The 62,526-nt window shown below is 42.7% G+C and overlaps 1 protein-coding gene across 15 annotated transcripts; it reads right to left on the bottom strand.

The window, feature by feature from the left end:
• Positions 1 to 6,419: 6,419 nt before the first annotated feature.
• On the bottom strand, positions 6,420 to 58,527 carry POSTN (periostin). Of its 15 annotated transcripts, XM_053370809.1 has the most exons (25): positions 58,346 to 58,527; positions 55,200 to 55,298; positions 52,393 to 52,457; positions 50,535 to 50,692; positions 47,105 to 47,269; positions 45,944 to 46,090; positions 44,769 to 44,910; positions 37,828 to 38,040; positions 37,151 to 37,285; positions 35,675 to 35,823; positions 32,607 to 32,743; positions 29,967 to 30,097; positions 27,026 to 27,156; positions 26,625 to 26,727; positions 25,810 to 25,877; positions 22,803 to 22,848; positions 21,082 to 21,156; positions 19,032 to 19,076; positions 17,266 to 17,361; positions 16,504 to 16,593; positions 14,248 to 14,328; positions 13,487 to 13,567; positions 10,593 to 10,679; positions 8,693 to 8,734; positions 6,420 to 8,408 (listed from the first exon to the last, which is right to left on the bottom strand). In XM_053370809.1, exons 1-25 carry the CDS (start codon positions 58,468 to 58,470, stop codon positions 8,341 to 8,343), a joined length of 2,679 nt encoding a protein of 892 aa, XP_053226784.1. In that variant the 5' UTR covers positions 58,471 to 58,527; the 3' UTR covers positions 6,420 to 8,340. The 15 variants fall into 15 exon arrangements, with proteins under 15 accessions (XP_053226784.1, XP_053226785.1, XP_053226789.1 ...); XM_053370810.1 differs by lacking the exon at positions 21,082 to 21,156; XM_053370814.1 differs by lacking the exon at positions 17,266 to 17,361.
• Between the last annotated feature and the right edge of the window lie 3,999 nt (positions 58,528 to 62,526).

The raw sequence follows: 62,526 nt of genomic DNA on the forward strand, positions 1-62,526 counted from the left end.
AGAATTAATGCAAACCATATTTCTCAAAACAAAAACAAAAGAAAAAAAACCTGGAAGCAAAATTCCTTTGCATAATTTCCCATCCAACATAAATTATGGAAAGTTATATGACATACCCATCTTGGTGTTCACAAAAACCGACAGCGTTGGAATAGTCGGGTTGCAATTCTCAGACCGCAGCTTTACCTCAGAGCAGTCCCACGTGAAACAAATGGTTTCTGATGAGAGGAGATGATGTGGGTGTTTCTCCCTTGTGATTATCTTCATGTAACTTAAGGTCGCTTCTGCAGTTGTGTGCCCTTCACCCTCCTTTTGCTATAAGATTTCCATTGGAGAGCTCAGCCAACCAGCTACCATGTAGTGAACGCGCTGACTTCATGGTTTATAGACAATTTCTTTGCCCTCACTCTCAATCAGCATTTTCCATCTCCTAGTGTGCTTTATCATATTTCCAACACTGTTTGCAACCATTGGGGGGGGGGGCTTTTACCAACCCTGAGAACCTGGAACTATCTTCCTGAGGCAGGCACACTAAGTAGGGGTCCCAGGGGACCCAGCCCCCCCAATTTTCAATAAAAGGGCCATCCCCCTCAAAGTTTTGTGACCACATGACATGTCAGCAATAAGAGGTGAAGCAATTCAAAAGGGTCAGATGCTCTGGTACCCCCTCCCCTCCTGCCTTTTAGAGGTGCCTGGCTCTTTGGCTAGGGAAGCGAGTGGCACTGTGGGTTAAACCACAGAGCCTAGGACTTGCCGATCAGAAGGTTGGCGGTTCAAATCCCTGCGATGGGGTAAGCTCCCATTGCTCGGTCCCTGCTCCTGCCAACCTAGCAGTTCGAAAGCACGTCAAAGTGCAAGTAGATAAATAGGTACCGCTCCAGCAGGAAGGTAAATGGCGTTTCCGTGCGCTGCTCTGGTTTGCCAGAAGCGGCTTAGTCATGCTGGCCACATGACCCGGAAGCTGTACACCAGATAAAGCGAGATGAGCGCCGCAACCCCAGAGTCGTCTGCGACTGGACCTAACGGCCGGGGTCCCTTTACCTTTAGCTCTTTGGCTGGTATCATCAAGCAGGCTGGTATATGTCTTGAATTGTGCCAGTAGATGACTGAAACTAAAGCCCTGTTTTCAGACCTTTGAAGTGGTGGCAATGGTGTTGAATAAATCATATTTCTTTGCCCTCTGCACCTGCTGACTTACATCCAGGACGGCTGTTCCAGATGGCCTCCAAATGGGATCAACTGGTTTGGTGAGCCACTGGAACACCTTTCGAGGCTAATTGCTGTGTCCCTGAAGGATTCCTGAAGGTTAACGATTGAAGGGTGGGAGCTTTAATAGAGTAGCAATGGGTCTCAGTGCTTGTCATGGTGGACAGAAGTTGCTTGTGAAAAAATTCCCCCCACTGCTGAAGAGAGGAGGTGGGGCCTAGTAACACACCATGACTGTTGATTGGAGGTCTAGGTCTGGGTCTGGTCAATGCCTGGATGTATGACTGTTTGGGTACCTCAGGTATGTCACCTTGGGCTACATGATGGAAGAAGAAGGTGGGATATAAATTTAAGGAAATAACTAGCTCAAAGCTCCAGGTTGGATTTGCCCTCTGTTTTGAATATTATTCAGGACATGGGTGGCACTGTGGTCTAAACCACAGAGCCTAGGGCTTACCAATCAAAAGATTGGCGGTTCGAATCCCCACGACGGGGTGAGCTCCCATTGCTCTGTCCCAGCTCCTGCCAACCTAGCAGTTTGAAAGCACGTCAAAGTGCAAGTAGATAAATAGGTACCACTCCAGCGGGAAGGTAAATGGCGTTTCCGTGCACTGCTCTGGTTCGCCAGAAGCGGCTTAGTCATGCTGGCCACATGACCCGGAAGCTGTCTGCGGACAAACATCGGCTCCCTCAGCTAGTAAAGCGAGATGAGCGCCGCAACCCCAGAGTCGTCTGTGACTGGACTTAACAGTCAGGGTCCCTTTACCCTTTACCTTTGAATATTGTTCAATTATCACTGTTTCCTGAACCACCCGGCTCTTCTTCTTTCCATTACAGACATGGATTACTTTTAATACGTGAGCTAGAGTAACCTGACCAGGGGAATGTCTAAAAAACCAAACCCATGTGACTCAGATGAGATTGGGCAAGACCAAGACCTTAAATACCCGACATCTGGTGAACTTCTTCCATAAAAATGAAACTCATTAAGTTGAACAGGTGAAGAATCTTGTTGGGCATGATTATATGTCAAAATTGCCATATTCCCCAAGAAGTTATTTTAGGAATTAAGTAAAACTTGGGGTTAATTAAAGGCAAAATGAAAAGTACAACTGTTTAGAACGGGCTGCAATCATTCTTCCACTTGAGTACAAATTTTGTTCTGCAGCTAAGTATGTCCCAACTTGTCCCAGAAGAGGTGGCATGTCCAGGGTCAACCAGCCAAAAGTTTCAGACTAGTTTACAGCTGGAAGAGCCAAGCCCTGATTTTCTAAGAAGTGCAGTAGTCCTGCTGTCATGTTCTTCTCCACAAATCAGGTCTTACATGGAGAATTAAAAGCCAGTTTACTCTGCATTAGACTGATTTTTCATCTTGATTTCTTTGGAAGCACCACTCAGAGGTCCTTCCAAGTAGAAGAGTTTCTTTGCAAAAACCAAGGGCTTTGGTGCACACGCAGAGCATTCCCTCACATTAAAGAGATCCAGTTCATTCTGAATGTCATGACCACACTGGATCAGTGGAAGGTTCTTCAAGCAGGGCTACTGGGGAAGAGCCCTGCCAAAGTGAAGGTCAAGCTTTTTTTAAAAAAAACACAAACAAACAGCCCTCAAACCCCCACTCCCAAAATCTCAAAGCCACACAATCTTCTCTGGCCAATTAGCTCTCTGCACCATTCAGCCAATCCCAGTCCAAAACTACTACTATGGCAATTAGGTTACTCCCATCTGTCTCCAGCCATTAAACCATGTGAAATTGTTATATTGCTGCGTAACTAGCCCCGGTTGTGTGGGATCCCACTCTTTCTGTTGTCATGAGGGTAATCCAGGAACGCCCACCACCCCACCACCAGCCTCTAGTAGAATCACACGTCTGTTCTGAGCATGTTCAGAACTGTTTCCTTGAAGTCCACATCTATAAAGCTAGGAATATAAGGCCTCCGTCTTCCTGAATCTAACCATGTCTACTCAGAGGTAAGTCCTACGGAACTCAGTGGGGCTTACACTCAGGTTAGTCTTTGCACATATAGGACTCGGCTAGACAGCTGCAGATAAGACGTTTTAAATGTGTTGTAAAGTGCAATATAACAAATATCACACCAGACGGCAAGAGCAAGCTATGCCAAATTCAATGTATTTTTCAAAACTTTTTTTTAAAGCATTTTCACAGCGTTTTTTTATGTGTGTAGATTCCACCATAGTTGCACTATCCAACACAGTAAATAGCTGTTGTTTAATTAATGTATTTGGCAGGTACATAGTTACAGCACAGTCCTCAACATGATTATTCAGAGGTTAATCCCATTGAATGAATGGATTTTGCTCCCACGTACCGTATTTTTCCGTGTTTAAGGCTAGGTTTTTTTTTTACCAAATTAGGTTTAAAATTGGGGCTCATCTTATACACGGGTAGTGCTGAAGGGTGTTTTCTTAATTTGGAGTCCCCCAAAATAAGGGCGTCTTATACACAGAAAAATACGGTAAGTGTGTTTAGGGTTGCAGGCTTACTCTTTGTATGTTTGCTCAAGTGTAAGTCCCAACATCAGGTGTGGTTTGGACAGCACAACATCCCTTCAATGCTTTTGGCGGATTGCAGACTTAGTCTATCTATGTACTTTTTCTCCTGGTTGTATCCCAAATTCTTCCCCGATTCAAAATCAGGGAGGGCAGACTTTTATCATTATTATTCTTTATTTATTAGTACTGAGTTTATATCCATTCCACCTTTCCTCCAAGGATCTCAAGCTGGTATTCATGGATCTCCTTTTCCCCATGTTATCCTCAAAACAACCCTGTGACATAAGTTAGGCAGAGAAATAATGACTAGCTCAAGGCCAACTCCATAGCTGAGTGGTGATTTTAACCGTTATTGCCTAGATCCCAGGCAACTCCATCTCAGAGCTTGTTTAACCACCAGGTGAATGGGGCTTCTACCTAGGGCAGCAACATTTTAAGAATGGCAAAATAGGAGGCCAGTAAAATTTGAAAGGCGCTCATAATATTTTGCACCTTTGACGGCTGCTGCCCCATCACCACTCCTCTGGGCTGTGTTTTGCTCCTGCCCAGTGCACCCTCCCCAGTTTCCCCTTCTTGGGGTCACCCCAATGACTCGCCGCCTCCCTACTGTCAAGAAAAGAGGAGACAAGCTCTCCACAAGCTCAGATGGTGTTGGGCAGCTGCAGCCACTGGGTTGTCCAAGCGGAGGAGGCAGCAACTGAAGAAGAGGGGAGGGCATGGAAAGAGCAGGCAGGATCCAAACGCTGCCATCACCCACACCTTTCCCTCCAGGTAAACTGGCCCATTTAAGCCTCCCTTCACCCACTTTCAAAGGGCTGTAGGAAAATGGGGGGTGATGGTGTTATGTGTGGGGTGTGACCTAGAGCAGTTGCCTTCTGAGGTGGCATGGACCTCCTTCCACCTTAATCTGAAGTGGGCCTCAGCTTCCCTGAAGGATGTGTGGCGAGCCGAAAGTGTGGTCCCTCTGCAAAAGTGCAGAGTGTTATATTATGAGTGAAGAGGGGGTTGGAGAATCAGCATTTATTAGGGCACAGAATACTTTTGTACTGGCACCGTTCCACCTTATTTCACATCCTGGGGGATCACAATATTTTCCTATAGGTCTGGAAATGTATGGGGGCCCTAGTTAACAGTTCTGCAGTGTACCTTTAAGACTAACCAGTTCTGGCCGCAATCCGTAACATACTTATTAGGGAGCAATCGCCGTTGAGTTCAGTGGGAATTACTTCGGTTCAGTTGGGTCCAAAGTACTTGTGCAGCTGATCTGCTTTAGAATCACATAATAGTAGAATTGGAAGGGACAACCCCCTTGCAAAACAGAAATCTAAACAAAAACATCCTTGACAGACGGCCATCCAACCTCTGCTTTAAAAATATCCAATGAAGGAGAGTCCACCACCTTCCGAATAGAAAGGTGCAAAGTACTCATGCAACTGAAATGCTTGCATCCACAGTATATTTGTGAGGGTGGAAGATGGGAAAGAGCAAGAGCAAATAGCCATGCTTCTAGAACTCATTGGCCATGCCCCCAGGGTTACCTAGCAACTCTGCCAAGTACCCTGGGCACCAACCACCACTGCGTTGGAGCGCCATGACTTTTGACCGTGAGCAGAGAGCACGGCACACATTATGTCAGGTTATGTCATTATGTCAGCAGAGACATCACCTTGCCAACAAAGGTCCATATAGTTAAAGCTATGGTTTTCCCAGTAGTGATGTATGGAAGTAGAGCTTGACCATAAAGAAGGCTGATTGCCGAAGAATCGATGCTTTTGAATTATGGTGCTGGAGGAGACTCTTGAGAGTCCCAGGGACTGCAAGAAGATCAAACCTCTCCATTCTGAAGGAAATCAGCCCTGAGTGCTCACTGGAAGGACAGATCCTGAAGCTGAGGCTCCAGTACTTTGGCCACCTCATGAGAAGAGAAGACTCCCTGGAAAAGACCCTGATGTTGGGAAAGATGGAGGGCACAAGGAGAAGGGGACGACAGAGGACGAGATGGTTGGACAGTGTTCTCGAAGCTACCAGCATGAGTCTGACCAAACTGCGGGAGGAAGTGGAAGACAGAAGTGCCTGGTGTGCTCTGGTTGGTCCATGGGGTCACGAAGTCGGACACGACTAAATGACTAAACAACAACAGGACAGCATCATGTCCCCTTCAGGACAGAGCAGTCATTGGTTGATTGCAATAGGGGTCAGTCATGGCTACTTGCAAATATGCCTCAAGTCTTGCTTTTGAATTAACGTTGGTATCTGGCATTTTGGGTGGGCTTTAGCAAAATCATCCAAACTTAATTCGACATTTGGCAGGAGTGCACAAAGGCTTACAGGAGCCTAGCTCCCCCCTAACCTGCCGGAACCGTGGCTTTACAATGCTTTTATGGACAATACATTAAACGGGAATAGGAATAAAAATATGTCGATGTTTTTCAAATGCTGAGAGAGCCTTTCGCATACCAAGGAACCACTTCATGCCTGCCACAGAATTTCAGAGATTTATGCAGCACTCAGTTCTTGCAAAGCACTATCTAGGCCTACTGAGCCTCACCATGTTTCAAGGAAGCCTGTCGGTCATTATTGATCTAACTGACGAATTCGGTGGTTTCACAGAGTACTGTTCAAAAATGATTGGCACGTACAATTTTTCAAGCACGAATGTTTTCTTGCTCATCAAATATTGACTACAAAAAGCCCCATAATTCAGCCAAATTTATTTAATGAATATGTGTTTCAAAACAAAAATATAAAGGCACACGCTGTAATTCTTTTAAACCACACTTTGCAAAATTAAGGCACCTTGATGAAATGTTGTTACTCCCTTCACAAAGATTCTTGCATAGTTGACATACAAGTATGGGAGAAGAAGCAAATAAACTAGTTATAAAAACAACAATTTACAAACAAGGCCCACATCAATAATGGAAATTGGTCGGGCTTCCTTTATGCAAAGGCTTCTGGACCAAGTACCAGTTGATATATATCTTCCTGAACAAGAATAATTTGTTGCACGCATTTCATTGATTGTTTTAGAATTCAACAATTCAGAGCAGGCTTTTTAAAGACTAATGTTTCACAAACCTTACAATTGTCTCCTGTACTTATACGCTATAGTGGAGATATATTTCTTTTGATTTTTAGATTCATGTGGGTTACTTAGTACAATGGCTCATGAATAAGACCTGTTGAATTCACCAGGGCTCACTATTTCCACAGGAATACACATTCCATAAAGCAGAGGACTTCAGCAAAAGAGTAAAATTCACAAATCAGACAAGCCAAAGTTCTTAAATATAAATTGTTTCAGTCCCACTGAAGTCAATAGCATATCTTTTTCCGAATTCAAAGCTATCAAATCATCATACTGCAAGTCAAATTTGCTACTTCTCAGGTTTAGTTTCAACCAGAGGGAAGTGGCATCAGCTATAAGCATGGCTAAAAGCTAATTCAGTTAACATCCCTGGAATGAAGGGCCACTTCATATTCTGTACTCAGCTACAGAAAGTACAAAATGTAAATGAATGTTGCTTCATTGGGGATATGGGGAACGTACATATAAACAACTGTTTTCTTCAGCAAAATACATATGAGGCTGCAATGCTAACCCCACTTGCTTATGAATAAGTTCTATTGAATTCTGTAAGTCAGGAAAGGCTCTGCCCCCCATTTCTATACATTTGAACAAAAAAGAAATGTTTTTTCAAATTCAGTCTGCCCTTATCAATGAAAGGAAGGTGCATGTATTTTATACTTTGGCATCAGTATGTGAGTACACTATTTAAAACAAAAGAGCATCTCTTGCTTCTAATCAAATTAGCCTGACTCATAAACAGATTTTGCAATCTGGTTTCGGGCTGGTTCCTATATGTACAAAAATGATAGTACAAAAGAATATACAAAAGGTAGAACCCACATTCAACATCCCCACATGTACACAGTTGAAAATATGGGGAGTTTAAATTCATACAATGTCCGTCACCTTTTGCACCTCGAACAGGTGAACGGTAGCACTGGTGTTTAAGCATGTAGTGTCTGCTTCTTCATTCAAGCATCTCTGAATGGAAGCTAATGTGTTTACTGAAAGTTTATTTTAATTTGGGACTTTAGATAGCCAGTACAGTAATCGATCCAAGAACATTCCTGAACGCTCGTGTTTTGAGAGAGTTATCTTTGGAGAGTGCAGGAGAGAGAATCTATCAGCTTCGCTAGCAAATGTTTTACGTAGTGATGAAAACGAAGATCCTATGTCATTGCTTAAAGTTTATTATGATTTCTAAGGTAACGTCTGTGTCATAATAGTATTTAATAACATAAATCACATGGTTTTGCTGATCTAAAGGTGATACATTTACATAGCTTACACTCTTGGATTTTCTCACTTTAAAGCTTATTTACTTGCAGGTGGAATGCATTTAAATTATAGAGTTCGGATTCATAGAAAAGGGGTACATTTTGAGTTGCTCCCTGCTCTTTAGGATCGTACCAGCTAATGCATCTTTTAGGAAGTGCTTTCCTCCCATATACACTCCCATCTGCTTTTATGGGGTAGAGGATGTTAATGGGAAGAAGTGATTTGGTTAATGTTTTCCCTTATGATTTTTCTTTTTGCTTTTCTTCAGAGCTTCAGTTCTCTTTCTGTACAGTCTGTTTTTTCGCAGGTCTGACAAGCCTTGTTCTTCTCCGTGGTGAGCCTGTGGACCAAAAAAGTGAACAGATGTTATTAAGGTAAAATTTCCCTTCCTATATGTTGTTGTTGCTGCTGCTGCTATTTTTAAAATTTGCATACAACCCTTCATCTGAAGATCCCAAGGGGGTTCACAACAGAAAAATACAAAAGGAGAACACAAAATACACAATAAAACAAAAGCAGAAACAAACCATCGCAAACTACCCCAAAGACACAATTGATTGCACACAATATAAATGCCTAAATAATTAAGAAATAAATACGACAGTGTTATGTTCCTCCTCATACCTTGTGTTCTTCTGGATGTTTGTACTTTTCTAACAGGTGCTTCTAAAAAGAAGAAACAGAAAACAGTGTTGTGATCTTGCATTATTTATTGTAGAGGTTTGAAACAGCGCAGTAGGTATCTTCCGAAATGTCAGAAATTTAAAGCTGACGAATTCTTTTTCAGTTTAAGACACTGGATGAATAATAAAAGCTCTTTACTATGCAATATATTTCACATGCTCTATAGATCACTTGCTGTTTTGATGGCAGATATTATTCAGTGATCAGAGTACAGTACTCTCCAAAACATGTTATCATCTGCACACAGAAAAAAATGGCATGTCAGGCAGAAGAGCTCTAGCCTAGTTTTGTCCCTGATAAGCAACATTTCTACGTGTAGGGTTCCCCTCCCTCCACCAAGGAACACTCAGGGATTTTGAGCCTCTCCTTTAATTCAAACATAGTACCACCCAAACATAGACTTACCACCTCAGTGAGATGTAGGGCACTGTGTGCAATTATAGAGACAGACTGAGATCCAAAAAAACTGCTATATGCATGGTGAAGCAATATAGCACTCAACATGTCCAGGTGGATTTTTCACTTTTCAAAAAATTGAAAACAAAATAGGTCTCTGCCTCCTGGCACGAGGGGATGCTGCTTCAGAACACACACACACACACACACACACACACACACACACACACACACACACAACACACACTATAGTACATGGCACTAGTTGACCAGAGCTTTGGGTTCTCTATCCACAGTCCTAGAAAGTTGAGATACGGAGCTATGAGCCAAACAACGTTAAACACCTGTAAATCACTCCGAATGCAAGAGACCATAATTTGGAAGAAGAAAACAAGATACAATGAAGTGGAAGCCAGTGCTTTTAAGTTACTGCAGGCAGGAGTGTGAGTACATGCAGTTTCACACTGTAGCATCCAAGTATTGTAGGGGCAGATTGCTACAGTTTTAACAGGCTGATATTAGAAATAAAAATTTATCAATGGCGATGCTGTCAAAAATACCAACTGCCCACTCGTAATGCTGAGACTCCCCCCCCCTTTCACAGTACTGTGAAAGTTCCCACATTCCCCCCCCCATCCTTTCTGGGTACCTGCTCCAATGTTTCTAGTTGGCTTGGGCTTATGAAACACCTGCAATATTTTTGAACAGGCATTCTGCATAAGTTTCAAATAAGACCTGGTCCCCCCCCCAAAAAAGCAATTAGTATTCTGTATAATCATGCAATACAGTGGTACCTCGGGTTACATACGCTTCAGGTTACATACTCTTCAGGTTACAGACTCCACTAACCCAGAAATAGTGCTTCAGGTTAAGAACTTTGCTTCAGGATGAGAACAGAAATCGTGCTCCGGCAGCGCGACGGCAGCAAGAGGCCCCATTAGCTAAAGTGGTGCCTCAGGTTAAGAACAGTTTCAGGTTAAGAACAGACCTCTGGAACGAATTAAGTACGTAACCAGAGGTACCACTGTATGTCTTGAACAAATCCTTGAAATGACATATTCAGCGAGCACAACTTAATATACATAGTAAAGTAGATGACAGGTATGTTGTAGTCTTGTTGGAAGACTAAAAGGAAAGGAACTATGAGAATGCTTAACATCCCTTTATGGGGGTTAGAATCATTGAAACAGATTTTTGTTTGTTTGTTAATGACTAATAAATTATTCAAGTAAGTTGTAAATATACAGAACACTGCAACTTTAAACTGGTGAACAAAACAAAGTCATTTCATGCCAATAGGCTACATAAATAACTGGATTAGAAAGTACAGGGTGGAAATAAACAATTCTGTATTCTCTAGGTCTGGTCCTGATTTCCATGCAAGTAATTCACTCACAACAATTGTTTGGATAAGAGGGCGATTCCATATTACTGCATAACTAACCTTCCAGATGAATTTTCTTTATTTCTGTCTCGATAATCTTTGGCTCTGCCTCAATTACTTTAGTAACTTTGGTGTACTCAGATCCAGCTACAACAGGCATTAAAAACAATTGCCAGTGGGTAGGTTTTTTTTAAAACAGGAGAGTGGTCCATATTTGAAAGAGGCTGTGGATGGGTACAACATGAGCAAATTCCGAAATATTTTCTTAGAAGTGACAAATCCTCTGTTCTGTGGCTGGTAGCCAAGCATTGCCTCAACACCTGGGATGTTCTCCCAAATGTGCAACCAGCACGCACTCTTGTTAGTTTACATTGCAATAATCTTAACAGTGCGGTTCACAACTTGCAAAGGGCTTGTTGTGTTACCATAGGCAATGGAAGAATTTTGTACCAGTTTGAACTGGGGGAAGACAGCTCCGGTTAATGTCCAGAATATCTGTGGAGCCATCGCCATCACGATCGCAGTGTGCAAATCATGTGTTTTTTTACATCTGTGTATGGGGGTGGGGTGGGTGGGGGTCTAGGCAAGTCTCAAAGAATTATACGGGTCTCTCATGGCAGTCAAAGGAAAAGAAGGGCTGGAACAAACGAAGCAAAGTGAGAAAAATAAAAAATAAAAACAAAGACAAATAAACGAGTCAAGGGTTCTGTTTCCAGTAGCCACTTCACAATTGCAAGAAGAACGGGAAAGAAGAATTCAGTGGATCACTTTTTGATATTTCAGGTTTTATGCCAGAGATTCTAGTTACTTTCGCGTGGTCTGCGGCTTACTACTTGACCATCTGACCCAGGACCCTATTCTGACTATCAAAAGCTTCCCAGTTCCCAGGCAGGGACCATTTCTCAGCCCTGTTACTGGAGATGATTTTAAATTGAGATTCTGTGGAATGTGTCTGAGATCTTCAGCATCCATCGCATGCACTCTCCCACTGAGCTAATTGTACTCATGATTTATCACTTGGAATATTTGAAGAAGAAAAATGGCAAAGAATTGAGATTAGAAACAATGGATTGCACTGTTGTTGTTATTTTTTTAAAAATTACAGCGTAAGTTTGAATAAGCCATATCAACTCCATGAAAAGTGGATTAGGCAATTCTTACGTTACAGTTTGAAGGCTACTGCCTTCAAATGCCTGCTTGCTGTTAGATCCACATCCTGCAACCTACAGCTACTTATCCTTTAGAAATTTTTTTTAAAAGGGAGATTCCAGTCTTCCAGATGCTACTCTTCTCAAATGCACAATTGTGAAACCACTATTGGAGTCACCTTTTGGTTTGTGGAATGCCATAAAAATGGATGCTTTTCAGTATTTCTTTTCTCTACAGTTAGGTCCCTTAGATAAAATTAATATGTTATCACCTGTTCTTATAGTTTTATTAAACTAAAGCTATAACCCTAATCCCACTTCCCTGAGAATGAGCCCCATTGAATTCAATGGGACTTTCACAGCTGGATTTTTGTGCTCAAAGATGACATTTGCTAAATGCTTTCTGAGTTCTTTAGGCAATTTTTATGCAAGAAAGGCTTTCCTGGTTAACTTCATTATATAAGGATTTCAAACTGTAATCCAATGTAGAGCCAGTTGGACTGTAATTCTGTGAGGTAATCATAGCAGAAGCTGAAGCTGATGTGGTCTCACTTTAACTTGAGCAAGAATAAAAATATATAGTTTGGATTTAGTGGTCGGGGTTACTGTTAACTTTGTCCAGATACTTGAATTCTTTTTTCCCTTCACTTCTTAAATATCCCACAACAAGCAAAACCATTCAATCGAGGTATTCAGATTAATAACATAAGCATTCGATTTTTTTAAAGTTGCCCGTCAGTTTCTTCTGGTTATTTCTTGGCGATCAGTAGATTATTAAGGAGAATAGAGAGGATCAGAATGTCATTTCTGGCAATACAGTGCACCCGACTAATACTGTATGGCAGTTCATTATGCTCAGACGCTATTGGCTGGCTGGCAACCATATGGTGGCGAAATCCTCATCCTACAAATGGGCACGCCCAGGATTGGGCACAAAACAGCATGCTGTGAGTTGAACATCCATTGAAAGGTGTTACTTGTTTGATACAAATCTCTCAAACACATGGGATTGTCACAGCACCAAATTGGTTGCCTCTGTAGCGTAGCACACGTTTTCCTACTTCTAGGAATCACTGCCCAATTCTACTGCAGTCATTCCTCATTTGAACCAACCATATAGCCATTTTGCATGACATTTGTATGCCATATCTGGTAATGGTACCTGCTACTTCCACAGTTGCACTGAGAACTGTTTCGCTGGCTAGCATTAAGTTGGCCAGTGGTGCCAGGTCAAGATGGTGCTACACATTATTGCAATAGGTGTTCAGACCTTTTCTGCACCTTTTTATTATTAACTGAAATGAGTTTGCATCAACATGCTCATCAGTACAAAGATGAGTGCACTGTACTCTTGAAGATAATTACAAAGCTTTAATGCACAGAACCAAAAGTCATTTCAAAAGAAGGATGCTGTACATGCCTTTGACAGTTAAATAGTGAGCAATGAATATTCATTTTTAAATGAGCAATGCAAAAAGATTTGGACTTTTCTCACGTGTTGCACTTCTTTTGGAAGAATATCTTAAAATTCAAAAGTGATCACAGAATATTTATAATGCAAATAAATCTTCATTGCTCATTTGGAACTTTTTAAAGACTGGACAGATTCACACAAATAAAGCTTTATTGTACTCCAACATGTGTGGAGGTAAATGGATTGCTCAAAGTTCATCATTTCATGCATTGGGCTTGGTTTTTCTTCCATAAATTTGGCTTAATTGAATCAGTCTTTAAAAAGTTTAAAAGATCAGTTTGTCAGCTCTTGGCACTCATTACGATGAGGTTAGTTGTCTCACACTCACTAACCTCCCTTGAGGAGTCTTTTGATTTCTTCATCTTCAAGTAAATGACCGTCACCTTCAATGAATTTGGTCACCTTGGTCACCTCTGACAGAATACATGTTTATGGCATGATGCGGAACATTGAGAAATTGGTAGTTGCAGCACATTTAACGAGCTTACTTTATAATTACACAATTATCTATTGCAGTGAAAAGCCTCCTGCCAAACATCTGGTTGTTTTCATTAAAAGAAATAAATGGTTGCAGTGTCTTCCTGGTCTATAATATACAGTATATTGGCTGTTTCACTTGAACAAGAATTAAAATATCAATGTAGTACATATTGAATTCAAGACAGATTACAGCTAAGATATGCCTTCCATTGAAACCAGATAGCAGACTAGAAACTCAATTTTGAATACTGCCAATTCCAGATGGATTTTGCTAATTTCTAAATGCTTCAGAAATTTGCAAATGAATGCTGAAAATCTTGTTTAGGTGACTGCCAACATTAAAGGGATGTGTATCTGAGTTTTCAGACATTCACAAATTCATTTTAGACATTTGAAATCCTGTTAATCATATTTAGAAACTGAAATCCTGTTAATTTTGTGCATATCATTCCCATGATGAAATGTTCAGATCTAGTCATTTCCAGACTCTGCCTTGTATAACCGCTATTCATGTTATGGAGCTGCTAAAATGAGCATTATTATCCTTAGAAAATAAACCCTTGAGCGTGCCAGATCACAGTCCATACTTCCCCCTTTGACATAGAATACTAACCTTCTTCCAGCAATTTCTTAAGAGTCTCCTCAGTATCTGCCCCACCTCCTGTAGTGATTCGAGTATATTTCAGTTCAGGACCTGAAGTGAAAAAGATCCAGTTAGGTATATGTGAGGTGGGGGGGGGGACCCTCCCAAATTATCGTTGTTGTGCTGTAGGTAACCATATCTTCCTGTTCAAAGTAATGATCTCAGAGAGCAATAAAAAAAGTCATGGTGGAATAAGGTCTCAGTAGAAGCTTAGGTGCGTTGAGCGTATCTTACAGGAGGGTGGCATGTTTGGTGGACGGTTTGACAGACACATAGCTGACAACAAAGAGAGCAGGGTGGCTTTTGAAAGTGCAGGGAAATTTGCTGCAAGAAGTGCTACAATTATCCGACCAATACACACAACCACATTCTTCTCAGAGGCTGATTTTTCACACAGCTTTCCTGAATTTGGTGATGTGGTTTGAGAGTGCCATGCAGAGGGCGCTTGGGGGCAAGGTGCTGTCACGATGCTGAAGAGACTCAGCTCTATTTTTCAATAACATTTGGATCAGGAGAGGCTGTGCAGGCCCTGAACTAATGCCTGGATGCAATGGTAGGATGGATGAGGCCAGGGCCGGATTTAGGTTTGATGAGGCCCTAAGCTACTGAAGATAATGGGGCCCTTTATATGGCCAGCTGTCCTTTGCAAACAACAAATTGTCACTGTTTTTTGTGTTGAATATATGCCATATGGTAATTTGTGGACCTAATAGGTATCTAAAGCCATTTGCACATAACAAAATATGTATTTTATCAAAGTAATAGTTGAACTTATCTTATATTTTGGAAATGTAAATCCAGGTTTTTCCCCTTTAATTTTTTTTGGGGTCCCCCAAGAGAGTGGGGCCCTAAGCTATAGCTTGTTTAGCTTATAATGGGCAGGTACAAATAATAAATTACAATCACAATTATACGTAAATCTGGCACTGGATGAGGCGGCTGCCGCCAGGGGTAAGGTCCTGTCAGCATAGTACATCTCTGCTCAGAGAACTGCACTGATTTGTTGACTTACTACCACGGCAAGTTCAAAGTGTTACTATCAGTGCATTCTTTCTGGTGGTACGCAATGGTATGCAGTGCGGAGACCTTTTGGGAGGGAGGGAGGCAGGGGGGCTCTCGGATCCTGTCAGAGCATTGCACCTCCTTCCCCAAACCTGGGAAGTGTTTGCCCAGCTTAGGGAAGGAGGTGCGATGCTCTGAAAGTCCTGGAGTCCTCCTGCCTCCCTCCCAAAGCAGGGCAGGGGAGGCCTCTTCACCGGGGCGGCAGCACCCTGGTAGTTGGGTAAGTGGGCGAGGGAACATCAAGCAGCTAACCCACCCTCGCCACCCAGCCTTGGCATTAGGCCACGCCCCCACATGCTGGACACACCCCCTGCTTGTTAGTGAGCGCCAGCACTTTTTGCCTAGAAAAAAAGCACTGGTCTGTATTCATATATAAAGCTTGGGACCAATTTACTTGCAGGATAGCATTACCCTATACATGCTCATTGGACCTCTTCGTTCTGCAGAAATGGCACTGTTAGAGGTGCCACGTAACGCTTGTTCTGCAAATAGTATGAAATCAAGCCTTTAGTGAAGCACTGCCTACACTTTGGAGCTCCTTGAAGGTTGATATTAGCCAAGCATTGTCACTGAACACTCTTTAAATATTTACTTTAATATTTACTTTAATACCTACTTTAAATATTTTTGTTTAGGCAAGCCACTCCTGACATATCTAAGTTGGATGTGCTTGCATCTGTTTTTAGTTTATTGTTGTTTTTAATTAGTTTTTGAATGTTTTTCAGTATCAGTTTTCAACTATCTTTTTTTAAAAAACTGTATTTTTTTTAAAAAAATTAAGCTACTTTAAGGTTTTATTACAATCAAGTGGTATATAATTTTTTTTATACAAACAAACAAACAAACAAACAAATATGCAGCAAACAGATAACAAATAAGAGGAACATGAGATGGCAATGATGGAAGATGGCAATGAACGTTAAGGTGGGAATGGAATTCCTTGACTGAGGGCTCTTACTTCCTCCTCCTAAGGTATTTTCTCAAGAACTGAGATTATATGTCCATTCTATGAAAAGGTTTGTTCTGCTTCTGGTAACCATCTCAAATGGCCCAGAATCAGAAGTGGACTCAATCAGGAAACCTTTAAAACTGTGCATATTCTTTTCATTATAAAGCTTTTGTTTTCAAAACTGGGCGTATTTTTGACGCATGTTATTTTTTTACCTTGAATGATTCTTTCTTCAGTCACTTCTTTTTCAGTCACTTCCACAGGGTAACCATCAATTATTTTCGTGTATTTTTTAATTTTAGGCTCTATAAAGATGTTTTAAAAAGTTAGAGACGGTCAAATCACTGGATTATTTCGATGTTTCCCCATTGTCTCCATTATGCAGCCATTGGGGCAAGAGGGTCAATGTTAGAAATGGTTAGATTCAAAGTTCTCACTTAGGGCCTTGCAGAAGAGTGCAAAGAAAGTCATTTACATTCCCAAGCATGCCCATGTCAAATATTCACCATCTCAAGCTATGAACATAATGTATTATTTAAAAATAAATAAATATTTAGTTGAGCCTTTGGGTAGACTGGCAGGTAGTTTTCATTTTTTTGTTCCCAGCTAGGATGACAAAACATCAACTTTCTTGAGGCTCATTCATGATTCTGAGAAACATGCTACTTATGTTAGAATACGAAGGAATCAAAAGAGCTGGCAAAAGAGTTTTTCCACATTTCATCTCATGGGTACAATTCAGAGGGCAGGTGTGAAAAAATAGAGAAAGCAAAAATTCAGTGCACAAAATGAAAAAGAGAGAGAAAACATTCCAAGAAGAAGGGAAAGCGAGGCAAAGGGTTTAATAATAAAACCGTATAGTTGCAATACATCATTATAACACATGCTAAGAACAAATCCAGTAGTTTAAGAGAACTGGGAACTGCTTCTTCCAAACCATTCTGGTTAGTAATGCACAGTCCATGAGACATATTCACCTCCATGAATAACTTTAGTGACTGTCTCGCCTTCCCTGACCAGCTTAAATTCTGGGTCCCCTTCAATCACTTTGGTGAGCCTTGTAATAGTGGGCCCTGGAAAGCATTATTTCAAAATGGGAAGGTGCGTTATAAATATGACGGACAAAGCGAACAATGCTTAATGAAAATGCCTCTGACAAAATTAACTCCTACTCATTTCTGTCAGAGCCAATCCTAAAGCTATTGGGACTAGGATATATAATTCTTCAGAGTGATGCGCCATATCTCGAATGGACTCTTATATCTAGTGCTTTTTTTCTGGGGAGATGCAGGGGTACGCATACCCCTAAACATTTTGGGAATTTAAGTTTGGCCTCAATGAGGGGCAGTATTTCAATATGAGTAGGAAAATGAGAGTACCCTTAAACATTTTTTAAAGGAAAAAACCACTGCTTATATCACTTTCACAGCCATGGCTTCCCGCAAAGAATACTGGGAACTCTAGTTTGTTAAGGGTGCTAAGGGTTGTTGGGAGATTCCTGTTTTGCTCAGAGAGTTACAATGTCCCTCTTTCCAGGGAACTCTGTGAGAAGTCTTGTATTAACTCTCAACACCCTTAACAATGTACAGTTTCCACAGTTAACCACCTACACCTTTAACGGTCTAGAGTTCTTTAGGGGAAGCCATGACTGGTACATATGAGGCCACTGTTGTAGACTGGGTTAGGATTCCAGAGCATGAATATGTAAAGGTAAAAAAGGTAAAGGACCCCTGGACAGCTAAGTCCAGTCAAAGGCGACTGTGGGCTTGCGGCGCTCATCTCGCTTTCAGGCCAAGGGAGCCGGCTTTTGTCCACAGACAGCTTTACGGGTCATGTGGTCAGCATGACTAAACTGCTTCTGGCACAACAGGACACCATGACAGAAACCAGGGTGCACGGAAATGTCATTTATCTTCCCGCCGCAGCGGTACCTATTTATCTACTTGTACTGGCATGCTTTTGAACTGCTAGGTTGGCAGGAGCTGGGACAGAGCAACGGGAGCTCACCCTGTCGCATGGATTCAAACTGCCGACCTTCTGATTGGCAAGCCCAAGAGGCTCAGTGGTTTAGACCACAGCGCCACCCATGTCCCGAAATATGTAGAGTGTTTGATCCTGGTGTGAATTGATATACATTCAATGCAACTGTGTAATCCAATGTGTCATGGATTAAGTAGGCCTGCAAAAAAAGGAATATGTGGAATATGGGAGATATCTGTTCGCAATAGCTGAGCAGGCGGGTTCAAGGTTTTGACATTTCTGATTCCCATTCTGCTGCTTTTGTGCCTCTGCTCTTTCATGGCTATAATATTTTGGCTGCAAACTCAACAGACGCACATTGGCCACTTGATGATGTCATAGAATCATAGAGTGTACAGCTGGAAGGGACCACAAGAGTCATGTAGTCCAACCCCCTGCACTTCAGGAATCTTTTGCCCACTGTGGAGCTCAAACCCACAACCCTGAGGTTTAGAGTCTCGTGCTCTCTTGACTGAGCCATCCCAGATGTATTACATTAAAAGTGGCAGCAGCCATACATTAAAAGGAAGTAGGGAAGGAAGCATTTCCCTCTTTGAGGTCAAATGAAGTACAGAATCTGGAAGCTTTGCTTGGTCCTTGGCTCCCTGGCTGTGTGATTTTTCTGCCCTAATTTTTTTTTTGGGGGGGGGGGGAAGGCTTGATGCTTTGCTTCATATGGGTATTATGGGAAGTCTATTAGTTGTCCTCTTTCATGATACATTACCTTCAATCTCTTTTCGAACTGTAGTGCCACCAACTACTTTTATTTCTGTGACAATGATAAGAAATATTTCAAGAGAATCAGATGGTTGCAGTTTATAAAACGCTTTTACGCTGTGCTAGGCTACATAATCTAAACATAAGAAAACATATGACCAGCTCCGATAAAAAGCTAAGGGCATAATCTAATCACATTTAAGCACCAGGACCTGTTGAGTTAAACACATGCTCAACTTTTCCAGTGAAGTCAGTGGTGCTTAAAAGTGCCTAACTATGCTTGAATTGTATCCACCGTTGGCTTATTTGCTTATTCATGCTAGCTGTAAAATCTCTGCTGTGTTTCCACACATTGTGTCTAAAATACATGTTGAAATACAGATCCAGAGCAGAACAACCGCTGAAACCAGTGTTGTCCCGTTATAACAGCCTTTCCTTTCAGCTGTCAGAAACAAAACAGAAGTAAAGTTGAGGGAAAACATGGCACCCCAGAAACATCACCAGAACCTGCTTACACAGTGTGTTCACAGCCATGTAGCATTTCGTATTGGATTTACTTTCCCTCTTCGGGTTGCCAGTTGGATGAGGAGAACATTATGCACACAACACAAATTAAATGGGAAGGCGAACAGCAGCACGTACACATTTCGGCACTGGTGTGGACAAGCCCTTTCCTTTTGAATGAATGATTGGAATATGGCTTCCTGAAACATTTCCCGACCCAAGTATCTTCTGGTCTCTCCACAGATTTGGGAGGCCCTGTGAAGAATGCTTCTGTGTTCTTTTGTGGCTGCCAATGTTGCAATTGTTGGCATATAAAGAAAAGCTGGAATTGGCTTCTAAAGAGGACTGTTCTTGAGTCATCAGAGGTGGGATTGTGAGCAACGTTGAGAAGCCTGCCCAACATAAATCATACCCTGGGGCAAAGCCAGCGGTAGGATGACGAGTCTGGCAGCCAATGACAAGTTGGCTGCATAGAGGGCGTGATTAGCACTCACTATTTTCTCTGCTTATTTAATCTCCACTCGGGGAACTGCTTTTCTAACCTATAAGCCTGGCATTACTGAACGTTAGTCATTGCCTCTGGCATAACTCAATGTGAGTCACAGCTTTTGGCTTCCTTCTAGGATCCTGGGATCTGCATTTAAGGCTTGTAACAATCGTAGATCTTTCAGGGGTCTCCTAACAGTTCTCAGCCCCCATAACTAGCTACAGTTTCCAGCACTCTTGGAGAAAAGCCATGGTTGTTAAAGTGGTATCAGAGTGCTTTAAATACATGGCATGGATGTGACCGTGTGATGAAGCAGACTTACTCTTTCAAGCCACAAATACAATCATTACAGAACTTAAAGGAGAACGATAATAAAGAACATGCATTTTCGGTTAAGTTATACCTCTATATGACCCAGTCTGTGCTTGCGGCAACGTATTATTAAGCCCACTCTATATTCCCCTTTTAGAACACAAAATGAGCATGGACTTGGTTGCCTAAGTAACCCTGATCTTATTAAGTTTTCCCTTCATTCTTTCATCGCCAGTCTGTAAAGTCACACATTGAATTCAAGGTTAGAGCATTTAAAACATTTTTTCCTCAGTGTTCTTCTAAGGTAAAAATTGGAAGTGGATTTGTAGAGAATTGCAGCTTGGAGAGTCCAATCCATTGTCATAATCATTTGTTATTTGTACTGACAAATTTTAAAAACCCACGCGATCCACTTGCAAAAGTAGCAGGAAGTTCTCCAATAGATACCATCAGGTAAAGAGAGTGTAGCGGTTGTTGCTTCCACCTCAAAATCAAAACAGATTGTTTTCAAATGGGCAGTGGATGTTCTTCTAAATTAATCTGTTTTAATTGGCCTCTTTCCGATTTGGATAGGCAAAGGCCCACCCAGCACTAATTTTTTCAATAGATTAAATTTTGGTGGCATCTCTTGCTTTTACCTCACAATTTCAACACGTTGTGGGCTTTTTTCCTTTCGACAAACTCAAAGTTTCTGAGTTTTATTTGGCTATATCTGCTATTATTCATATTACTTCATCCAACCAACCACTTTTACCTTTTCGGATGCTGGGCTCAAAGCTGCTCTCAATTACTTTAGTCTCGGGGTCAACAACTCTAATAATTCGGGTGGCTGAAAGTAAAAGAAAGCAAAAACTGGTGGAGTTAGAAACGGCTACCCTACACTGTCCTTTTTAACGGTATTGGGGAACTTACTGGGATTGATGAGTTTTATGGGAGATTGCCAAAACAGGAATGCGATGCCCTCAAGAGGTGCAGACTGTGCATGCTTTTTGTTCCAGTGAACAAAAAAACAATCTTCTTCAGAGTTAAAGTAAACATGTGGGGAGGGGAGGGGGACAGCCATGCTATTTCTTCTCCCTGCACTGTTCTGATCACCCTCCACACATTGGAGGGAGAATTTCTGAAGCAGGGAGCTTCCTGTACTTGTGGAAGTTCCCCGTGAAGAAACTCTGAAAAAGAATCTGTGAAGAGAGTTCCTGACACATATACAATGGTACTCCCGTTAGCAAGACAACTGATGGCATCAGTAAACCTGTGGCCACCAAAGTCCTTTTTTATTTTTTTTTAAAAAGTGATAGCTCAAGTAGTTAGAGCATGAGCCTCTTGATCTCTGGGTCGTGGGTTTGAGCCTCACATTGGGCAAAAGTTTTCTGCATTTCAGGGGGTGGACTAGATGAGCCTCATGGTCCCGTCCAACTCTAAAATTCTGTGATTCTGTGATGCTATACCAATGAAGCCCCTTGCTAACAGCTGCCTCCTTTCTGACTGAAAGACAACTCTGTACCATATATATATATATATATATATATATATATATATATATATATATCCTTTTTCTAGGGACGCGGGTGGCGCTGTGGGTTAAACCACAGAGCCTAGGACTTGCTGATCAGAAGGTTGGCAGTTCGAATCCCCGCGACGGGGTGAGCTCCCGTTGCTCGGTCCCAGCTTCTGCCAACCTAGCAGTTCGAAACCACATCAAAGTGGAAGTAGATAAATAGGTACCGCTCTGGCGGGAAGGTAAACAGTGTTTCTGTGCACTGCTCTGGTTCGCCAGAAGCGGCTTAGTCATTCTGGCCACATGACCCGGAAGCTGTACGCCGGCTCTCTCGGCCAGTAAAGCGAGATGAGTGCCGCAACCCCAGAGTCGTCTGCGACTGGACCTAATGGTCAGGGTTCCCTTTACCTTTTATATATATCCTTTTTAGGCTGAAAGCAATAATTTAAGCTATATTTTCCAGAATTATTTGTGCTTCTTTCACCAGCACAATATATATTCGGGTGATACAATTGCAGGGCACGATCCTGCCGAATTTCAGTACTTCCAAGTCCCATGTATTTTGACTGCCTTTGCTTTTCCATATTAAAAGTCCAGTTGCACCTTTTAGGAAACGATTTTGCTGAAGGAGTCAGCTGAAATCTCTGGTTTGCATCTCACAGTAGCAAGAACAGCAACTCTTCTTCAAGCCATGAACATCCATGAATGGACAGTTAACATTAATGGACATTCATGAATGGAGAGTTATCTTCACTATGAACTGAATGGAAAATCCAGGCTTCAAAATGGGTGATCATCTGCTAATGAATGAGTTTTATGGACGTTTGTTTTAGTGTCCACTCTGTAACACACATGCAGTATTGCCCCCCAATTTTCTGACCCTTATTTGACAGTTCTAGTTATCCAAAATGGACATTCGAATCCCTCCATCCCATCAAACATTTGCAACTGTTCATGTCACCTTTAAAAATACTTACTGTAAAATGTCAATGGAATCTCTTTGAATGTGCTGCCACGGACATACTGTGGAGGGGAGAGAAAGATGAGTTAAATCTAGTGGTACCTAAAGGGAAGTGGAAAACAATACTTCACATTTCACAAGGAAGAAATGACCATCACACCGGCAGCACATGGGGTCAAGTTCACATGGCGAGAATGTCATCCGAAGCATGCAACACAGAGGAGCAGAGATCCTTGGAAGTTAATCTAGGACTCCGATTTAAAAAAAATAAAAGAATCCCATTTTTGGCCAAGAACTAAATGTTCCCAAAAAACACAGGGTTGCCAAAACTCCCCTCTAGTAAACATCTAGTAAAACTCAGCCTGTAGACCAAACTCGTCATCAAAACTGAGCTTGCATCCTGATGTTTTCTACCTCCACAGCTGGGGGCAGTATCCCTCTGAACAGCTGCAGGGAATCACAAGTTGGGAGAGAGCAGTTGTGCTCTGGTCCTGCTCAAAGGCTTCCCACAGACATCTGGTTGTCCACTGAGAGCAGGATGCTGGCTCAGGATGCCATTGGCCTGAACCAGTAGGGCTGTTCTTACATTCTTACCACGTTGTGCATTTTCTTGCAACAGCAGTCAATAAGGTGGAGTAGAGGAGGTGAAACCAGGGGCGAACAAAGGCTAGCCAAAACCCAGGGCGGGGTAAACCATCGGTTGTGCATGCGTGGCGCCGCTACGTACAACGCATGCACTGCGCAGATACGTATGACACATGTGCAGCATCGCTACGTAGGACACATGTGCAGCGTAGCTACGTATGATGCATGCGGTGTACGTAGCGATGCCGCACATGCACTGTACATGGCGGTTTGCCGCTGGCGCCACTCGAGCGCCGTACGGACGGTGGAGGGATCATCTGCTCGCGGCTGCAGCCACAAACAGAGGATCCTCCACGTGCAGCTGTAGCGGCGGCGGAGTAATCCCACCACAGTCCGTACAGCGCTTGAGCGGCGCTGGTGGCAAACTGCTGTGTCTGGTGCATGTGCGCTGTCACTACATACAGCACATGCATGCAACACTGTGCATGTGTTGTATGTAGTGGTTTGCCACATGTGCTGCTCGAGCACTGAATGGACACGAACGAAGGATCCTCCACATGCAGCTGCGGCGGTGCGAGACTGCATGCGCCGCCGCACCCGGGGCAGTGGGGTGAGCACCCCACGGGATGCCTTCAGTGTGCATGGCCCTGGCACAGAAATTTGTGGGTGCCTGGCCACTTCATGGGGAATTTTGTGCTCGGACACCCAGGTCCCCAGGGAGTTGGCACCGATGGTGCACAGCTGTCAGGCGGCAGAGGAACCAACCCCCATGGCAGGCTGCCAGGAACGGATAAGACAAGGAAAGTCCTTACCATCTGCTTTTTATTCAATATTTACAGAGAGAGGCTTGAGAATGCAGCCTCTTGGAATAATGGCGCTGTCCCGAGTAAATCTCCACCCCTCCTTTCACCCACTCTGCATTTCGTCAACAAGCAGCAAGCCCTTTACGGTTGTCGCTTAGGGCCATCTGTCTCCAAGCTCTTTGCTCTTCTACTTTTAAGGCTCACTGGAGTCTGGGAGATGGTGGATCTTGAATGCTTTTTAGTGATAACGTGTCAGCCAGCTGCTCTGGCTCTGCCGCCTCCTCCTCTACCATTATTTCCCAACTTTCTCCCTCATCTTCCCCTGAGCTGTGACTTCCCTCAAACCCCTGTTGTAATTATGAATTGTCTTCTTCTTTTCTGGAAGGGTCAGGTTGGGGAGGTGGTCTCCATCATTCCTCTTCTGCCCAGACCCTGACAACAGCATTCCCCTCTAATGCCTTGCAGAATCATAGAACTGTAGAGCTGGGAGGGATCTCAAGGATTAACTAGCCCAACTCCCTTGCAATTGCAGGAATCACAGCTGAAGAATCCCTGACAGGTGAAGGAAAGTCCACCTTTGAAACCTGCAGCGCAGAATACTGGAGCACAAGGCAATTTGGGGGCAACCCCTCAAGTCTCTGTCCACAACCTTTCCACATACCAAATTATTTCTCTTTTCTTTGCCATTGGCCTTTACTCATTCCAGTTCATTTCTGTGCTGTTCTCTGTATATTTTCTATCCTCTTGAACAAAAAGCCTTGGGGGAATTACTTGTTACTAAGGGCTCTTGGTGGGATGCGGATGGCACTGTGGGTCAAACCACAGAGCCTAGGACTTGCCGATCAGAAGGTCAGCAGTTCGAATCCCTGTGACGGGGTGAGCTCCCATTGCTCGGTCCCTGCTCCTGCCAACCTAGCAGTTCCAAAGCACGTCAAAGTGCAAGTAGATAAATAGATACCGCTCCGGCGGGAAGGTAAACGGTGTTTCCATGCGCTGCTCTGGTTTGCCAGAAGCGGCTTAGTCATGCTGGCCACATGACCTGGAAGCTGTACGCCGGCTCCCTCGGCCAGTAAAGCGAGGTGAGCGCCGCAACCCCAGAGTCGGTCACGACTGGACCTAATGGTCAGGGGTCCCCTATTACCTTTAATTAAAAGGCACCCATGTCGAAGTCGAGTTTATGGGCAGCCACCCCAGCTTGCTCTTTCAGGTGCACCAACCCCGCAAGAGGCAAGTGTGCAATGGAGCAATGTTCATTGCATAGCCAGGAGGGTGTCCAAAAGTGGAGTTAAGAGCATGGATCCTATTTGCAAAGCCCTCTTTCCACCTCACTGTCAGGGTTGTGGCCATCAAAGTGTACTGACGCTTAGTAGGCAACAGGAAAAGAACGTCATGGAATTGCTGATCATCAGCATTTGGTGAAGTAGATATGCTTTGTGGGATAGGAGTTATTGATGTGTCTCTGCTTTGGGCATCTGCTGGATGGCTAACTGCCCCACATCTCACTGACATCTCAGTGCTGTTCTATGACAAACATATTTTCTGGCCTCATGGACAAAAAGCAGTGGAAATAAACCCACCAGTGTGATTCAGATTTGGCTCTATGTGTTATCACAAATTGCAATCTATAGAACATACCTTGAGCTGGATGTACTTAATCAATTTTTTCAGAATTGTGAGGAGTTGGTCATTTCCAACAGGTACATCTACGTTTTTGTTTATAAAGAAAAAGATAAAAAAGTATGGTGAGATAAAGATAATTTTAACACAGAGAGAAAATCCTAAGCAATACTCTGGTTTCTTCAAAATGGAAAGTCAGTAAAATGTTTCGGCTATGCCCTATATATGAATAACTTGAATTGGAAAACAGGAGAAAGGGATTGTAAAGTTCTCAAATGCACATTTCCTCAGAGTAATTATAAACATAAATATTGCGTTTTTCAAGTACTTCTGTCCCAGAGAGCTAAATGCTTCATTTATTTCTTTTCGATATTTATATACCAACTCTATACCCTCTAAATTACCATCTCTGGGTAATTTTTAAGTAAAAATTAAAACCATAAAATGCAACATGAAACAGAACTTGAAAGCAAAAGAAAACCAGCTCTAAACAAGAACTAGAATATAATTAGCAGCAGAGAATTATATCAGTACAATAGTGTGAAAACTGCTAAAATATTTAAGAATAAAAAGCCTGGGAAATAGAAAAGCTCTTCGTGTGCTAAAAATACCATAACATAGGCGACAGCAAAGCTTTTCTGGGGCACCACTCAGAGATAGGAGACAAGTATAATGTTCATTCATCTACCATCAGGTGAGATTTGTGCAGATGACTGAATCAATTTACCAAATGGTCAGATGCTACAGAAAACCTGCTTCCCTTTTGATTGGAAAACAGCGCATGAATGGTCTAAGGAACACGGGTGAATACATTACAATAATCCACAACCCACCTGCAGGATACAGGAGCTTGTCAATGACATGAATCACACCATTGGTCGCCATAAGGTCAGATTCCTTTGCTTTTAAATCATTCACTAGAAGAGTGTCATTCACCTAAGGATTAAATAATAAAGGTAAACAACAAAAAGAGAGAATACATTTCCAAACCGTTGAAATAAATATTATTATAATGTTTAGTATCTTATATAGTGGAATACACATGGTAAGGCAATGTTAGAAAATCCTCTTCTGGCAAAACGCTTTAGGGACTGCAAGAGAAGCCAAAAGAGTTCTGACAAAATCAAAGAAATTTCTTGGCAGGTTTTGCACATCTCTCGGAATACTGTCTCCGTCCTTCAACTTAAATTACAGGGTTAATCATTCTTGTCGAAAGGTTACTCTGAATACTCACCACTTTCAAGTACAATTTGCCACCTTGAATCGTTTTGAGGATGTTGGTCACACGAGGTTCAAATCCGCTGCCAATGAAAACTCCTCGAGTTAAGTGATAAAGCAGAATATTCCTGAGAGCATTTTGGTCCCCTATGGAAGAAAACCAGAGATGGACGTAAGTACGGTTGGATCAATGATTCACCAAGCCTTTCCATTGGCAAGTAAACTTTCCTACAAGGGAGCTGTTTATTTTTGTTTTATTTTTTTGTGCTACAGAGAATCTGTTTACCTTTTAATGCCCTAAATTCAAGATCTGGTTTTTTTTCACATCCACAAGGAAAATCAGAGAGTTGAGCTGGGATCAAGAACCTCTGACAAGACCAGGGGCTCTTTCACCCTTGAAAAAGTAAAAATAAAATAAATACACAGTAACAAGGTTGTTGCCTCTAGTAGTGTTCAGAGTTTCATAGAAAGCATAGTAGACTGTGAATAATCCAAGAGATTATCAACTAGGGCTGGATTTTAGTGTATTATTGATTTGTTTATTTCAACAGTTAATGTATATCTTATTCACAGGCCCCTGAAATTCAACACGGGTATCAACTGGATATGGAATAACTGATTAGTTCAAAATTGGGAAAGGAGTACGACAAGGCTGTATATTGTCTCCCTGCTTATTTAACTTATATGCAGAATTCATCATGCGAAAGGCTGGACTAGATGAATCCCAAACTGGAATTAAGATCGCCGGAAGAAATATCAACAACCTCAAATATGCTGATGACACAACCTTGATGGCAGAAAGTGAGGAGGAATTAAAGAACCTTTTAATGAGGGTGAAAGAGGAGAGCGCAAAATATGGTCTGAAGCTCAACATCAAAAAAACTAAGATCATGGCCCCTGGTCCCATCACCTCCTGGCAAATAGAAGGGGAAGAAATGGAGGCAGTGAGAGATTTTACTTTCTTGGGTTCCATGATCACTGCAGATGGTGACAGCAGTCACGAAATTAAAAGACCTCTGCTTCTTGGGAGAAAAGCAATGACAAACCTAGACAGCATCTTAAAAAGCAGAGACATCACCTTGCCAACGAAGGTCCGTATAGTTAAAGCTATGGTTTTCCCAGTAGTGATGTATGGATTTGAGCGCTGGGCCATAAAGAAGGCTGATTGCCGAAGAATTGATGCTTTTGAATTATAGTGCTGGAGGAGACTCTTGAGAGTCCCATGGACTGTAAGAAGATCAGACCTATCCATTCTTAAGGAAATCAGCCCTGAGTGCTCACTGAAAGGACAGATCCCAAAGCTGAGGCTCCAATACTTTGGCTACCTCATGAGAAGAGAAGACTCCCTGGAGAAGACCCTGATGTTGGGAAAGATGGAGGGCACAAGGAGAAGGGGATGACAGAGGACGAGATGGTTGGACAGTGTTCTTGAAGCTACCAACATGAGTCTGACCCAAACTGCGGGAGGCAGTGGAATACAGGAGTGCTCTGGTCCATGGGGTCACAAAGAGTTGGATACGACTAAACAACTAAACAACAACAACAAATCATTCAGGAGTAGGTATGGTGATGAAGTTCATTTAATGTTCATATGCAAACCAGGCAGAGGGCCTTCTTGGTAGTGGCGCCCGCCCTGTGGAACACCCTCCCATCAGATGTCAAGGAAATAAACAACTATCTGACTTTTAGAAGACATCTGAAAGCAGCTCTGATCTTTTACTGTGTTTTTAATGTTCTGTTGGGAGCCTCCCAGAGAGGCTGGGGAAACCCAGCCAGATGGGCGGGATATAAATAATAAATTATCATCATCATCATCATCTCCCGCCATGCATGTGATCACTCACAAGCAGTCTTCAATATGGATCTTTTCATAAACTTTTCACCACCACCCCTTTCTCATCACTGTTCTCGATCGCCAGGCTTAAGGTCGTAAATCTGCCTGGCTCACTGTCATTGTTTTTTTGATTCCCTTCCAATTCAGCATGACTGCATGTGTATTGGAATCCTCTGCTGTGTACTCTGCCTGGTTTTTAAAAATGCATATTCTGTCTACTCCTGCTGTGACTGTCAGAAGCATGTATTCTCAGAAAATATCCACTTATTAATTGAATACACTTTGTCTGTAGGAAGTGGAAGTTTTTCCAAGAAAAGTCAAGGATCTTTAAAGGCTTAAATTCTGGTCTATGAACACAGTAAAGATTCGTATTGTATTGTAAAGGCTTAATGGTTAGTATCAAAATGTCCAAACAGGAGCTTTGTTGTTTTATTCTGCAATAGACAACCACAGCTACTATAGAACTTGGTAGGATAAAGAGGTGTCTTCCTCTTTTCTCATCCTAGAGACTTCGGGAAGCTAAAGTGGGCAAGAGAAATCACACACTATCTCTCACAACCAGGGCCGGATTTAGGTTTGATGATGCCCTAAACTACTGGAGGTAATGGGGCCCTTTATATGTCCAGCTGTCCTTCGTCAAAAACAAATTGGCACTGGTTTTTTGTTGCTGAATATATGCTATATGGTAATTTGTGGACGTAATAGGTATCTAAAGCCATTTGTACATAATATGTATTTTATCAAGTAATTGTTGAACTGAAATACCATTAAGAAGAAGTATGTTAATAGTGAAATACAACCCTGTATATATTAATGAGCAAACCAGTGATATTTTAGGGAGCAAGCTAGCAGGTGGAGCCCTTTACCTACATCATAGGAGCCTACACAACACAAAACACTGTGGCTGTATGTAGGTTTTATTTTATTTGTTTTTTATCTTATATTTTGGAAATGTACATCCAGTGTTTTTCCCCTTTAAATTTTTTGGGGGCCCCCAAGAGAGTGGAGCCCTAAGCTATAGCTTGTTTAGCTTATACGTAAATCCAGCACTGCTCACAACATTGAAAAGGACTGCTGCAGAGAAGCCACTGGCTCTGTGATCTTCTTTTTGTGACCTACTTACTTATCAGGGTCTGTTTCTCCTGCTCAGTCAAGCCTTTGAAAGCATCATTAGTTGGGACAAACAAGGTCCAGTCACCAGGTTGAGAAAGAACCTCTTCTAAGTCTGCTGCTTCCACTAGGCTGAGGAATGTGCTGAGGAAGAAAAGAGAGCACAAAACAATTAACAACTGCCCAGTTTCTGCATCAAGATCGGAACATTGTCCTGTTGTTTGAGATGAACGAGTTCACTGGCAGAAGAGTGTCCCTTAATATGTTTCAAAAATATTTTCAGAACAGTTAAAAACCTATTCATGCAACTAGTGATTTCAGGGGTTGTCTTTCAGCCATAAATGCCTGGATAAACAGGGATATTTCTGAATTCCTCCTGGAAGTCAGTAATGAAGGAAACAAGGGGCACTTCACTAGGAATGGTGTTCCACAAACGGGGAATTGCCACAAGTACCGTATTTTTCGCTCTATAACACGCACCCGACGATAACACGCACATAGTTTTTAGAGGAGGAAAATCCGTAGGCATGCGACCCGTAGGCATACCCTTCATAACACGCACAGACATTTCCCCTTACTTTCATGGAGGAAAAAAGTGAGTGTTATGGTGCAAAAAATACAGTAAGTCCTGTCATGGGTCAACACCAACTAGGAAGCTCCCGGTGGTGGCAACACCACCAAGGTCCCACCTGCCAATTGTAGGGTCTGAGATGGTTGACACTGGGTAAGTTGCTGCTTGGGTCCCAAAACATTTAGAGCTCTGTATGCTAATAATAAGGGACGTGGGTGGCGCTGTGGTCCAAGCCACTGAGCCTAGGGCTTGGCTATCAGAAGGTCGGCGGTTCGAATCCTCGCGACAGGGTGAGCTTCCATTGCTCGGTCCCTGCTCCTGCCAACCTAGCAGTTCGAAATCACGTCAAAGTGCAAATAGATAAATAGGTACCGCTCTGGTGGGAAGGTAAATGGTGTTTCCGTGCGCTGCTCTGCTTTTGCCAGAAGTGGCTTAGTCATGCTAGCCACATGACCCGGAAAAACAGTCTGCGGACAAACACTGGCTCCCTCGGCCAGTAAAGCGAGATGAGCGCCGCAACCCCAGAGTCGTTCATGACTGGACTTAACTGTCAGGAGCCCATTACCTTTACCTTTATGCTAATAATAGCCCCTTGAATTGGGCCCAGTAGCTCACTGGCAGTCAGTGCAGTACATTCAGGTCTGGTGACACGTCCCTTTGTTCTGCCTCCATTACCAATATAGAAGCCACATTCCACATTAGCTACCAGCTCCAGATCATCTTCAAGAGCAGGCACACATACAGCACATTACAGCAGATGGGAGGTCACCAATATGGCATCCTCAGTTTGTTGTAGGACTCCAATTCCCATCAGGCCCTACCAGAATGACCAACTTTCAGGGATTCTGGTAGTGGTAGTACAACAACATCTGGAGGATGCTATATTGGCTATATTTAGGCAATGTACGTGACTGAATTCTACTGGGATATTTCAGACATAAACACCAAAGATGCTGCTTTTCATTTTTTCCCTCTTTTCCTTGAATCTAAAGAAAGAAAAAGCACCACAAGCATGCTGGGATAGGAGCAACCAGCAATAAGATACGAACAGCAAGGGGCTGAAAATATAGAACTCTTTTTTTCAGATATACCCTCCGACATTTCTGGCTGGAAAATGTGGAAAGCAATAAATGATTCATTCTCCTAGTCAGATTTTTTTTCCTGGAGAACATTATAGTTGTTTTTTAAAAAAATATTTTGCAGTCTTGCCTCCAGCTTCGTGGACTTGATCATGATAATAGTTGACATTCGCATGCATACGCAATATATCTGCCAAAGTACATTTAGAGGTAGTATATATTTAGAGCTCCAAAATGCAAGTACCAAGACAGTTCCTGTATCTTTGCGCTACTCATAAGGAAAATTGGCACAGATGCTGCTTCTCCTATCAAGACAGCATTAGAACTGGAATTCTCCCTTCTAACTGTGGTCTGAACTTTATTGTATTTAATTACTTTGCTATGGCTTGCGGCTGATGCAAATAAAGATTCTATCTATATCTATCTATCTATCTATCTATATCTATCTATCTATCTATCATCTATCTATCTATCTATCATCTATCTATCTATCTATCTATCTATCTATCTATCATCTATCATCTATCATCTATCATCTATCATCTATCTATCTATCTATCTATCTATCATCTATCTATCTATCATCTATCATCTATCATCTATCTATCTGAGGTCTGAAGGGTTTGGAGGTTTCCCTGGGATCTAGCCCCAGCTTTTCTTTTAAAATTTCATTGTGGACTTATGAGCCACTGTTTGCTTCTTAAATTACTAAATATTAAAATAATCATTTCATTTTATGATCCCCCAAACCTATAATTACAGATGGCAGGCTATTCAATAAAACTGGTGACAAGAGTCATCCACTCACGACACTTTGTGGATTTTATTATGATTTTAGATAATTTTCACTCCAAGCCTAAAACAACAACAGTTAAACTGAGGGTGAGAATTTTTTTTAGAATGATTCTCAACATCACTCAGTCTCAGCGTGTATAACTGAAATCTCATCTTTCTGTTTAGTTTGCGGGGGGGGGGGTTGATACGGTAACAAATCATGGTTTACCTGAATCGTTTATCCGATCTCAATACTTCATGTAGAGTTTTCTCTGCTGGATCAATTAATTCCCTGAAAATGTGGATAAATCCATTTCTTCCCTCTTTGCTTCCTCGAACCATGCATGAATTCTCAACACATACAGCCTAGTAATGAAAAAATAAACAGAAGTATCACAAAATGCAGCCTTGTGGGTAAACATATTAAACAAGCTCTGGATTATGCGACTTCTCCAAACTTTTGTGCTATATAAAATGTAGTTCACCCAGTTCTCTTGCGGGTGCTTAATTTCTGCTCTATTCAGGAACCAATGTTCCCTGTTGGCTGTACAAAATGTGCACTATAGCAACGAATGGGACAGCTTTTTTCTAGATGGATGGAGTGAAGAGAGAATCTCTTACTGATCATGTTTGCACAGGACCAAGAAGTTTGCTTTGGTCCACAAAAACTTGGAGCTGTTGTGCGACTTTTCAAGGGAACAAGGGGAGCAAAGGTGAAGGAACATTTTCCTACTGTGGCTATGGAGAAACCACAGAAATGTTTTAATTTATTTTTTACTTAAAGCCAGCCATTTGTTTGTATTTGAAATATACCATTCTCCCCGATTGTGTTTGCAAGCTAAGCTGGATGGGCATGAAGAAATCCAAGGCAGGAACAGGAAACAATTTTAAAAGTATCTAAATGGTCTTCAAACATTCTCAGACCCCAAATTTTGCACTCTGGCTCAGATTATTCCCAGGGTTGCGATATCCTGAAAGGTCTCCTTCCCTTTTAAGGCTCACTTTCTCCCCAGATAGCCTTTCCCATCAAACACTTGGATTGATGGGAGAAACTGAATCTGGAAAGATTTCTCTTTCAGTACCCTTCTTTAAAGTACAACTAGCAAAGGAACAGTTCTCATGGTTCAGGCTAGGCCACTAGAGATGGGCAAATTTTGCAAGTTCTCATTTTTCCAATCTTAAATAAAGTTCTTATTGATTTCCCCATCAGTCTGATTATTATTATTTTTAATCCACATGAAAATACTGTGGTACCTCTGGTTACGTATTTAATTCGTTCTGGAGGTCCGTTCTTAACCTGAAACTGTTCTTAACCTGAGGCACCACTTTAGCTAATAGGGCTTCCCACTGCCGCCGTGCCGCCACCACACAATTTCTGTTCTCATTCTGAAGCAAGTTCTTAACCCGAGGTACTACTTAGCAGAGTCTGTAACCTGAAGTGTTTGTAACCCGAGGTACCACTGTATACCAGAATTTCAGTGTGAAGAACTCCTAGCATACACATTCTTGTATGCAATTTCCCCAAATATACACATTTTTTTTGCAAAGCAATTCTCTTAATGCATACTTTTGTATACACAACGTTAGCCTAGCATACTTGTTTTTGACATTACTCAGCTGGAGAACTGTACTGCAAAATTCATAAAAGTGTGAATTTTGAAAGATTACTCTACTTTGCCTCATGTATTGTTTTGGAAACAGCTAGTTAGGTAGGTTTGCCTTTAAATGTGAGGTGAATCAAGTTTCTTCCCCATCCCTAATGGCAACCCATTTCCAAGTTTAAAGCCTCAGTTCTCGGATTCTCAGGAGCATCAGACTCACTAGTCACCTTTCCAACAAGTCAATTTGATTGCTGGCATCAATCCTTGCTCTCTGAATTTTGTTTTCTTTCTCATTGATGTACTCAAAGCATGGAACTGCCTTCCAATCTTATTATTCTAATTTGTTAAATCACTGGTCTTCAACTGGTGGATTGGGACCCACTAGCGGGACACAGCCTGTCCAAGGTGGGTCACAACAGGAGAAGAAGAGAAGAGTTTGGATTTGATATCCCGCTTTATCACTATCCGAAGGAGTCTCAAAGCGGCTAACATTCTCCTTTCCCTTCCTCCCCCACCACAAACACTCTGTGAGGTGAGTGGGGCTGAGAGACTTCAAAGAAGTGTGGCTGCCCCAAGGTCACCCAGCAGCTGCATGTGGAGGAGCAGAGACGTGAACCCGGTTCCCCAGATTACGAGTCTACCGCTCTTAACCACTACACCACACTGGCTCTCACACATAGCACTACCACTATGCAAATATATGGTAAAAGACTAAGAAATGGCTCCCCAGTATTTTTGGGTTAAAAGTGGATCTTGGGCCCAAGATTCTTGCTTTAAATCATGCATTTTCCCAGCTGCTGTCAATCTCCCAGCTAGACATCATTAAAAAGCACAACTGTGAATAATTCACTACACCTCTCTGTAAAACCGTATACAATCCTTCTTCCCAAAGGCCACACACTGCCAAAAGCTCACGGACAAGATTGCTAACCAGAAACACTGGGGAGATGAAACAATGGACTCATTCCTTATAAGCTTTACCTCCAGATACAGAAGAAAAACATTTCGGATCCTGGCTCCTTAGAGCTTGTTCCTCCCCACTTTAAATCAAAGGAATACTAAGAACACAAGCAGAGCAGGGAAAATCACTGGGCAACTTTGGATTCTGGATTTCCATGGTAAAATCCAATTTCTGTTAAAATGGGGCAACATAATTTACTCTTATTCTCAAAGGGCATTGGATCTCTCCAACTGTAAATATTGAAAATGATACAGTCGTATAGATCTTGAATGCCTTGGCTCCTGAACAAATTGGCTCCCGAACGATCGAAACCCGGAAGTGAGTGTTCCGGTTTTCAAACGATGTTTGGAAGCTGAGTGTCTGAGGGGGTTCCATGGCTGCCAATTGGCTTCAGGAACTTCCTGCAGCCAACCAGAAGCTGCACTTTGTTTTTCGAATGTTTTGGAAGTGTACTGTGCAAGAACACCTTTCAAAACTGGTAGCTGCCAGGTTCTTAGCACAGTCACATATTTAACTATAGAATTGTTGGAGATGGTTTAGCAAGGATCCAGATTTAACTTTGGGGTCCAAGAATTACTGAAATTTTAAAAATGTTTTTAATAAGGCACAGTGAAGTAACATAATAGTGTAGATTTTCATGATTACGTTGGAGAACCCTCTCTCTTTTCCAGCAGTTCCAACACATTGCAATCTTTTGCTGTCATAAATGTTTCCCGAGTTTTAAAATTCACTTACTGTACGATACACAAATACTCTGAGCTTCTTTCCTCCCAGTGTCTCCAAGAACTGTCCATTGTAGAGGTCATTCAGGCCAATTTTCACTTTCAAAATGTGATTCTGCAGAATCAATCTGAGGATCCTCTGGTCCGTAGTTAAGACGTCATCTAACAGTTTGGATAGAACATAATGCCTAAATTAGGTTTTGTTCATGTAGTTTTACATATAATCTCAGATATAATGGAAAATGATATTCACCTCCATTCAGCTTTGGGCTCATTCTTTCACATCTGTTATTTACCCAAAAACCAACAATTGCCACTTTTTAAAGCATGCAATAATTTGCATGATGCATTGTCCTCCACTGAATTCAGATGCGTGAAGAACTATTTGAGTGGTCAAATAAATGCAAAGGTGCGGAGAAAGACTGGCAGTAGCAGGCTGAGATGCAGTGACAGTCTTTTCTCTTGGTCAAGATGAGCCTCATTATCCAATATTTGTACCCATCTGGAGCCTCTCCAAGCTCCAAGCTTGGTTGTAGATGTAATTCAGTCATAGACATAATTGGGAATTTGGGGGCGGGGAAATTCTCTCTCTTGCTCTTACTCTTTTTAAAGCAAGTCCAGACACTTCTATACCAGGAATTTGAGTTAACTGTTACTGTCCTCACAGGCTGTAGTAATGACAACTCAGCCAGGCCAGTCTTGGTGCATATATATGTGTGTGCATCAGAGAACAGAGCAATGACTCTCTTCCTCCAGCATTTGTGCTTCCACCAGCAGTTGATAAGATTGGCTCCTCAGGAATGCCTCTCCCTCTGAAGCCATGAAAGGTAAAGGTAAAGGACCCCTGGACGGTGAAGTCCAGTCAAAGGTGACTATGGGGTTGCAGCACTCATTTCGCTTTCAGGCTGAGGGAGCCGGTGTTTGTCCACAGACAGTTTTCCGGGTCATGTGGCCAGCATGACTAAACCACTTCTGGTGCAACAGAACACCGTGACGGAAACCAGAGCATACAGAGCCGTTTACCTCCCCGTCACAGCAGTACCTATTTATCTACTTGCACTGACGTGCTTTCAGACTGCCAAATTAGCAGGAGCTGGGACAGAGCAACAGGAGCTCACCCTGTTGTGGGGATTCGAACAGCCGACCTTCTGATTGGCAAGCCCAAGAGGCTCAGTGGTTTAGACCACAGCGCCACCCACGTCCCATGACAGTGAAGCAACCATAGCTGGAACTAGCAGGCACTTACTCCTAGCCATGGAGGTCCCATGGACTTCCAGCAACAGGTCTCACAGAGCTATCTTCTTGTATTGATCAAGGCTTATTTGTAGAGTCTGAGCATCCTAAATCTATCAAGGGGATTTCAGTTTCAGTGATTGTAAGTAGTTTCAACTCTCTCGTGTTGGACTTCTTCACAAAGTTGTTGAAGAAGATATTTAAGATATCTCTTAACCGTTATTTTTAGTGCCACCAAGTCTGTCGGTCTACCTACCGGAGAAAGCCCCATTCACTGGAGCTAGCAAGGTATATTCTTCCTCTGGCTTTAAAGCTGCGGCCAAGCCAACCTGAGACACCAGGTCTTTGAAGGTGGTTTGTTGAGGACCAGCAAGCTCTATAACTTGCTTAGCTGAAATTGAGGAAGAAATGGGTGGACATTAGGTTTCGCTCCAAAACTCTCGGCAAACAGACAAATTTTTTTAAAAGGATACACAAGGAATATCCATAGAGGTGATAAATGGGTTACTTCTTCAAAAGAGACAATTAGTTGAGAAAACCTGCCTATCTATTCCAGGGGTCAGTTAGTACTAGAGAAAGTGCATAGGACTGGAAGTCACCTGTGTGTCACTCTCAAGGCAAATCTTTAAAAATGTAGTATGAACACAGACAACTGGGAAACACCGGCCTGTGAGCGCTCCAATTGGAGAACAGCTTCTACCAAAGGTGTCATGGGCTTTGAAGACACTCGAACTTAGGATGAAAGGGAGAAATCTGCTAAGAGGAAGGCACACTCGGTAAACCTTCACTGTGACCAACTCCCACCCAGAAACCTATGTTCCCACTGTGGAAGGTCCACAGTCACTTATGGACTCACTGTTAAAACCGTGTTTATGGAAGACAATCTTACTCGGCTATGAGTGATCGCCAAAGAAGAAGAAGAAGAAGACTCACCGGAGTCAGGAATAAGCACTTGGTCTACTAGATGAATGACACCATTGCTTGTCACAATGTCTTTTCGCTTCACCATTTTGACGCCATTGATTGTCAAGCTGTCGCCATCACAGCCAACTTCGACAGTATTGCCTTCCAAGGTCTCGTAGACACCTCCACTCATGATGGCTTCAGAACACTGGAGAGTATTCAGAATGTGGAACTTCATCAGAGCTAAACAGGGGAAAGAACAGAAAGGACTCAAATGAAACCTGAGGCGATGCTGCAGCCATCTAAAACTGGTACATTTTAGAAAATACAATGCCATTATAAACAGTTAATGTAATGAGTTCTGCTTTCGTTTTGTAAATAATGACATTCATTTCCACTAGAGATTGGAACAACGTTCTTAACTATTTAGGGGGAAAGAGAAATTCCCACACACCTTTAGTAGTACCCATACTGAAACATTTGCTATGTGCTTGTTCCAGCTAGAAAAGTGAGTGTGGACTGCACTTGAAGAAGACCTTATATGCCTTTGGACAAGGGCTTCGCCCTTCAAATGTACATTTCATTGTGAATTTTATTTTGTACCTTGCAATTTATTACATTAGAATCAAAATCATGAGCAGAAAAATAGCAAAACAATTGAATAGCACATATAGCTAGGAATATTTAGAACATATATTTAAACTGTTTCATTAAAAAGAACAACCTGTACATTATCTCTTTGATGGCAATATGTGACATGAATCAGTAACTTGCTGCTTGTGGGAGGGGGGCAGAGGGAGAGGCAAAAGTTGCCAGTGCTGCTTATTTCAGACAGTTCATACTCAGCTGCCAGAACGGTGCCGGTTTCACATATCAATCTCTTAGCCATTCCTGCATTGCAGGGGGTTGGACTAGATGACCCTTGGGGTCTCTTCCAGCTCTACAGTTCTATGATTCTGTGATTCTACTATGTTATGCACGAATCTCAAACCCAATCGCATTTGGCCAATAACCCTACACTAGGGGTCAGCAAACTTTTTCAGCAGGGGGCTGGTCCGCTGTCCCTCAGACCTTGTGGGGGCCGGACTATATTTTTTGGTGCGGGAAATGAACAAATTCCTATGCCCCACAAATAACCCAGAGATACATTTTAAATAAAAGCACACATTCTACTCATGTAAAAACACCAGGCAGGCCCCACAAATAACCCAGAGATACATTTTAAATAAAAGGACACATTCTACTCATGTAAAAACACGCTGATTCCCGAACCGTCCGCGGGCTGGATTGAGAAGGCCATTGGGTCGGATCCAGCCCCCGGTTCTTAGTTTGCCTACCCATGCCCTACACGTTCATACCACAGGTTTCCCAAGTAGCAATGCAGTTCTCCTAATGAGCTGTCACAACCCAAACATACTAAGATGAACTCAGCATCTGAATTCAAAAGCAGAAGCCACAGGAGAAAGCAAATACGCAGCAACCCCACTAGCCCCTGTGTGGCATAACAAGTCTTCGTCCAGTTTCTGGAACACTGTGAGGGAGCCAGTCTAATGAGGTTCTTTGGACAGGGAGACCTATAGTAGGGAATTTTTAACTTGGTTGTCTCTCAGCAAGGCTGTTGAAACTATTCTAACCATTGCCACTATCATAACATAATAATAGCTCTGGATTATAATAATAGGTTATTACATCTATCATGACTGCGAAACTCAGGAGCCCTTAATCAAATAATATGATCCCTATATTTAAAATGTGAATTGGAGACCAATATTTGACCTGAACTTTTATTTACAGTGCACTTAAAAGACAGCGATGATCTAAGATATTTTAGTACTTGAGGAAGGAACAGTGGCGTAGCGTGGGTTGTCAGCACCCGGGGCAAGGCAAGTAATTTGCGCCCCCTAACCTGTGGATTTGCGCCCCCAACCCTAACCCCCAAATGTTGCGCCCAGTGTGGCCGGCCCCCCCTGCACCCCCATGCTACGCCACTGGGAAGGAAGCTCAAATTCCCCCTGCAATTGTTAAAATGTAATAAGCACACTAATTGACACCTAGCTCTGCCTCCCAATAGAGGCAGCCCTAAAAAAGCAAACACCAAAAAGTGGTCACATTTCTCTTTTTGCTCCCCAACTTATTCCTTTTTGATGGACAAAATAGGCTAGTGGCCAGTCAGTCGGTAACCATAGAATCAATTTTGTCCCCCAACCACATCTACCTATTTTAGTGTGAAGCTACTCCCTCATTTTTCTTTAAAATATCAGTGTGCTTCTGGTGCACTGTGATAACATGGAAAAGAAAGCTTCACTCTTCCCTGCCGTTTATACAGCATTTTCTGCGGTGCCAAGTGGGGTAATTGATCTAACAGGCCAGTTGGGAATTCCCTCCCGGTAAGACGGTTCTCAGCTGGCATGCGGCAAAGGTGTTACGAGAGAAGCGGTAAGGCTAAAGGCATTTCCAGCCTTTTCCTGCCAATCTTTCACAGGCGCATGGTCCCACTGAGATAAAAAACCAACTGGAGTGAGTTATAAAATCGACAGCCAGACCAACAACTAGACCTGACGCCTAGGTAAACTGCCAAGGCACTTCTCTAACTTAAACATCTGACTTTGTAGTTTCCCTTCCTTACCAGAAATTTCCTTTTTTATCAGGGACAGTGCTTTGGTCATGGTCAAAAACCCCTCAATTTGATTTGGAAATGGCTCTGCTAGAGAATTCTCGTGGGAGAGGTTGCCTTCTCCTCAGAGAGTTCTAAACTGATGTCTTACTTGAAATATCAGGTTTCTTGAAAGACCACTTCCTTCCAAATGTACCTTCTTGAAGCTTAAGAAATCCTGCTCCAGGTGAAGTCACGAAGGTACCGTATTTTTTGCTCTATAAGACTCACTTTTTCCCTCATAAAAAGTAAGGGGAAATGTGTGTGCGTCTTATGGAGCGAATGCAGGCTGCGCAGCTATCACAGAAGCCAGAACAGGAAGAGGGATTGCTTCTTTCACTGCGCAGTGATCCCTCTTGCTGTTCTAGCTTCTGAGATTCAGAATATTTTTTTTCTTGTTTTCCTCCTCCAAAAACTAGGTGCGCCTTATGGTCTGGTGCGTCTTATAGAGCGAAAAATACGGTGATTATGAGTGATACAACCTTTCTGGTAGCGGCACCCTGGGTATAGAATCGTCTTCTCAGAAAAGTTTGCCTGCCACCATATTTTTGGTCAGGCAAACCTTTCTGTTTACCCAGGCCTTCCAAGCAACTTAGGTAACCTGGATCTCTGAGTTTATAATTTTGGGACAATTGTGCTCTTTTTGTTGTTGCATTTATTTGGTTTTGATTTTAATGCTGCTATGGTTTATTATTATTTATTAAATATGAATTAACACCCTTCATCCGCAGATCTCAGGACGCTTCACAACATAAAATTTGTAGTAAAAATAACAACAGCAGCAAACCAATAATTCTCCCTTCCACAACTCATTTAAAAGGGCATCGGATGTCAATCAACCAAAGGCCTGGTTGAAGAGGAATGTTTTCACCAGGCGCCTAAAGGAGTATAATGAAGGTGCCTGGCGAGCCTCCCTGGGGAGAGCATTCCACAAATGGGGAGCCACTGCAGAAAAGGCTCTGTTCTTGTGTTGCCACCTTGGGACCTCTCCTGGAGGTATAGGTTAGTTCATATGGAGAGAGGCAGTCCTTGAGGTATTGTGGTCCTGAGTTGCTTATTTTTTAGTTTCAAGGTTTTATTATTATTACAGTGGCACCTTGGTTCTCAAACGCCTTGGTTCTCAAATGCTTTGGTTCTCAAACTCCAAAACCCCGGAAGTTCGTGTTCCGGTTTTCAAACTTTTTTCGGAAGCTGAACATTCGATGCAGCTGTCGACTGTTGTTTCCAGGGCACCTGCACCAATCAGAAGCTGTGCCCTGGTTTTTGAACATTTCAGAAGTCAAACGAACTTCTGGAACTGATTAAGTATGGCGCTTTTGTTTTTGCTATTAATTTTGCATTTTTGTTTTTGAGGCTTTTTCGATTAAATTGTTTTTGTGACTGTGTGGAACCCAGTTCAGATTGTTTGACTGTGTGACTGTGGAAATGGATAAAAGCCCCCCATCCAAACAAAGATTATCATCAGTGCAGGTAAGAAACAAAAAATAATTTAAATTTTTATCATCTACAATATTGTCTTATTTTATAGTACAGTACATTGATTATTGCTTTAATCTTATGGATCAATGGTCTTGTTAGATAGTAAAATTTATATTAAATTGCTGTTTTAGGGGTTGTTTTTAAAAGTTTGGAACGGATTAATTCAGTTTGCATTAGTTTCTATGGCAAAGCGCGCCTTGGTTTTGGAACACTTTGGTTTTGGAACGGACTTCCGGAACGGATTAAGTTTGATAACCAAGGTACCACTGTATTATTATAAGCTGCCCAGAAAACTTTGTGTTATGGGGCAACATTCAACTGCACCAAAAAAACAAAGAAATTACACATACATAGTTAGACGCCAGGGGAAGGGGAAGGTCATGACATGATTAAAACAATTGGAGCAGAAATGTTATTTTCAGTCAAATGAGATTGTCGTAAGCTTATAGGAGGAAGATAGCATTTGAGAGATGGTTTCTAGTGAGCACTTCCAGATATCCTGTTGCTAAAGCTGAGCACGACTCCCTTGAGATCCTCCCTTTCTTTTTCCTTTGACATATGAAGCAGGGAAAATTCTTACTCCTACACTGTCTATGTATCAACTGCCCTTTCTTAATGAGAAGAACAGATGCAAGCTGTAACTTGCAGTAACCATTAGCTGTAAAGATTCAAATGGGACTTCCCTTTTCTTTTATGGAATGTTTATGGGATACAAAAGTATACCATTTGAGTAGTCCTGAGCACATTTCAAATGCAGGAAGTTTCATTTACTAGAGCTTAGTTGGTTAGGTTTTGTATTCTCAGCGGTTGCACCAATTACACTGAAAGGTGCTGTTACAGCTTTCTCAGTTTCATCTGCTCAAAGCATAATAGTACATAAGGCATATTCAAGAGCTGGAGCTGTTGTGAACATTAATGTCTCATTGCTGCTATTATTATCCTAAAAAGGGCACGTATGAAAGGTTGTCTTTCTAAGTAAGCTGAAGCTGACCACATGTGCTCTAGGTACAGTTTTTCAGATACCCATAATGTTAGAAAAGATGTGGGAAGACAAGGAGAAGCCACCCTTCCAATCATCATTTGTTGTTGTTTGTTGTTTAGTCGTTTAGTCGTGTCTGACTCTTCGTGACCCCATGGACCAGAGCATGCCAGGCACTCCTGTCTTCCACTGTCTCCCACAGTTTGGTCAGACTCATGTTTGTAGCTTCGAGAACACTGTCCAACCATCTCATCCTCTGTCTTCCCCTTCTCCTTGTGCCCTCAATCTTTCCCAACATCAGGGTCTTTTCCAGGAAATCATCATTTACCTGGTAACTTATTTCAAACTCCTTACAGGCTTACACATTATGCAGCGATGGGCTAATGGAAATACAGTGGTACCTCGGGTTAAGTACTTAATTCGTTCCGGAGGTCCGTTCTTAACCTGAAACTGTTCTTAACCTGAAGCACCACTTTAGCTAATGGGGCCTCCTGCTGCCGCCGGAGCACAATTTCTGTTCTCATCCTGAAGCAAAGTTCTTAACCCAAGACACTATTTCTGGGTTAGCGGAGTCTGTAACCTGAAGCGTATGTAACCTGAAGCGTATGTAACCCAAGGTACCACTGTACATTTATGCGATGAGCTGCAGATGCAAGACACTGATGACACTGATAGTTTGGGAACAACTTGCAGAAAGGTAATGAAAGTAGGATAAGTAGCAGAAATCCCCCCCTATGGGGGGGTCCTAGTCCTTAATGGGTTCACCCACACTTTCACTTGACTCCTAGGTAAAGGTAAAGGGACCCCTGACCATTAGGTCCAGTCATGACCGACTGGTGTTGCAGCGCTCATCTTGCTTTATTAGCCGAGGGAGCCGGTGTACAGTTTCCAGGTCATGTGCCCAGCATGACTAAGCCGCTTCTGGCGAACCAGAGCAGCGCACGGAAACGCTGTTTACCTTCCCGCCGGAGTGGTACCTATTTATCTACTTGCACTTTGACGTGCTTTCGAACTGCTAGGTGGGCAGGAGCAGGGACTGAGCAACGGGAGTTCACCCCATCACGGGGATTCGAACCGCCGATCTTCTGATCGGCAAGTCCTAGGCTCTGTGGTTTAACCCACAGTGCCACCCGCGTCCCTCACTTGACCCCTACTTTGATTGTATTGTATGCCAGCAAAATCCCCCCTCCCAGTTCTGAGAGCTTTTCTCGTTTTTTCCGCAGCTGTGCCTTGCGAAAATCCGATCTCGCCCGCTGAATTGAAGATTGGCTGAGCAAAATCTCCCTTTGGATTTTTTTGCACATCTGATAAGGTTCATTTCAGCAGGTAAAATTGGATTTTCGCAAGGCACAGCTGCGGAACAGCGAGAAAAGCTCTCAGACCCTGGGGAATTCATCGGTACACAATACGACCAAAATACTGGTCAAGCAAAAGCGGGAATGAGCCCTGAGTTTTGAAGAGGAACAATCCAAAGAATGTGTTGGGCTGTGCGGCTGCAAATGGGAGTGCAATACTCCAGGCTCCCCTACAAACATGGCCGACTCAACAGCTATTTATTACTTCTCTAGGGTTGCCATATTTCAAACAGTGAAAATCCAGACAGAAACGTTGTTGAGCTTTTTGGGCAAAAACGCAACATATGGCAACTTTAACTTATCTCACTTATTAGAGGCAGTTGTCATGCCTCCTGAAACAGAGATGGGTTCAAAATAATTGCACATGGACAATTTTGTCATACTTATTTACAGCAAATGGTCTAACATGGTGGGAGACATATCATGTTCTTAACTATTGCTTTCCAAAGCTGTGAAATGGATTGTCTCTTTTTCTTTTCCCACAATATCAACTTTACAGAAATACCTTTAGCTGCCACCTTGTCGTTCATAATCCTGTTTAAGACTCCACGTGGAAGTTTCTCAAAAGCTTCGTTGGTAGGAGCAAAGAGCGTGTATTGCCCAGGCTTCCCAAGAGTTTCCATCACATCTGATGCCATGGCAGCCGTCTTGGAAAGAAAGAGATGCCGTTATTAAGCACCTTGATATTTTAGGTACAGAAAAGCAATATTTTAAATGAGCCGAGTGCGGTAATACTCTTCCCATGGCCACTTAAGACCAGGATTTTTTCATAGTCAGCGGATTGGGCAACTCATAATAATGTAAGCATTATAGAGTTGTTTTTCCTAGATATATACCCACAAAAGTAGCAACACTTACATGCCTGCATTGCAAGGAAGCTTCCCTTACCCCATGTGCTCATTTGGCTACTCAACAATTAGCTAGAAAGCCAAGTACATATATTATATTTACATGTATTTTTTTTGGTGTGTGTGTGTATAAAAGGTAAAGGGACCCCTGACCATTAGGTCCAGTCGTGGCCAACTCTGGGGTTGCGGCGCTCATCTCGCTTTATTGGCCGAGGGAGCCGGCGTACAGCTTCTGGGTCATGTGGCCAGCATGACTAAGCCGCTTCTGGTGAACCAGAACAGCACACGGAAACGCTGTTTACCTTCCCGCCAGAGCGGTACCTATTTATCTACTTGCACTTTGACGTGCTTTTGAACTGCTAGGTGGGCAGGAGCAGGGACCGAACAACGGGAGCTCACCCCGTCGCGGGGATTCAAACCGCCAACCTTCTGATCGGCAAGTCCTAGGCTCTGTGGTTTAACCCACAGCGCCACTCGTGTCCCAGTGTGTGTGTATATATAAATAAAATTAAGGCTGCCATAGCACAGCTCCCATTGAAGTATTTGTAGTGGCTCATGCCAGTCCAGGATTTGCAGAACAGCAGTGGCCATGGAATGGGAGCTGGGAGGGCAGAACACTGAGAGCAGAAAATAGTGGGAGAAGCTGGAAGAGACTGGGGAGGGTTTCTTTATAAAGAAGTTTTTAACATGGAAAAATAGCAGGCAGGTGTCCAACACAAAAGCTAACACCAAAAAGCTAACTGTGTTAGATGTGTGCTTAAATCAGGATGCAGCAACTATCAAGGCTAAAGGCTAAAGGACGTTCATAATTATGAAGGAAAGCTTAGCTTACTCTGAGGGATGAAAGATCATCTTCCACGTCAAGGAAGTCTTGAATGGTATTTCCAACAGGGGTCAGCACACGGTCGATGACATGCACAACACCATTTGTAGCAATTTGGTTACCATGGATGATTCTAGCACAGTTAACCGTAACAACCTGCATTTGAAGAATGATGCCAGAGAATATTAAGCACAGAACTCGCTGGCAACCAGAAGATTATTGAGAAAGCGTCACACATTTCTTTATGCTTCTAGCGCCTTTATGGGATGTTGTGATGAGATGTCTCCTATAAAACATTCTGGAAAGAATCTAGCTAGAACACACATTGCAATGAAACTTGTACCAGATACATTTCATGTCCTATATTTGGTAGCAATAATGTTTTTAAATTCTTTAAGGTGAACATACAGAGCAAAATTTAACACTGTGTTAGTGTTAAACTTAGACATTGTTTTTAACCTGCTGCTAGTTTGGTACATCTTTGGTTTTTGTAAAGTGCCTTGAAATCATTGATTAAAAAATGACATATAACTAATAAGAATAAATAAATAGCCATGTCTGACTTGACTGCAGCAGGACCTTAGGTCAACTAACTGAAGCTGCAATCCTTTACCACTTCCCTGGGAGTATGCCCCACTGGGACTTACTTCTGAGTAAACATGCATGGATCACTGCCTTCATAGATCACTGCCTTGCCGTGGCGAAGGGGCTTGAATAACTCGGAGAAGCTATGAGCTACACCTTGCAGGGCCACCCAAGATGGGCAGGTCATAGTGGAGAGTTTTGACCAAACGTGATCCACCTGGAGCAGGAACCGGCAAGCCACTCCAGTATCTCTGCCAAGAAAACTCCATGGACAAAGACAACTTTGACCAAACTGCGGGAGGCAGTGGAAGACAGGAGTGCCTGGTGTGCTCTGGTCCATGGAGTCACAAAGAGTCGGACACGACTAAACAACATCTAACATGCATAGAATCGTGCTGCATCTCTGGATCACACCAAACACCTATAAAAATGAAATTCTATCTAGAAAGTTGAAGTTTACAGCTCTTTCCAAGTTTAGAGCCACATTTATAACATAAATATCACATGCAACATGGCAATGTCCTCTAGTCCAGGGGCTAAAGTTCATGGTACTATATAAGAAAAAGAATAACTAAACAGACTTACACCATTGGGGTAGTGATTTATATGCAGTTTTTGGTTGTCGTACATAGACACCAGATCCATGCCATTCCTGAGGTCCTTTGTCAACATGCGCTTGTTCACCATGTGGTTATGGAGGGCATTGTACAGTTCGATGTTTACATTTTCAATCAGGCCTTCGTGGATTTCCTAGGGGAAGAGATTCAGTTAGACTTTCCATGGCCACCATCCCAGTCAGCCTGATATACACCAGATTACTCTGCTACAAGTGAAATAATCCATGCTAATGTTTTTTCATGCTAATATTCCCTTTGGCAAGCTACAGTATTTCATTTAGCATCCAGCTGCTAAGCTTCTAAGTTTCTTTCATTTGAAAGTACCGTAGCTCCATGAATTACAACATTCATTTATTCGTGCAGTCTTGGACATCTTGTCTTCTTTCACAACCTCCTTTGCTTTTCCTTAGATGTTACCCACTATTCCACAAACATTTTTCCACATTATTTGTGTAGCCAGCATATTCTGCTCCTCAAACCCGACTAAATTTGCAGAGCCTTTCTGGGTTCAAAAGGCCATTTCCAGAACTCCTTGCCATTTGTCAACCCAGCCAATGTTCTTACGTTCTATCAAGCCCTATCCTGGGCCTTCATTTTTGACCTCCTGATCTAAACCTGTGGTCAGGTTCTTACGTTTACAGTCATACTTCAGAAGTCAAACACCTTGTGAGTTGAATGTTTTGGCTCCCGAATGCCGCAAACCTGGAAGTGAGTGTTCTGGTTTGTGAACGTTCTTTGGAACCCAAACATCCGTCACAGCTTCCATGGCTTCCAATTGGCTGCAGGAGCTTCCTGCATCTAATTGGAAGACATGCCTTGATTCTCAAACGTTTTGGAAGTCAAACGGACTTCCAGAACGGATTCCGTTTGACTTCCGATGTACGACTGTATTACTTTGGTGGCCTGGGAGCCAAAGTGATGTTGTTGCTGCTTCCTCTGCCACTGGGCAATCTGAGAGTGTATTAACTTATGGTCTGTGTGTGTGGTTTGGGAGCTGCATGGTCAGGGGGAAAACAATGGTGTCCAGGGCTGTAAAGACTGCGGAGAGAATAATTGGGTGCACTCTTCCCACCTTGGATCAAATCTATGCTTCCATGTGTCATAAGAAAGCTGCAGAGATAGTGCAGGATAGTATGCACCCCGGAAATGATCTCTTTCAGCTTCTGCCTTCTGGAAGAAGGTCCAGGGTTATAAAGACTAGGACTAGCCGCCTGAGAAACAGTTTTTATCCAAATGCAATTTTTGTTTTAAACACAATGTAAGGTAGTCTCTGTGGGAGTATATTGTATTTAATTATGGGGTATCAGAGTTTTTAGGGGGTTAACCAGGCTGGGATATCAGGCTTGTTGGTTTTTGAATGTCTGATGTAGATTTTTTCAATTCTGTTGTTCTGTATGGGACAATGACAATAAAGATTATCGGGATGCCCAAGACCACACGGGAGGTATGCAACATCGTGCTAAGGCACCTGGTCTATCAGAGCAAGCAGTTTGGCTTCCAGACAGAACAATTCCCCATTTCCTTCCTGCACACTCTGTTCCTGACACCTGCCCCCCATGAGCCAATCTGAGGAGATGGGGGGAGTGGAAGTCCCTGTTGCATAAGCGGAAGTCCTCGCACAAGACTTAGGTTTAATAATGCGTCCTTTCAGTGTTTCCTTTTCTCATTGCCCAGCAGCACCCAGAGCAGTAGTGCGAGATGACCTAGAGCTTTCTAACACCAATTGTTGTGTGGTCCGTATAAAAGGGTTGTTTGTTGCAAAAACGTCTGTACATTTTAAATTACTATATTAAAATAAACTGCCTCTGAGGATTTGCAGGATTTCCCCCTAGGTTCTCCCTATACATTTGTAAACCTGGCAATATCTTCTATCCTTTAAATCAGGGCTAGAAAACCTGCAGGCTGCAAAATTCCCCAATATGTTTTAAGAGGCCCTCCAACCAAATTTGTCATTTTATAAAAATAGATTTAAAAAATAATAATGTTTTGATTGCTTCTGTGGGCAATGCCAAAATGTTTTTTGTGACCCCCAGATTTGTCACACACACACATAGTAAGAAATATTTTTTTTACTGACCACTCCCTCCTATAAGTCCCCTCCTGTGATTTGGTGATATAATAATAATAATAATAATAATAATAATAATAATAATAATAATAATTTATTTATACCCCACTCATCTGGCTGGGCTTCCCCAGCCACTCTGGGCAGCTTCCAAAAAAATATTAAAATGCTGTAATACATCAAACATTAAAAGCTTCCCTAAACAGGGCTGCCTTCAGATGTCTTCTAAAAGTCTGGTAGTTGTTGTTCTCTTTGACATCTGGTGGGAGGGCATTCCACAGGGAGGGCGCCGCTACCGAGAAGGCCCTCTTCTGATACCAAAAGTTGTTTTCACCCACAGCCTTGCAAGACCCACACAAAGATGTCCTTTGATTTTTTAAAAAAATTGGCCATGCCCACATTCACACATAGTCCCCTGAGGGTTGATCACACTGTAGGTTGATGTGGCCCCTCCTTTCGGCTAAAGGCATTCAGTTCTTTCAGGCTTGTCTGATATGCCCTTCATTCTGAGCTCGAAATGGGCCTTCCGTATGCATTGGCGGGGGGAAATAAATGCATACAGGGCCCCACCACAGTCATATGCCTGAAATATTATAGTAATCCTCCCTGGTTTTTCCTTGTAGCAAGGATTACAGAAATAATACATATTGACTTCTCTGTACATACTAAGTTGGAGATGAGACGGGTTCATATGAGCATCCATGATCCAAGTTTCAGTGCAGGTAACATCTCCTGGAGGGAGGATACTATAAAAACCCAATGTTCTGCCCCACACACCTGCAACACTAAACTCTGGTACATTTAAATTGGGTAGTTTTGCTTAAATTTATGTTCAACAGCTGAGTGTTACTATTTCCCCCACTAATAATTAATTTGTATAACTTGGATTTAAAAGGTAAAGGACCCCTGACAGTTAAGTCCAGTCGTGAACAACTCTGGGGTTGTGGCACTCATCTCGCTTTACTGGCTGAGGGAGCCGACGTTTGTCCGCAGACAGTTTTTCCGGGTCATGTGGCCAGCATGACTAAGCTGCTTCTGGCGAAACCAGAGCAGCGCACGGAAATGCCGTTTACCTTCCCGCCAGAGCGGTACCTATTTATCTACTTGCGCTTTGATGTGCTTTCGAACTGCTAGGTTGGCAGGAGCAGGGACTGAGCAATGGGAGCTCACCCAGTCACGGGGATTCGAACCGCTGACCTTCTGATTAGCAAACCCAAGGCTCAGTGGTTTAGACCACAGCGCCACCAGCATCCCTTGCATAACTCGGATTTATATATCCATAAATCCAAAAGCACTTGAAGCATTTTTTTAAAATCCATTCTGAAATACGTACACGATCCAAAGCATCCCAGGCTTCATTGCTTGGTGCAAACATTGTATACGAGCCAGGTCCTTCAATCTCTTCTCTCAGTTTTGACATGTCAGAGTAGCGTTGAGTGGAGGTCGCTCCCACAATGCCCAAAGTACCATAGACATGATCGATGGGGGCAACTGAAAAAGACAAGAAACAAGCACACTGTACATTCTGTTTACAACGGGTTTGCCCTCCTCCCCTCACCTCAGTTAGTGCCACTTCATCTGGCATAAATCATTCATGGGATTTGCTGAAATAAATACTGCTTGCTGCAGGACCCCCAATTTAGCTCATGATTTGACTTAGGATGCAGCAGTACACAAACCACGTAACAAAGCAGATGTTCAAAGGAAGGCAACCCACCATTTTAGGTTGCTTAGGAACTTGCGCACTTTCCACAAGGACACTACTGAAAATAGCGTAGTTAGGTGGTCCACACACAAATGGTACATTCAAAGGTATGAAAAATGTAGTTACCATACTTGGGGAGCAGCCAGCTTATGTCAGGGGCTGTATAAACACACAAGACGTAACCGGCTGTACTTTTGAATCAATAAGCCAGTTCATGCATAAGGTCCATACATGTATAAGTATCTATTCCACCTGTCTGTTCATAGAGTCCAATAATCCACTTATACATGCATGAACTGACTAGAGAACGAAATGATCCACTGGGTCTTCTGCTTTTTTCGTTGAACTTTATGAGACCTCAATTGAAATCTACAATTTGACACAATGAATACTACACCTTATTGATTCAAAAGTACAGCCGGTTACGTCTTGTGTGTTTATTGAGTATGTTTCACATAACCATAGGTTTGCTGTTGTTGTTTTGCTTATGTCAAGGCCTGGGCAGAGGAGGAATGGTGGAGACAGCCTCCCCATCCTGAATCTTCCAGGGAGGAGGAAGAGGAAGACAGCATAGATTTACAACAGGGGTTTGAGGGAGGTTGCAGCTCAGAAGCAGATGAGGGGGAAAGCTAGGAAATCATGGGGAAACCAGAGGCAGCGGGGGGGGGGGAGGCAGCAGGCAGACCATTTGAGCAGCATGGAGCCTGTGCGCGCCCAAGCCACTGTGTCTCTCCCAGGAAAGTCCTGCCCAGCATTTTGTCACACCCCCCTCAGTGGTGACACCCAGGGCGGTCCGTCCCCACCACCCTCCTTCCTCCGCCCCGGCCAGAGGAACACATGGCTGAAACATTGTCATTAGAAATTCCATACCCTCCATCTCCCAGAACCCGGCAAGCCTTAAAAGTAGGAGAGCAAAGAGCTCAAAGACAGAAGGCATGTAGCAGCACCCGTAGAGGAGACGAATGAGGAAGTGGGAGAGAAGGGGGTGGACAAGGCCATTATGCGAGAGGCTGGGTTCTATAGCCTCTCTCTGTAAAGATTGGAATAAAAAAGAACGGTAAGAAACTTTTCCTTGTCTTTGTACTTTTCTGGGCAACCAGCCGGGAACTGCTGACAGCATCCTGACAGATTGTCCCAAGTGAACTTTAATTGCTGGTTAAGTCATAAATCACACCAGGAGAGAGTGTTTTGTCCCAAGGAGCTGGGGGGTGAAGGCAACAAGTTGCAACTGCCACCCACCCTGAGAGCAGGTGAGTGATCATTTTGCACAATATTCCTTCAGTTCCTCATTTACGTATTATGCACAAACAGATCCATCTCGTGTCCTTAAAAAACAAGGCCTAGTTTTCATGTGTGGCTCTTCCTTAAAGCAATGCTTCATAACATAACAATGATCTCTCACAAGCTACCTCGTATCCCCGCCTGCCCCCTTCTTTTGGGAGAAAAAGTAAGCAAAATATAAGCTTCTTATGTTCTCCAACATTACCTGCAGGGCATCCTCGTTCGCCTTCCATCTTCATATAACCAGGGCAGCATTCATACAAGACAGTTCTACAATATATCAACACAATATATCAATATATCAACATTTTATTTCCCCTGCTGTTGACTTGTTATACTGGCTTCATCATTATGATTTCTACTTTTTACCAGAAAAGACACAAAGTTCCTTATAAAAAATATTTTTTAAAAAATATGCAATGAAATAAAATACACAATACAAAAGAATCGCTGGAGATTTCACCTGGCATTTTTGCTGCTGAATCCCTAAACTTCCCTTAACGAAAGGGCTAGTGCCATGCTGTTTTTATTGTAATTTTTACCGTAATTATCTGCATAGTAGTTTTAATTATATTAAATTTACTTTTTTATGATCCCCTCCCTATGTTTTAAAGTGTTCTTTTTTTATTTGTTAACCGACTTGAGTCCTTGTCAAGAGGAAAAGGTGGGGTATAGGGTTAAAGCAGTTCTGGTTGCAATGGCCGTATTCAACAACTTCAAGAGGAAAATCTTCAGGCTACAGTTGTACCCTTTCTGTATGAAGATAAGTCTGTGCAGTAGGCTACATATATTTGATTGAGCATGAAATACTGGTTTATCACTTATTAGGAGATACAGTAAAACTAGTTTACTATTGGTGGCCCAGCCATAGCTTAACATCTCTTGGGTGACTTTGCACTCAAAGCAGGAGATACATAACTGAAACAATCTCTGGAAACAACTGTCAGTTGCACAATACAGGAAAAGAACAAGTCAGCCATGGATACCAATTCCTAGGCTGACAGGACACTTCAGCACACATTTCAAAGGCCCTTTTGGACCAGGTATGTTGAGCCTGGTAAACTTGGCAGCACCTTAGCCACAGCAGAAGCAAAATGCAGGTATCTAATTCACCTAATAAGACAGGCCACTTTGGGCTCTAGGTCTTTTCAAAGGGCTCATGGATGCAACAGAAAGGTATTTTAAACTTCCTTACTAAACTTACATACCAAATAGGTAAAGGTAAAGGGACCCCTGACCATTAGGGGTTGCGGCACTCATCTCGCTTTATTGGCCGAGGGAGCCGGCATACAGCTTCCGGGTCATGTGGCCAACATAACAAAGCCGCTTCTGGCGAACCAGAGCAGCGCATGGAAACGCCGTTTACCTTCCCGCCACAGCAGTACCTATTTATCTACTTGCACTTTGATGTGCTTTTGAACTGCTAGGTTGGCAGGAGCAGGGATCGAGCAACAGGAGCTCACCCCGTCGCGGGGATTCGAACTGCCGACCTTCTGATCGGCAAGTCCTTGGCTCTGTGGTTTAACCCACAGCGCCACCCGCGTCCCTTATGTACCAAATACTTATAGAATAAAATGGCAGTTTTCATGATTGATGAGACAATTGGTATGCATTTTCCAATTCAATGTCTTAACAAAATTTGCCTTGGGAGCTACAGGAGAGTGGCCAAACTCCTACAGCTTTGATTTTCCTTTCATAAAAAAATAAAAGAGAAAGGCAGAAATGTAAGCCACCCCCTCACCCCCTGCAGTGTTCTACAACAGATCCAGTAAAATAAGGGGGGGGGGAGAGAATTAGGTTAACACAAATTTGATACAGATGCGCCATAAATTTTGCCAAACTGTAATGGCTGCCACTAAAACGTTATATGAGTGTATTTTCGATTATCATGTTCCTTTAAACACATAGCACACTTCCTCTGGGAAGCTCAAGGGATTCATGTCTAGCCAGCAATTGCCTTTGAATATGCAAAGCCATATGTTCCCTCATGGTTCACTGCATCTAGAAAACTGAGGCCTCACATATCTGAGAAGCGCGGGAAAGAAAGAGTTCCAGGAGATAGATGGAACCTCAGTCTTTGCCAACGTCCTTGTGGGGAGGGAAAATATGTTTTTCTGTTTGATTCAGTTTGCGGCACCTAGTAAGCACACAAACATGAGCCCTAAACCAAACACATTTCAGCCTGTTTGAACATGGGAAAGGCTCCGAAGCCAAGCAGCATTCATCAATCTCCTCCTTCCGAAAGAAGAAGGGCGTTTGAGAGGGCTTAAAGCTTAACCCTGTTTGGTCCTGACTAAGCAAGCTAGGAATTCCTTCTAGTCTCATCCTGTTCTCCCATACAAGTAGGCAGGCCCTGGAGAAGAGAAAGTGGGATGTTGTGTTCACTGCAAACCCCACCCTGTGTACGGGAGAGGGGTTTGGATCGCATACTTTAGGACTCTCGTGCACACTTTCCCCTGCGTCACCTCTTCAAAGTTCACATCACAGAGACGCCTATGGTTTTCTGGTTCTAGATTTCCCTCCCTCACACACACGGCAAATTTGGCAGCCAAATAAAAAACCTATCACTAGTTGCCTTTCCTCAAGTACAGACAGTGCTCCATTGCATCATAGCCACACTTCCACTGTCTTTCCCCCTGGGATTGAAGGGCGAATGCTATTGCTGGTGAAATAGCAGCAAGAAATATGCTAGAATAATCATTAAGAGGTCCATTCAGCGATTGCTTCTGTGACCTCTATAAAAAAGGCAAATGAAATATATTTGTGTACTTATCTTCAGTAATTCTGTACTTTATTGCATTGCATATGTGAACCCTCCCTGCCTTCATATAATTTTTCCTCCAGCCTACCGAGCCAGGGAACTGTACCAGAGTCTGGATTCTAGGCCAGAGCAAGGCGCACATGGTTTCTTGCTCCTGCTCCCGGTGTTGCCACATGTCCTCGTTGCCTGAGAAGCTTATGTCACAGGTTTGGTCACCCAGGTTTAATAGTCATGAAAGGCACGGGACTTACGCTTTTTTGCCACAGATGGCTCCCTGGTACCAATTCCTGCACGTGCTGAAGTATTTCTTGTTGGTGCCCACGACTTGTTGGAGAGCACAGACATTTGGGCTGGGAGAGAGAAAGAAGGAAACGTTAAGAAGTCCTAATGGTTCCCCACACATTTTGGTACTGGTGGTCTATGTTCACCTCTGACAGATCCTTCCAGTGTCTATTTACAATATTTCTAGTTGCTGCGAGTAAGTGACTGCTAGAGAGGTTAACCAACCAATTCAAATGGGGACAAGCAAAGGGGAACACCTTTACCTAGGGTTACCATACATTTCCCGGACATATCCAGAATACTGTACAGCAGTCAAAAGCAATGTCTGGACAGAAATTGCTAGAAATGTCTCAGGAAATCTGGACATATGGCAACCCATGTCAGCAGTGTCGTTTTTGGCGATTTCCCTTAAAAATAGCTCAAAAACTTCATTTTTTCTGTTGGAAATATGGCAATCCTACCTTCGCCACAATATGGTTTCCCTTTATCACATGGACAACATGACAATGACCTATTTCCCCACAACAGCATACAAATCAATACCTAACTGACCCAGCAACGTAACAATCCCCCCACACACATTCAAACAAACAAACAAACCACACTGAACACAACCAGCCAAGCTTAGGACACACTAATCTCTCACATTATCAATCAAAATAAATAAATACATAAACAATGAACCTACCCACATGATGCTGACACAAATCTGTACACTAATAATAGGCAATAGAACGAATGGACAATACCCCCATCTCTTTCCTGCCTCTCTCCCCTGTCTCTTTCCCCTCCAAATGCAAGATGTCCATGGCAAAAATTGTCTTTCACTATATGTAAACGAACATTGAAAAAGACGGTGAATTGAAAGTGGAGACAATAGATGTACCTTTCCCTGTTTATCTGTTTGTTTTGTCACACACACAAAAAACTTTAATGAAATTATCTCAGGGAAGAAGTCCTAATGGCGTCTAATGCGTTCATCTTAAAAAGCAAAAATTGGCTGGAGTCTCTTTCCAATATGGTAGCTTGATTAAAGTTCATGAGAGTTCATGCAAGTGAAAGCTGGGCTGTGGTGAACGTCCGGCCAGCACAAACATTGCAGCTTGCCAGATGGAACGGTCTCTCCTCTATTTCCACGGCACGCTGTTCTCTGGAGGTTCTCCCACCTGCCCCCCCAAGTCAATTTCAGGGGACTCTTTTGATAAATCCCTCCCAAAGTGTGTAAAAGTTTACTTGCACAGACATGGCATGCAACATTTCATACTGAAAAATGATCAGGAGACTCAGAGTTCGAATCAAACCACGTTTGACAGCTTCACTTGCAAATGTCCACTGGCTTGGTGTCCGTCCGTCCGCCCCCCCCCCCCCCCGGAGTTTGTTCACATTACACTTGTCTCTGAGCAGAAATTTCAGTCTCTACCTTTGGAATTCCTTCTGCTTTCCAATGGTTTCCCTACTTTATTTCTATTCCCCCCCCCTCGCACTTGAATAGCCAAGGCTAGAGATGGATAATAGGATTTCCCATCCACAAGTAGGCACAGTAGGAATTTTATGGTGAGGGTGCATCTAAACCAGGTATCTCCCACCTTCTCAGACCAAGGACCCAATTTTAACCAAAACATGTCATTGGGGACTCTTTTCTGAATCTTTCAACATGGCAGTAGTGTTCTTCTTAGGACCCAACTTGGATCAGGCCACTAGTAGATCCTGATCCACCAGTTGGAAGACCAATGATCTAGAACATGCTATGCCATACACCAAATGATATTTCAAACAGCCACCTCTGAATTTCAATTCAGGAAATTTAATGTTGTTGGTTTTTTTACAGCCAAATCTTATCAGTTCCCAAGAGATTTTTTTTATTTTTTCAGAGAGAGGAAGGTAATATGATAGAACTGTTATTCTCTTTCACTGGCAAGTTCATCACCCTTCCCTCCTGTTTGGTGTCATCTTCTGCACAGCTGCAAAGCTTAATTTGCAGTTGTGGGGCAGGGGGCGATAATGGAGTAAAGCAAACATTTTTTTTCCCTTTGCCGACCCAAGGGAAACTCATCTTCCATCGTACAATCGTTTATTTTGGTTGCCACTGTTTGGAATAGCACAAGAGCAGCTAAATAAACAATCCCTTCACCAAATGAGAAAAAGGGGATGAAACAACCCACCCTTTTGAATATTAATAATGAATCCTTTTGATTTGAAAAAGGAAATGTCTTCAGAAGCTCCGGTGAAATGAAGGATAGCTGTGCAAGAACAGGCACCATTCATTCCAATGGGGTTTGCTTGTACATTCTGCTGTGCGAAACTTCCACCTTCAAACTTCATGTGGAAGATAACTATGGAACAGCAGTGCTTTGTTTTAGATTAGGTTTCATTTAATTATTTTGAAAGTATTACGAGCATTTCTGTCCTTAACATTTCCATCTATATAAGCAATTGCTGTTTGTCCATAATGAACTTTTAACATACCATTTTAATTAGGCAGAATATCTCATAAGCATTCAATAATGTTTATCACATTCAGAGGTTAAAGGTGAATCAAGAAACTGCTTGTTTGGAAAATAAAAAACCCCAAACCCTCCCATATCATACTATTGCAATTAATTGGTAACAGTTATCTAGTCTGGGCTACACCTAAAAGGGTGACAGGTAGAGTAAATCTGAAATTGAATTCTTCATGTCTCAAAAAGAGGTGCCAGGGCTCACATTTTTGTGCCCTCTGACCTGACAGTCTTTTTCTGCAATCCTTGATGAATGTGGGTTCTTGATTACTTAGGGAAATGTGCTCTGAATCTGCTTGGGGGGCAGAGACATAATCTATTCCAGAGTTGAGCCCTTGGAAAACAGATGTCTAAACTCTGGCACAGTTTCACCCTCCTGAAATGTCCTGTTTTATGTACATGTTTTATACTGTACATAAACTTGATGATTTCTTTTTCTGTTCAACAGCTAGCTAATTTATTCAGTTAGCAACCTTCCACCTTCCAGTGTATATATATATTTCTTACAAATATTACTTCGCCAAATGTTATCCCCTTTTTGGACCCCTCCACTTTTGGCTGCGCAATAACTTTGCGACCCCAGTGATGAATTTTAGGAGGACGAAATGCAGACTTACCCTTGATCACGTGCCCTGATCCGACTGTGGGTTAAAATCTTGTCATAATAAGCAGTGGAAGATTCTGCTGTATGGAAAACGGACAGAAAGCAAACAGTGGCTGTGGCAACCCAGAGGAGCTCCATCCTTTTGTCTCTCTGTTGCTCCTGACTAGTCTGAGAAGAGAACTGGCAAGAGGCTCCAGAGAGCTCAACGTTTATATACGTGCTACAAGCACAGTGGGAGGGGGAAAAGATCAACCTGAGACTTGGAACCACCCTCCAAGAAACAGGGACATCTGACGAGCCCAGTACGAAAGTGGAACCTAAAAGACACTCAATATCAGCGCTTGTCCTCCCCCCCCTTCCCTTGGCCGCCTGTACTGTAAGAATATAGGTATATAATGCATAGTTTATCACAGACTTGTTCCCCAGCCCCCTTCGGTGAATATTTAAAGCAGTCAGATAAACTGTATGAAAGTATCCATGTGTTGTAGATGTAAGATTATTATTTATGACAACACCCTTAGGATTTAATTGGAATTTGTCGAGTTAGTCCAGTTCTTCGCTCAAAAAGGCCCTGGGCCAAGTTCTCCTCAACAACAGATAAAAGGTAAAACTCACCCTGCTTAGGGATTTCACATGAAGGAACATACACACACACAAAAAAATTGTCTGTACTCTGAAAACTTGATATCAGGGAAAGTTTTTTTCCACCCCTTGCCAAGCTTCTTCTTCTGGACTTGTTTCGTATGAGCACAATTGTTTTTGCAGACCTCCACCCGCAGTCTGAAGAAATAGAATTATAGCGTCATAGGACTGTAGAGCTGGAAGGGACACCGACGGTCATCTAGTCCAACCCCTTGCAATGCAGGAATCTCAACTAGAACAGTACCTTCGGAAAAATGTCCGCCCCCTTATCAGCTGTTTATGAGAATCAGCTGTTTATGAGAAGAACCGGTTTTTGTTATTCCCAACTAATGTGCTGTCTGCATCCTCAGGGAAGTTGCCATTAAACACTCGACAGATGCAATACCGTTTATCCGGGTGTGTAACACTTCAGACTGCAGGAAGGGAATCATATATTTCGGCTCACGGGAAATCAGCACAGAGATGATTCAAACTAGCCTTCTCCCTGACATGTTTACAACTGGGTGTCAATAGAGTGTCTTCTGTGTAGGAAAGCCAATACAGTAGTACTTCGGGTTACAAACGCTTCGGGTTACAGACTCCGTTAACCCAGAAGTTGTACCTCGGGTTAAGAACTTTACCTCAGGATGAGAACAGAAATCACATGGCGGCGGCGCAACGGCAGCAGGAGGCCCCATTAGCTAAAGTGGTGCCTCAGGTTAAGAACAGTTTCAGGTTAAGAACAGACCTCCGGAACGAATTGAGTTCTTAACCAGAGGTACCACTGTACACTAATGCAGTCCTCGAGTGTAGCAGCTTTGCACAAATAGGGATGACCTGCCTATCCAGACAACTGCATTCAACACACAGCTGTTAAAAAAACAAAAACAAAAAGACTGGACAGGTGGCTAAAGGCATGACCCTGCTCCAGTCCATATATTAATATGTCCTACTTATGAGTAACCTGTGCATAGAGCTGTCGTGTGAACTTGAATATTCTGTGGTCTTCCTCAGAAAGTAGAGCTTTCCAGGCCACACAGATATATCTTTCGTTTTGCGTATCAGACAAATCTGAAGGCAGGTGAAAAACGGCCACAGCAAAAGGAAGCAGAAGTTCCTCCAGCCACTTTCCAAGGGCCTACTAGCCAAAGTCAGTTCCTGGTAGCACTATTTGTGCGTTAAAGCAAATATGTGCATGGTGAAATGTGTAGTATATTTCAGGCACCCCCAAACTCAGCCCTCCAGATGTTTCGGGACTACAACTCCCATCATCCCTAGCTAACAGGACCAGTGGGCAGGGATGATGGGAATTGTAGTCCCAAAACATCTGGAGGGATGCCTGGATATTTGGTATAGCATGCCTACGAGATAGTCTTACCCCACATACGCCCATTTGACCATTTCGATCGGCGGAATTGGCACGACTACAGGTGCCACATCCCACCCATTCCACCGTTTGTAAGGACTTGATCGTTGAGTGTGGCCCTTTGGAACTCCCTGCCTATTGAGTTCAGGCAGGCACTTCCGTGTAATCTTTTCAGCGCCTGCTGAAAGCAGTCTTCTGAGCCTACCCAGATGTTTATAAATTTGAGGTCATTTTTAAAAAAAATAATTTATTTGTTTTCAATTATAATCCAATAATAGCCTCATCATAACAATACCAATTTACAATACAATTACTAATACCAATCGTTCAAATACCAAATTATATAATTTATATATGGTTTGGTGGTTTTCTTTATTTCTGCGTTCCAAAATCTTAATTGATTTCAATTACATTCCAGTCATAATAATAATAACAATCCCTTGTATAACAGCTGCAATATTAATAACTTCTATTCGTGTTGACACATTAAACGATTGATAAAACTACAATTTGAGGTCATTTTAATCCATTTTCATATTTTAACTTTTGATATGCTTTGAAGCATGCTTTGAATTTACTATCTTGTCTTCGTAAGCTGCGTTGAGGTTTCTTACGATCGAATGTTGTATATGTGTTATGAAATAAAGAATAACAATAATAAAGTAAGGTAGGGTACACAGGCAAACAATGCCCCTAATGTCCCCCCACATGCCAATTTCGCTTCCAGTCTTCGCACTCTGCAACTGAGACCCCTTTTCCATTTGCGCTCAACAAGCAAAGGTCAGGAGTGAAGCTGGAATGTGCAGGGGCACAGGGGCAGGGCTCTCACCACTTTAAGCCTGCACACCTTCAGATGAGCACATAAACAGGGCTAGCTGCTACTCAGCAGGAAAATAATTGTTGGATTTATTTCACTTAATCTATTTTTTTAAAAATGGCTTATAGCAGGCATAGGCAAACTCGGCCCTCCAGATGTTTTGGGACTACAACTCCTATCATCCCAAGCTAACAGGACCAGTGGTCAGGGATGATGGGAGTTGTAGTCCCAAAACATCTGGAGGGCCGAGTTTGCCTATGCCTGGTCTATAATCTTGGAGGGTAAGGTTGTCAATGGCTTGTTGTTTAGTCGTTTAGTCGTCTTTGTGATCCCATGGACCAGAGCACGCCAGGCACTCCTGTCTTCCACTGCCTCCCGCAGTTTGGTCAGACTCATGTTAGGAGCTTCGAGAACACTGTCCAACCATCTTGTCCTCTGTCATCCCTTTCTCCTTGTGCCCTCCATCTTTCCCAGCATCAGGGTCTTTTCCAGGGAGTCTTCTCTTCTCATGAGGTGGCCAAAGTATTGGAGCCTCAGCTTCAGGATCTGTCCTTCCAGTGAGCACTCAGGGCTGATTTCCTTCAGAATGGAGAGGTTTGATCTTCTTGCAGTCCATGGGACTCTCAAGAGTCTTCTCCAGCACCATAATTCAAAAGCATCAATTCTTCGACGATCAGCCTTCTTTATGGTCCAGCTCTCACTTCCATACATCACTGCTGGGAAAACCATATCTTTAACTATACGGACCTTTGTTAGCAAGGTGATGTCTCTGCAAGTTCTGCCTCTATAGGCAGAGGCAGCAATGCTTCTGAAAGCCAGTGGCTGGAAGCAACAGGAGGAGAGAGTGAGCTGGGATCCTGCTCGCTGGTTGGCCACTGTCAGAACAGGATGCTGGACTGGATAGGCCATTGGCGTGATCCAGCAGTATTTTCTTATGCCTCTCGCTCATCCATTGCATCCAAAGTGACTACTATTAGAGGGCATTTTTCTTTCGCACGTGGTTAGCCTTCCCGATCTTCAAGACAGCGCAAATTCTCTCCAGCAAACTGGAGGTATATTTAATCTGGTTAACATTCACACATTTTGTTTCCGTACTTTCACACTTTACAAACTGTCCTGAGAAGTTCCTGAACAGTCTGGATCTGTGACAAGGTTTGGCTTATCTAAAATTATTTGTGCCTCAAAGTATTTCTATCTTGAGAAAATGTTTAATGCACAGATGAAAGCCAAAAAACGCATGGAAAGTGGGTGTTGTGTTTCATTTGTTGCCAAGCATTTCAGTGAGTACGCCAGCAACAAGGGCAGAGGCGAGAACTTGATCACTGTCCCCCCATGTCTCCAACAACCATGGCCCCTGGAAGTTTTAAGGCCTGGGAGCCATTGGCACCAT

This window comes from Podarcis raffonei, chromosome 17 (genome assembly GCF_027172205.1).
Source record: "Podarcis raffonei isolate rPodRaf1 chromosome 17, rPodRaf1.pri, whole genome shotgun sequence".
Lineage (NCBI taxonomy): Eukaryota > Metazoa > Chordata > Lepidosauria > Squamata > Lacertidae > Podarcis > Podarcis raffonei.

What these genes read in the sequence shown, in the direction of transcription:
- POSTN (XM_053370809.1), bottom strand. Translation starts at nt 58,470, where the DNA reads ATGGAGCTCCTCTGGGTTGCCACAGCCACTGTTTGCTTTCTGTCCGTT. An exon ending in ATGATCTTTCATCCCTCAGA is followed by an intron (nt 44,911 to 45,943) that starts GTAAGCTAAGCT and finishes TTTCTTTCCAAG; the next exon opens with ACGGCTGCCATGGCATCAGA. An exon ending in TGAGCCCAGCATCCGAAAAG is followed by an intron (nt 19,077 to 21,081) that starts GTAAAAGTGGTT and finishes TCATTGTCACAG; the next exon opens with AAATAAAAGTAGTTGGTGGC.